This window comes from Petromyzon marinus, chromosome 5, assembly GCF_048934315.1.
Source record: "Petromyzon marinus isolate PM22_M1 ecotype Great Lakes invasive population chromosome 5, UKy_Petmar_22M1.pri1.0, whole genome shotgun sequence".
NCBI classification, from domain to species: domain Eukaryota; kingdom Metazoa; phylum Chordata; class Hyperoartia; order Petromyzontiformes; family Petromyzontidae; genus Petromyzon; species Petromyzon marinus.
Window position 1 is genome coordinate 22,714,537 of NC_133671.1, and position 72,089 is coordinate 22,786,625.

At 54.7% G+C, this 72,089-nt stretch overlaps 1 protein-coding gene across 2 annotated transcripts; it reads right to left on the bottom strand.

Annotated features, from left to right (window-relative positions):
• Positions 1–9,425: 9,425 nt before the first annotated feature.
• Positions 9,426–45,034, bottom strand: LOC116939241 (T-box transcription factor TBX2-like). Of its 2 annotated transcripts, none has more exons than XM_032947409.2 (6): positions 44,074–45,034; positions 40,883–41,150; positions 27,798–27,944; positions 14,438–14,514; positions 13,811–13,953; positions 9,426–12,432 (listed from the first exon to the last, which is right to left on the bottom strand). In XM_032947409.2, exons 1-6 carry the CDS (start codon positions 44,415–44,417, stop codon positions 11,354–11,356), a joined length of 2,058 nt encoding a protein of 685 aa, XP_032803300.1. In that variant the 5' UTR covers positions 44,418–45,034; the 3' UTR covers positions 9,426–11,353. The 2 variants fall into 2 exon arrangements, with proteins under 2 accessions (XP_032803300.1, XP_032803299.1); XM_032947408.2 differs by having other exon boundaries at positions 27,798–27,965; positions 44,074–45,032.
• Positions 45,035–72,089: the final 27,055 nt, after the last annotated feature.

Sequence of the window (72,089 nt, forward strand, 5' to 3'; positions counted from 1 at the left end):
AGGCTGCACTTGGCACGTGACTCGCAGCCACAGCCATAGCGAGTGGTAGCACTGGAATTGGTGTGCCGGGTGCTGTTCGTGCCGGGTGGCGCTGGTAGCTGTGCCGCGCATGGCTGCTGTGACCCATTGCGGTGGAGGCAGCCGCAAGGGTTGGTGGATCACCGCAGCAATGTCGTGAAACTGCCGTACCCGGGCTCTGTCTGGAGAAGGCGGTGGGACAGAGGGTTGCCCCCTCGCGCGCAAGGCGTGGGATTTATCTGAGTGCGCAGAACATCTTATAATTAAAATGTAGCGGCAGCAGGACCCTCGTGAGCTCTCGGGGTAAATGAGTCCAGGGAATAGACCTCTGCCTATGAGTGGCGGCCTTTCTTGGCCTTCAAGATAATCGTGGCACGATCGATGATATTCGTCGTCATCGTCGGCCGTGGTCACGCCACTGCTGGATGAAGGCCTCCCGCAATTCGCCTCCGACCCTCACGGCCCCGCAAGGCTGCAAACCACCCTGCACACGAGGCGACTCATCGCGTCCTGCCCCAGACGCCCGCTCTCTATGCTCCAGCCACAGCTATTCGATGAAGGCGCTCTAGAAACAACTTGAGATCAACCCGCGTGTGTCCGCTCATCCGAGTGCTCCTCTTTCTGTCTCTCGATGTCATCCCCAGCGCGCCCATCTCCTCGCCACGCTTCTCTGCGCACCACGTGCCTCTTCGCTGTATAAACCCCACATCGCAACGAATTAAAACACTTTTAAATTGCGTATTGAGTCGAATCGTTACCTGGAACAAACCCCGATATTCACTGATTTGGCGGCGGGTGTCGGTAGTGGAGGTTAACCATGCCACCTCGAATAGAATCATGAACTGCGTTTTGTGTTTGGTTTGTTGTCCTTCCCCCGCACCTCCGATTGGCACGGTTGGCTACGTACGGTGCCAAAGAAGTTCAACTTCCATACATGAACATTTGAGAAGCACCTCTCCTGTGTGTTCCGCCGCCGACGTGGGGGGTCCCGGTCTCCGTCGGGGTCCGAGCACCCTCCCGGCGCCACGGGGCTCCCGCGGGACTGCTCGTCGTGCCCGTGTGGTGATGCCACCAGCGTCGTAGTCACAACACTGCATTGGAAACAAAGTTTGGCTGCCTGGCTGCCTGGCTGGAGGGAGGGAGGGAGAGAGGGAGGGAGGGAGGGAAGGAGGGAGGGAGGGAGGGACACGTCCAAAAGACGTTTGGCCTGCTTTTGTTCTCGTCACACGTGCGCACCCAGTAAAGTGTTGCCGAGTCTCAAGACTGTTGACCAGGAAGGTCCTGCCGCGTTGCGATATCCGGCCAATTCATTCTTAAATTATCAATCTGGATAAGCCAGGGGAATAGCACTCACACGTCCACACAGACGGGTCACGATCCCGCTTGCTGGACTGGCGTCTACAGACTACGTCGCAGGCCAGCAGCGCCTTTGGGAGATGAACAAATGTTCGCGTGATGGTTCTGTGCGTGGTGTGCGTGGTACGCGTGGTGTGCGTGGTGGTTCTGTCGGTGGTGGTTCTGTGCGTGGTGTGCGTGGTGGTTCTGTGCGTGGTGTGCGTGGTGGTTCTGTGCGTGGTGTGCGTGGTGCGCGTGGTGTGCGTGGTGGTTCTGTGCGTGGTGTGCGTGGTGCGCGTGGTGTGCGTGGTGGTTCTGTGCGTGGTGTGCGTGGTGGTTCTGTGCGTGGTGTGCGTGGTGGTTCTGTGCGTGGTGGTTCTGTGCGTGTTGTGCGTGGTGTGCGTGGTGGTTGTGTGCGTGGTGTAGTTGCGGGGTGGGTTAATGAAGCGAGCGATGTGGCTGATGGGAGCGAGCACTGTGGGTGATAGTGTGTATGGGTAACGTGGTTGTGTGCTGTGCGATTCGCTCCACCTGCCCGCTCCACCCCGCTCCACCACACTCCACCCCGCTCCACCACGCTCTTCTCTGCTCCACCCTCGCCCCGCTGCTCGCCGCTGCTCCCTGCGTCAGCTCGCTCCACCTTCTCCCCGCGTCTCTCTCTGAGCCCCGTGATCCGCGACCCTGATCCGCCCTGATCCGCGCCGCGTCGCGTGGAGGAGCCGCACGCGCCTTGATTGCGCGGGGCTTTGCTGGGAGCTCTAGGTGAAAGGGGGTGGGGGCAATGGGGCGGTGGGGAGTGTGGGGGATGTAAGGGGGTTAGAGGGGGGTTAGGGTGATGACTGATGATGTTCGTGGCCGCGAAGGCGCCTCTCGGCTCCTGTCAGCCAGACCCCCGCGCCGATTAGACTCCACGCGAGACCCTAATACCCTCGCTCGACAAGCGGCCACGCGGCGCGGGCTATCGGCCCAGGCATGATTATCTCCTGGACGACTCCCCCCCCCCCCCCCCTGCATGCGGGACCCAGAGAGAGCCCGGGTGTGGGAGCAGCTCTCGTTCCGCGCCCTCCCCGACCATCCCCGCCTTCCAAGCCCGACGCAAAGCAACGCAGAGCACCCTGGTGCAGAAGGCAAGCACCGAGATGAATTAGCAGACAAGGATTGAGTGCATAAAGAATTAATAATTGAGTACATTTGGTACGGGCGCTGTGGTTCACATCGCGCAGGAAGGCGCCACCGCTGCGTCTCACAGACACAGCCTGCGGTAATTTCAGAGAGGGGGGGGGGTGGCGATAATGCTGCTGTGTGGTCTACCCTAGGGGTACCCCCAGTGGCAGCTGCCCCTGTGTGGCGCAAGGCTATCATTACGTAGGAAGGCGCTGTTGCTGTTTCTCACAGCCAGCGGTAGTTGCACAGCAGCAGTCTGTCGTCCCAATTGAGTAAATTGCGGTGTCATTTGTTTTCAATTGATCAAATGTGGACCATGACACCGGCACACAATGGCCTTCTCGTTTCGGAGGACGTGACGGGGTTCTTCAAAGTCCGCCGTTAAGGAGACAGCTCGAAATAGTATTTCGTGGCAACTACACCCGAAGCTGTGACCAGGGCGGCCTGCCGGACCAGAACCGCGAACCTCTGTAACAGGTGACAGCTGTGCTTCCGCTGGACCACGTGACCGACAATTCGCCTCCGTATCTGTCCATCCACATAACAACATTTACGTCTTTTTTACAGGTCCCATCAGCCACAAGCATCTGGCAATTCACCAGCATTAGTTCGAGCGAGCCTAAGTCTGCTGATGAGACGATGAATGTCGAAACCTGTCCAGAGTTGGTTTGTGTTGAAGGAATGCTGTTGCAATGTTGTTGTGTATGAGTGGTGTGTGTGGGGTGTATGAGTGGTATGAGTGATGGGTGAGTGGGGTGTGGGGTGTGTGAGTGATGGGTGAGTGGGGTGTGTGAGTGATGGGTGAGTGGGGTGAGTGGGGTGTGTGAGTGATGGGTGAGTGATGGGTGAGTGGGGTGAGTGGGGTGTGTGAGTGAGGTGAGTGGGGTGTGTGAGTGGGGTGTGTGAGTGATGGGTGAGTGGGGTGTGTGAGTGGGGTGTGTGAGTGGGGTGAGTGGGGTGTGTGAGTGGGGTGAGTGGGGTGTGTGAGTGATGAGTGAGTGGGGTGTGTGAGTGGGGTGTGTGAGTGGGGTGAGTGGGGTGTGTGAGTGGGGTGAGTGGGGTGTGTGAGTGATGAGTGAGTGGGGTGTGTGAGTGGGGTGTGTGAGTGGGGTGAGTGGGGTGTGTGAGTGGGGTGAGTGGGGTGTGTGAGTGATGGGTGAGTGGGGTGTGTGATTGGGGTGTGTGAGTGGAGTGAGTGGGGTGAGTGGGGTGTGTAAATGATGAGTGGAGTGGGAGTCGGGTGGTGGCCACGGCGGTGCCAGCAGCCCAACCGGGAGATGGCGCCACCACCCCGGGGAGGGAGCCGCGGCAGAGGGACGCGGGGCTCAGATGAAGGTCTGCGTGGCACGCGTGGGGGTGGGTGACCAGTACCATGCCCGGCCGCCTGTATCTCCCCAGTGATGATATTATTTACACATCGCATCAGGTACTCGTGTGAGGCTGAGTCGACCTAGGGGAGGCTCAGGAACGATTCATATAATCGGGACTTGTGGTTGGTGGCCGTGAGCATCGGACTCGGGTCGTTGAGTTCCAAGCGAAGCGCGCGCTCACCGCATCACTACCGCTCTCCACACGAACGCACACTCACACTGGCACGCGTACTCGTCACACCAAGGCCGTAATTGTAATATATATTGGGGGGGGGGGACACATCCCCCCCCCCATATATTGTGGGGGAAATATCCCCCCCAATATTCAAATATGCTCAAAATGTCCCCCCCCCCCAATATATTGCTATAAAATAGATTTCTGTTTATATAATTGTGGTTATGGTTGTACTTTATTCATCCCTAATCTCTGCCATTACATACAATGAAACAAGATAAGGTAAAAAAAGAAAAAAAACAGAGCAATGTAATACAATACACTATTAGACATTATTGTAAAAAATAAATAAAAAGTCCATCCTATGTGCTAGTGAATTTTTTTTATATTATTGCCAAGAAATGGCAGGAAATTAGTTTTCAAATTTATATTTTTTTCTGGGGGGGAGGGACTCCCAACCCCCTGGAAGATTTGGTCCCCCCCAATGTTGACTCCATGGCTACGGCCTTGCGTCACACACACAAGCACGTGCGCACACGTGCGCACACGTGCGGCGACCTCTGGACGCGCCAAGTCCCGCGCGCTGCGGCTGCCCAATGCGCCACCGTGGCAGCTCCCTTCGCTTCTCTCTTACAGATGAGCACAGTTGGATGGTACGGTGCGAAATTAGTTCTAAATAAATACACATCGGTAGCAGTGTTCTGGCTATTGCCCGGTAAAGTTTATACTTGTGCGGCAAACGGTTTTAACCGCTTTGTTTTCATGCACTTACCGGTAATACAGAAATATGGATGTTGACAGCGCTCATTGGGAAGTCGCATTGAGAGAGGGGCACGCGGTGCGCCAGGCGGGTGGACACGGGTTGGAGAGTCGGCGGCGTTTAAAATGTCAGCGAGCGCCTGCGTCACGGCGTTCGTGTGCCTGACATTTGTGAAGTGTTTGTGTTGGCGGTTTACAACAACAACTACCACCATCAGCACCACCGTGTTTATCATCACTACCACAACCACTGTCATCACTTCCAGCACCAACATCATCACCGACATCTTCATCATCACTACCAGCAACACCACCATAATCACCATCATAACCACCATCATCACTACCAACACCATCATCAGCACCACCATCGTTACCAGCACCACCTCCTTAATCACTACCATCACCACCATCATCATTACCACCAGCACCATCATCACCACCATTTCACGACCACCACGTCATAATACCGAGCAAATAGAAGGTAACTAACATGACACGTGGTGGTTGTGCACAGGCAAAATGACGAATATTCAACTCTGAATGCTGCACCAGGCACGTTGCTCTGAACGACGGCCTCTTAATGATGCGTGAACCATAATCAGGCTGCGGAGATGACGATCCGAGGCGAGCCTTGTCTGGCTGTTGTTGTTATTGGCTGTTGTTGTTATTGACTGTTGTTATTGGCTGTTGTTGTTGGCTGTTCTTGTTGGCTGTTGTTGTGGTAAACTGTGCACGGAGGAAATGGCCGCGGAGGTGCGCGCCCTCGGTCCCGCGTCACCCGGTAGAGGCGACACGGGGGGGGGGACCGCTGGTGGTGGTGAATACCCCCCCCCCCCCGCCTGATCATGGGGGTAGCGATCGCGACCCCACGCCCCAAAACATCCATCGATTATCTTCGTACCGGGCGCGTCGATTACAATCAGCGGCCGCATGTACATGTGTGTGGGGAGCGGTGGCGCAGCGGTGAGCGCACTTCGCTACGAACCCGGTCACCCGTCTTTGATTCCCACTCGCGGTCAACACCGCGTGGTGACGATGACCTCAACCGGTCCTGGGCCTCTCACAGGTCGAGCCGGCTTCAATTGAGTACCTGGTGTGGTGCGTACACATGACCACGAGGGAGACAAAGACGGCCACCCCCCCCCCCTCCTCGTGTCAGCCTTCATAGGTGCTCACTAATAGCTCTAGCGTCACTCATCTGCTAAAGGTTGTACGGGGGATCTTTGCTTTTGTTTAACATGCACACGACCCGCATGCCAGACCGCCTTTGTCTCCCCGGTGCTGATTTCTACACAGAGCACCGGGGCGCACTTGCCACTCGACCCGCGCACCCTCGTGCGCCGTGCCGGCCTTAATAGGTGCTCGCTAATTACCGGACTTATCCCATGCGATGTAATTCGGCTATACGGGGAATTCTTTACGTTGTAATTGTACATGTTTTCATGCATGTATGTGTGTGTATATGTATATCTTTGTGTTATAGATGTGTGGGCCTTAGCGATATGTATATGTGTATGTACGTGTTTGTGTATATGTATATGTATCTGGGGAGCGGTGGTGCAGTGGTTATCGCGCACCGCTACGAACCCGGGACCAGAGTTCAATTTCCTCTGACGACCAACAACAGTGGCGATTATTTAAATCGGTCCTGGGCCTTCCGTAGGTCGACTTAGCCTCAAATCCGTGTCTGGCGCGGTGTGTTAACATCCTCGCTGGGAGACGAAGTCGCCCGGGCGTGGTGTTGGTCACCCACCCTCTCGTGAGCCGTGCCGGCATGCGAGTGGACACGACATTCATGGAAACTGCATAAACACTGCGTGGGCAGTTGTCCACATGCATAAATAAATTCGTAGCATTCATAAACACTGCTGAAATGCAACAAAGTAAAATATGTAATCGTGTGACGTTTCTAATAACAGTCCTCCTCTCTCTGCCATGAATAAGGATTATTTCCCGACGCGTCAGTATTTGTATATATGCATGTTTCTGTTATAAGGCCGTGTTACTTATGAACGTAGCGAGCGTCGTGTACCGCGTCCGTGCGCGTGCCGCGCGTGGCGAGCGGTGGCGCTGTCGTTAGCGCGCTGCGTTACGAGCCCGGTAAACCTGAGTTTGATTCCAACTCCGTGCCCTCATTTCTGGGGTCCCGTTTGCGAGGGGGGTGACGCGTTCACTTCGTTCTGGCTGGAAGGATACGGAGCCACGAGCCGAGCTAAGAGATCGCACTCGCCGTGGTCTTTAACGACAAAGACGCAACACGAGCTGGAGAGTGCGCGAATAAGCGTGGAGAGACGCTCGCTTGGGATCGCACCGAGAGACGGAGAGAGAGGAATACGACGGCTCGAAAACGCACGCCGGTGCATCGCGGCAGCACCCCCCATACTGCCGAGAGGAGTGAGCGGGGCCTGGGTAGGACGTGTCACGCCCACAAGAGGCGACCGTGATGGACGATGGTAGAGAATCGTCACGGAGCGGCAGTCAAGGAGTGGAACGCGTCCTGGAGGGCGGCCACAGCGGAGATGATGGAGCGCAAAATCACCTGGTCGTGAGAGGTGGCGGCGTAATTGGGAGGTCTTCATCTGGCAGTGGATTGAACGTGGCTGCTGCTGATGAATGTAAAAATATCGTCGACGATATTAGTGCCATGTTTCAGCTCTCTAGCCCTTTGAGCGCATCATTAAAATTCACATCGGTCCATTAAAAGATCGCCTATACAGTCGTGTATGCTGCAGATATGGTTGTCTGCACACGCGTTTGGGTGCAGTTGGAGGCAGTCGGCCTCCAGCAACAACGGAGGGCAGAGGAGCGAAGCTCACAACAACGAGCAGAGCGCCGGGTGGATAAAACGTTGGGACAGTGGGGTGCACAGGTGGGGTGTCTGCCAGTCACCCCAGGCAGTCATCCCATGGCACCCGGGGCTGTTCCGTCATCTGCCAGGGGACCTTCGACACTTCGTGTGGCTTCAAAGTGCACCGAGCATGGTACAAGTGCCCTGGTCACGTCACCGCCACTTTGTGGTGAACGGCGGTTGTTGTGTGCGCACCTATTCACGTGTGTATTTGTTTATATATACACATTTACTGTGCATGTATCCACGTGTGTGTTGTATATATATACACACATTTACTGTGCATGTATCCACGTGTGTGTTGTATACATATACACACATTTACTGTGCATGTATCCACGTGTGTTGTATATATACACACATTTACTGTGCATGTATCCACGTGTGTGTTGTATATATATACACATTTACTGTGCATGTATCCACGTGTGTGTTGTATATATATACACATTTACTGTGCATTTATCCACGTGTGTGTTGTATATATACACATATTCACTGTGCATGTATCCACGTGTGTGTTGTATGTATATACACATTTACTGTGCATGTATTCACGTGTGTGTTGTATATACACACATTTACTGTGCATAACCCGACGCTTCTGTTCGACTCCCGCTCACGACCAATAATAAGTGGCAAATATTTTAACCGGACCAGGGCCTCCCTTAGATCGACTCAGCCTCAAATGAATACCCGATGCAGTGTGTAATAAACATTAGCACTGGGGAAACAAAGGCAGCCGGGCGTGATGTGGGCCACCCAACCGCTTGTGTGCCGGGCCGGCCTTCATAGGTGCTCGCTAACAGCACTTGCCCCAACAGTATGTTAGAGGCTATACGGGGAATCTTTGTCTTTGCTTCCAATGAACGATAATCCGCGCTCCTCCAAGCGGTCGCTTCGGCTCCGGTGCCAGCGACACGAGAGGGGGGGATTAGGGGGGGGGGGACAGGAAATTAAACAGAGGCTCAAGTGGCTCCCCCCCACAGCACACACACCCCGCACAGCACACACACCCCGCGCAGCACACATACCCTTCTTACACCACACACACTCCGCACAGCACACACACCCCGCACAGCACACACACCCCGCACAGCACACACACCCCGCGCAGCACACACACCCTTCTTACACCCCACACACCCCGCACAGCACACACACCCTTCTTACACCACACACACCCCGCGCAGCACACACACCCCGCACAGCACACACACCCCGCACAGCACACACACCCTTCTTACACCACACACGCCCCGCACAGCACACACACCCCGCACAGCACACACACCCTTCTTACACCACACACACTCCGCACAGCACACAACCCCCTGTCACATCGATTCAGCATCCCCGCAGTTCCCACTCCGCTAACCCCACGAGGCACCGGGGGTCTCACGCCGCCGCGCATTGGAATCGCGTTAATCAAAGGGAGTCCGTTTAGGAGGGGTCCCCTGGGGGTCTGCTCGAGTCAAGGGGACCCCCCCGGGAGGGACCCGGGTAATACGCGGGGTCGAACGGGGAGCGGGCAGGCGGGGAGGGGGACATTAGGCAGCAGTGACGTGATTGTATGTGCGTGTATGTTGAACTTCTTTCGCACCGTACATAACCGACCGTGCTCATCGGCTGCGCGGATCGCGCTCCGCACCCCCGTGCCAGGATCGGGGGCCCGGCAGCGTCCATTAGGGGGACCCCCGCCGCCCCATACACACACAGGGCGGGGGGGAGGGGTGGTTCAGAGCAGCGCGGGTTAAATGACGTCATGTTTATTTCAATGATTAAATGACGTCATGTTTATTTCAATGATTAACATTTAGGGGCGGGGGGTCGCTCGGTCGCGTGGGAGGATGGGGGGGGTCACGGGACGCACCTTCACGGGGCTGCACTCACGGCGTGTGGGGGGGGGGGGGTGAGGAGTACAAAGAGCATCACGAGAGAGAAACACGACCCCCCCCCGGAGAGGAGGTGGCCCCCTCCCCCCAAACCAACCACACAGCCAGCGCCTCGACGGGCGCAGCTTTCCACCTCAATTCGCCCCCACCACCACCAGCCCACGAGATGAGGGGTAGGGGGTCAAGGGTGGCAGCTTGGGGGTGGGGGCGGATTGCAGGGGGGCAAGGCAGGCGGGTGCAGGGAGCTGGGGGAGCGCCGCAGCTGCAGCAGGAGGGGGGGGGGGCAGGGTGTGGGGGAGCGAGGGGGAGTGCAGGGAACAATGGGGGGGGCAATGGTGGTGGGGGGGGGGGGTGCACGGATTAGCCCCCCGACTGTACACGTGAATATTTACAGAATGTGCAATAAATTATGATGAACTCTATGGAACAGGCTACGCAACCGATGATGAGAGCGACGGTGTGGTCGTGATATTTACACAGTATTTGCCGAATAATTACATAAATAGCTGCGATTACCTTCACTTATCATCATTACCATCATCATCATCATTGTATTAATGTTATGGTTTGTATTATCATCATTATAATTATAATTACTCGTGTTAATATCATATTGGAATTACATGGAACATGACATGGACGCTACACTATGTCACAGCTGAAAGAGGTGGGGGGCGGGTGAGGAGGAGGGGGGGGACACCCCCTCCCCCGACCTCACCGGGAGTTTCCCAACATCAGAGGGTGCTGCCCACAGAGCCAGGGGGGCTGTCATCCCCAGCCCCCCTGCACGGGGAGAGGGGCAGTCAGTCCGCGGCTCCTCCGGTCACCACGTGGTTCCTCAAAAGTGTTGGGGTGGGGGGGCAATGAGGGGGGGCCCGAGGGGATGCCCCCCCCCCCAGTGGCTCTCCCTCTCGTTGCGATCACATGGCCGGGCTGCACAGTCTGGCCCAAGTATCAGTGGTTGAGTCGTGGACTCGGCAAGTGTACTCTGTCCACTGTGTACTCACGGTTGTGTGTACTGTTTGAGTATATCAACTGCATGTACACTGCGTGTGTAACTCAGCGTGGTGATGCAAGTGTCTGTGTGTGAGATGGCGCATTTCAGCCGCCACTCTGCTATACACGTGGGAGTTGTGTCTGTGTTGTGGAGGATCGGCACCAAAGCGCATGTGCGCGAGTGTGCGCGTGTGTGAGCATCTCCGTGTGTCCCAGCGTGTGCATGCGCACTCGTGTCAGTGTCTGTCTAGAATGTGTCTTCATCAGCGTTTCAAGTCCAAGTTGATTTTGTGTGTGGCCAGGTGTGCACTCAGGAGACCAGTACAGAGTCTCATTTGCAAGCGGGACTTTGGGCCCCAGTCTGCTGCCACGATTTTGCGGTGTCCAATCCCACTCGAGCAATATTTTCCAATTTGGACCCTGCTAATGACGTCACGGGATCTTTAACGTCCGCAGCGAAGCAGACGACACGTGGTGTTGTCACGGTCAATGCGCACCACCGCGGTATTAATCGGGGCGGCCGCCGCCACTGGGCCACGTCACCGCCCGAGCGTGAGCGCAGGCGAATCTGTCGGCATGAAGAGTGCACGTGCGTGTGTGTCGGCATCGGTGAGTACGTGGGAGCGAGCGAGCGAGCGGTGCGTACGTGCTCGCGTCACCCCCAGCATCACGGCGGCACGGCGAGTGCGCCGGAACGGCTTCGTGTTTGTCGGTCGGCTGCCCCCCACCCTCCCGCTCCCCGTGCGCGTGGGCAGCAGCAGGCTCGGGGGTCGGAGCGGCAGGCAGCGGACTAGGACGGGCTGCCCCTGCCGGGAGACGCGCCCCGCTTGCCCTCCAGGCCGCTCACGAGCCGCTGGATGCTCCGCAGCTCGCTCTTGCCCTCTCGCTCGGGGCTGGCGCCGTGGCTCCTCGGGGGGGCGGGCGACGCGGCCCCCCCGAGTTTCCCCTCGACGCCGGACGCGGCCTCGGCCGCCCCGGACGGCGGCGCCGCGGGCGGCGGGGGGGGAGCCGCGGCCGCCGCCCCCGCGGCCAGGAGGCCCGGGCCGCCGGGGGCCGGGGGCGTGGACAGGGGCAGCGAGTAAGGGCTGAATCGCAGGTGCTGGCGGCCGAACAACGGGTGCCGGTGCGCGGGGCCACCCGCCCCGGCCGCCGCCGCAGCCGCGGCGGCCGCCATGTAGGTGTAGTGGTAGGGGAAGAGGCTGCCGAAGGCCGACATGGGCAGGCCCTGCGACGCGAGCAGGTGGTGAGGCAGTCCCGGGAAGTGCAGCGCGGCCGACGAGGCGGGGACGCCGTGCGGGGCACCCGCCGCGTCCGCGCCGCCCAGCGCGCCTGACATGGAGGCCAGCAGGGGCCCCATGCCGGCGCTCAGGCCCGGGAAGGCGCCCGAGGCCATGGCCATCTGGCCGGGGTGCAGGAAGAGCGGGTGGCTCCCATTGATCGGCGCGAAGAAGGGCTGCCCGTGCAGGCCCGGGAAGCCGAGGTTGTGCAGCGCTCCCGACGCGACGTGCGCGTGCGGCCCGTCAGTCTGCACGGTGAGCGGGGCGAAGCTCTCCTTGCCGCCGCCGCCACGCGCGGAGGTCCCGTCGCGGGCCTTGCCCGCCGGGTCGTGGTGCTTGTCGGCGCCGTTGTGCTCGGGGTGGCGCGACGCCTCCGAGGGGCACGAGGAGGAGCGCGCCGGGTGACGCGGGGCATCGCGCTCCGGGGTGCGAGACGAGGAGGAGGAGGACGAGGCGGAGAAGGCGGCCGAGGCAGCCGCGCGGTCTCCTGGGGAGCGCAGCTCCTTGGCCGAGAGGTCGAGGCCGCGGTCCTCGCCGCCGCCGGCGCCGCTGCCGCGCCCCCCTCGCTGCTCGCGGTCGTCGCGGCTCCGCTCTGCGACGCGAGAAGAGAGGTTGAGAGCACGGCTTTGAGCTCGCGGAGTGTCACGACGTCTCTGGGTTAACCCCGCGCTTGCCAACTCCAGGGAGAGGAGAGCCATGACTTGGGTCACCACCAACGGCACAAACGTCAAATAAAGAGCAGCGATCCAAGGAAACAGTGTGCGTGTTCGTGTTATTGTGCACGTGTGTTTGCGTACGTATGTCACGTGCACACGCGGTCGCGTTTTAGATTTTACTGTGAATATCAAAACCAGTCCGTAGTTTTGATTGCGTTGAACCGACACAGCTGAAATTACGCTCTCCCTCAAAGCCGGAGCGAGCGACGAGATTATTTTTATTCTAAATCCAGTCGCCTGATTGTGGCCACGGCAAAGCGAGAACCATTGCCCCCATCATCATCATCACCATCATCGCCGGTCATCATTGCCCACGTCTGCCTCCATCTCGGATCCCAGCTCCCACGTGCGCGGAGTCGCAAACTCGCTCCGCTACTTTGCAAACGCTTCGCGAGACAGCACCAGGGTGGTTGGCACCGATGTACGTATGTATATGTTGAACTTCTTTCGCACCTTACGTAACCAACCGTGCAAATCGGAGGTGCAATCATCCGATCACCCGTTCGCACTTTAAACCTCAGTACCTGGGTTCAGCCCGGCCTGTGCATGCACCTCCTCATTGAATGGGAGATTAAAGACACAGCGACGACAGGAGTAGTGCATTTGTGGCCATGTCATGGCCACTGTGGACCCACAGTAAACCCCAGCAGGCTGCGTTCCTTCAACGGAGCAGCAGCCAAACGACACGAACTCTCTCTCTCTGCTGAAGCCCCCTCGTCGTAGCCAGCAGCAGCAGCAGCAGAACCTCGACAACGTCATCGAGCTCCTGGATTACATCGCCGCCGCCGCCGCCGCCATCGCGCGAGAATCGGATGCGATAGTTCCCGCCGCCTGGTGCCGCAGTGGCGGACTGCTGAGGACCGCGCGTGTGGTCATCACGGAATCCTCGATCTGGCATCGATTCTCCAGGTTCACGGCACAGACACCGACTCGATTGTGCAGGGACCCAGGTCTCTCGACGATTAACAGGATGATGATGACGGTAGATGGGGGGCTACGGGAGGCCGAAGCGACGGACCCGCGGGTGCGAACGAGACGTACGAGGAAAGCGCTCCCGAATCGAACCGCGACGCCGATTCGCCGTCGCGGTTCATCTGTCGTGTGGATGCCGTGCGCGTGACGGTGGTGGGGTGTGACTGGTGGTGGGGTGTGAGTCGTGGTGGGGCGTGAGTCGTGGTGGTTGTGGAGTTGCGTGGTGGTGTGTGCGTGGTAGTTGGGGGGGGGGGGGGGTGCGTGGTGCTGGGGTGTGCGTACCGGAGTAGAGCGGGCTGGCAGGGAGGGTGTGTCTGGACGAGGCGCTGGCGGAGCCCGGGGGCTCCTCGTCAGAGTCGCCGTCGTCGCGCTCCTCGCCCTCCGCCTCCTCGTACGTGCGCAGCGAGTGGAGCGCCAGCTGCTTCCTGCAGGGGGCATGGGGGGGGGGGGGCGGGGTCAGTCGGGGTTGGGGTCAGGGTCATGAGATGGGGGGCAGCAGATGGTGAGACACGGAGACACCTGCATCGCACGTGGGGGTCAGCTTGATACTTCTCGTGAGTGGTCATCCTGGTGAGTGGCGAGGTGACCCTGGTGAGTGGCGACGTGACCCTGGTGAGTGGCGAGGTGACCCTGGTGAGTGGCGACGTGACCCTGGTCAAACTGATGGAGTTGCGCGTCATCCCCGCCAGGTGGCGCCACTTGCCCGGCATTGACCCCTGAGGCGACGAGAATCAGAACTGGGGCAGGTGAGCAGCAGGGTGAGCAGCGGGGTGAGCAGCGGGGTGAGTTTGTTCCCACCGGGGTGTGTGTAGAGCTGGGTGAGCGAGTGCACGTGTGGAGTTAGGTGGTGCGTGGTGATGCGCGTGGTGCGATGCCCTCCGCACCACCGCCCGGGTGCCAACTCTCTACCTCTTCTCTCGGCGGCCGTTGCCCGTGTCCCGGAACCCCTTGGCGAAGGGGTTGTTGTCGATCTTCAGCTGTGTGATCTGGGGGGTGAGAGGCGAGGGACGTGAGGCCGGGGCACCGTGGGGCGGTGTGTGTATATTTACCTCGTGTCAATGAACACTGTGTACATGTACAATGCGTACGTGCGTACGTGTTTGTGTACACAGCGTGTGCGTCTCTGCTTATGTTAAGCTCGGTATGTGTCAGTGTACAATGCACGTGTGTGTTTGTCAATGAACATCGGAGCTCGCTGGCAGCACTTGCCCCGACAGCACGCGTGTATATATTCCTGGGGCATCTTTGTCTTTGTCAATGTACACACGCTGTAGCGACATGGGTGCGGTGCTATGTTAACCCTCTTTCTCTGTGCCTGTGTTTATGTATGTATTGTGTAAGCTCTATATACGTGTGGATACTGTTATGTAAGCGTGTTTCAATGTGTGATGTGTAACACGTGTATGTACGTGCATGGCGATTTTGCAGGCTGCATGCACGCACTTGCTGTGCGCGCACACGCGTGTGCATCTATAATGTGTGTACATCTACAATGTGTGTACATCCACAATGTGTGTACATCCACAATGTGTGTACACAATGTGTGTGTACATCCACAATGTCTGTGCACGTGTGTGTACATCCACAATGTGTGTGTACATCCACAGTGTGTGTGTACATCCACAATGTGTGTGTACATCCACAATGTGTGTGTACATCCACAATGTGGGTACATCTATGTGTGTGTACATCTACAATGTGTGTACATCCACAATGTGTATACATCCACAATGTGTGTACATCTATGTGTGTGTACATCTACAATGTGTGTACATCCACAATGTGTGTACATCCACAATGTGTGTGCATCTACAATGTGTGTGCATCTACAATGTGTGTGCATCTACAATGTGTGTGCATCTACAATGTGTGGACATCCAATGTGTGTACATCCACAATGTGGGTGCATCTACAATGTGTATACATAAACAATGTGTGTGCATCTACAATGTGTGTACATCCAAAATGTGTGTGCACATCCACAATGTGTGCGCATCCACAATGTGTGTGCATCTACAATGCGTGTACATCCACAATGCGTGTGTATCTACAATGCGTGTACATCCACAATGTGTGTGTCTATTCCCCTGTCACTCTTAGAGTTGGTTCCGAGATTCAACAACCTTAGCGCACAGCCCGTGCGGTCCGGGTGACACGAACACAACACCCCACACTCCAGTGTCAATCGAATACAGCCAACACGGTCCTAGCTACTACACACACCACGCGGCCACAGCTTATGAGACGCGGAACACCCCGACCCACGGACCTGGCGATCTGCATTACTGCAGTCCGAGTGACGACGACGACACACAACAGCCAACAACAGCCAACAACAGCCGACAACAGCCGACAACAGCCTCACCGCCACTGCGGCCCGTCCACCGCCCGTGACTCACGCGAGACGGCACCACCCTTCGCACGCAGAGCGCGCTCCGAGTGGACGCGGGGGGCGAGACGTGGGGGAGAGGACGAGGAGACACGGGGACAGGGGTAGTGGAGAGGGGTAGGGGACAGGGGTAGTGGAGAGAGCTGTGGGAGCGGGGTAGGAGATAGGGGTCGGGGAGAGGGAGGCGTGGGACAAGGATGAGGGGTCTTTTGCCGAGCCCGTGCGTCGATCCCAAGGGGACCCCGAGAGGACCGTACGACCCCCCCCCCCCCGCGACTGTCCGTGGCGGGGGGCGAAGTCGCTCCCGCGTAGCCCTCCGCGTGTTGCACACACGGCGATAGCTTGTACACAACAGACTACTGTCAGTGTACACAGCGAGCGTGTGTCCACACCGTGAAAGTGCACTGTGCGCTCTGGAGCTCGCGGCGAGAGGGAATTAGTAATCGAGACGCGCGTGGATTTCACTCAAATTACAACTACGCAGAATTTCCGATCTCCAAACAAAACTTAGCTTAGCGTGGGAGGTGGATGCGGTGAGGTTCCCCCCCCCCCCACCAAACGCCCCCCACCCCGCTGCTTCAATTCGCAAGTTTGATTTAAAAACCGAGCTCTGAAGATGTCCCGCGCCGCGCTCTTTGTGAATGTGCGGGGGCAGTGGTGGCGCACTCACGGCACTCGCCCCAACGGTCTTTTAAGGCTATACGGGGCACCTTTGTCTTTGGAGAGTGGTATAGCGGGACTGCTGCGCTACGAATCTAGCGACCCGAGTTCACGACCAGCACCGGTGACGATTATCCGAACCGGTCCTGGGTCTTCTCTAGATTGACTCAGCCTCAAATGAGTATCGGGTGCGGTGTGTAAACATCGCCAATGGGGATACAAAGGCGGTCGGCGTGGCGATGGCCACCCACCCCTCGTGTGCCGTTCTGGCCTTCATAGACACAGTACTCGCTAACGGCACTTGCCCCAACAGTTTGTTACGTCTATATGGGAGATCTTTGTCTTTGTAATGGTGTGCGCGTGTGTGAGAGTCGGTGTAATTGTGTGCGCGTGGTGTGTGCGAGTGAATGTGTGTACGAGTGTGTACATTAATGATTGTGTATATATACCTGTACGTATATCTATATCACACTCACAAACCCATACGCGTTCCAACACAGAATATCTCTAGCCTTACACACTGTTGGGCAAGCGCTGATAGCGAGCACGAATTAAAGCCACATGGGAAGGGAGAGATAAGAAACCACGCACGGCCGTCTTTGTCTCCCCAGTACGAATGTTCACAGACCGCACCAGAAACTCTGAATCGTCCCTGGGTGTGTAGCGTCTGTCCCTGGCCCGGTGTTGAACCTGAATGGGAGGGAAGGCTGCGCAGCGCGATAAAGACAGCGCCACCACTCTTGTGACACACAATGTATGCGTGTCTATTGGTTGTGGGCCTCCCCTAGGTCGGCTCAGCCTTCAAATGTCTAGTCTGGCGTTTAAAATATCAGCACTGGGGAGACAAAGGCGGCTGGCCGGGCGTGGTGCTGACCACCCACCCCCTCGTGCGCCGTTCAGGTCTTTATAGGTGCTCGCTAACAGCACTTGCCCCAACAGTCCGTTGATGGCTATACGGGGATCTTTGTCTTTGTCATATGAAAGCGGGATTCGCCCACTCTCTGTCGGCTTTACCGTCACACCCGGCGGGAGGCGAATTACTCGGTTCACCGGTGATGGATCGTGTGGACCCTGCGCTACGATTGAGACCAATCGACCCGGGAGCCCGGCGTTCTTATAGGGCCAGCCACAGGGCTACAGTGCCGAGTCTCGGATGTGTGCACACAGAGACTCGACTGCAGTGTGCGTGTGTGTCTGCGCGTGTGCCTCTGTGGGGCGCAGAAGTGTAGCGGTTAGCACGCTGCGCTGCGAACCCGACGACCCAAGTTCCATTCCCGCTCACGGCCAACATCAGTGACGAATATTTGAATCGGTTCTGGGACGCCCCTCGATCGACTCAGCCTCAAATGAGTACCTGGTGCGATATGTAAAACTCGCCACGACGGAGACAAAGGTGGCTGGCCGAGCGTGGTGCTGGCCACCCACCCCCTCGTGTGCCGTGCCGGCCTTCATAGGGGCTTGCTAACACCACTTGCCCCAACAGTCCATTAAGGATATACGGGGAATCTTTGTGTGCGAGAGGCAAACACCACACCACTTGCCCTTCTAGAATATCGATAGAATATACAGCAGTTAGTCAACATCGCCTGTATGTATGACACATGTACATCAATACACATGGTACACGTATAAATGTACATGATGTACTATGCACGTGGCCCAGTGAGAGTCTCCACACACCATGCGGCTTTATTTGTCATACTTCACCACGACGGGCAGTGCGGATTGGTGAGGATACATATAACTGGTATACAGACATAATCGCGATTTCAACTTTGACTACCACCACTAACTCCACTAACTACCTCCACCAACTCACACCACCAACACCAGAACCTCCACCACCACAACGACCTCCACCACCACCTATATCAATACCTCCAACACCACATCCACTACTACCACCACGACCATCATGATCTACCACTACAAACACAACTACCTCCACCACCATCACTACCTCTACCACCACCAGGACCTCCGCCATCACCACAGCACGACGCTCACAGACGCAGGAACACCTCGGTGGAGACTTTCATCCCCATGCACAGAGGCGGCCACGGGACTTGTGCATGAGATCCGACTACACCCCAATAGAGATTCACAGAGCTTGGGCACGTGTTGCCAGGCACTGGCTTTGGCTACCCGCCCTTCCGCTGATCTGTGGTTCCCATCTCCCCCGTGCGAAAACTTTGCGCGTCGCAAATTCTACTGCTGCGATGTTGCGGGTGGTGGTTTTGGTGGCTACGCACGTGGCCCAGCACTGTGGAGGCAGCGGCGAGGGTTAGTGGATCACACACAGATGGGCTGTGAAATTATCTTCCCCGTGGTGAGGCGTCGAGAAACCGTAACCACTGGGACTGTGCGAGGAGAAGGCAGTGACAGTGGGGACTGGTATCACCTGTGCCTGATGTACCATAGGATCGAGTGTTGCCCCTCGCACGCGTGGGCTTTCTCTCAAGTGTATAATAAACACAGGTCATCATTAATTGGGGCTGAAAACATCTTACATCTAAAATCCCAACGTAGCGGCAGCAGCAGGACCCTCTAGATAAAGAGGCACGCGCCTCTGTTGGGTAAATATGTCAATTATTATTATTTGAAATGCGATTTGCATGAATGACAATGGCTAACTACAAATAACACTTCACGATGATGATGTCGTCGTTGTACACAAGTGTATTGTACAAATGCGCACCGCGTAGGCGCGACTTGCTACACGAGTGGAGGTGTTAAATTACCGCTACATCATGAGATTGTGAGAGATGGCGACCGCGTGGGGAAATCTTCATCCAGCAGTGGATTGATCATAGCTGCTGCTCATGATGGCGAAAGAAGAGAGCTATCTTTATCCAATAGACATGTAGATCAGAGAGGGAGAGCGATGGTGCTATGGTGAGCATGCTGTGCTTTGAGTTCAGTGGGGAGTAAAATCTGAATCAGTCCTACCAACTCCGCCGGCCCTTCACCAACCCGCACTGGCCAGCGTGGTGAAGTATGGTCAAACAACCCCCGCTGACCGCCACGGCGTGGGGAGGCATTCATTCAGCAGTGGATAGACAAAGGGGGTTGTGAATTGCTATCCGTACGCATGATAATCTGCTCTGTACTGTGCATTGCAGTGTAAGCTGTGGACGCTGGGCGTGTGTGTTCTGTGTGAGTGTACACGTGCGTGAAGATGTACACAGGCTGAATAATGCACGCACATGACCAGGAGCCGCATGCGGCTTTTCAAGGACTGCTGCGTGACGCATCATTTATTGGGGACCACCGTCTCGTATTCAAGTGCATCGCGGTTCCTGAAATATTGAGTGCTTTACCGAATTCGACAAATCATGGCTCTTCTCGTTATGTCAGTTGTCGACCCCTGTACATGAGACGCACCTATACACACAAAGCACACGTGATGCATACACGCACCATACACACAAAGCACACGTGATGCATACACAGCACTCACAGTACACACCATACACACAAAGTACACGTGATGCATACACAGCACTCACAGTACACACCATACACACAAAGCACACGTGATGCATACACAGCACTCACAGTACACACCATACACACAAAGCACACGTGATGCATACACAGCACTCACAGTACACACCATACACACCATACACACAAAGCACACGTGATGCATACACAGCACTCACAGTACACATTTTACATCTGCAATGTACACAACACAATGCACACACGTGTGATATATATATGCAGTGATAGATAATAAAGACAAAGATCCCCCCCGTATAGCCTGAGTAGACTGTTTGGGCAAGTGCTGTTTGCGAGCACCTATGAAGGCCGTAACGGTACACGAGGGGGTGAGGTGGTCAGCACCACGCCCGACCGCCTGTCTCCCGAGTGGCGATTTTACACACCACACCAGGTACTCGTTTGAGTCGACCGAGGGGAGGCCTGGGATCGGTTCAAATAATCGTCACTGATGTTGGCCGTGAGCGGGAATCGAACTCGGGTCACCGGGTTCATAGCGCAGCGTAGCGCTAACCGCTACACCACCGCTCCCCACAGTAATAAACCAAAACACACACACACACTTGTATCCTGTATATATGTGTCACTGCACCTACGGTTACCTCTATGAATTAAACACTTCTGCTGTTTCAGCGCGGAGATGCTGTCGCATGCAGACGCTATTACGGAGAATAAACAGTAGGCTTATTAAACCCATAACAGCTAAACCGGTTCCAGAATAGGTAACCGGTTCGGAATAAAAAAGACACCCGGTAAACGTTTCCAGCGGAATTTTAGTCACGAATGAAACGCGTCGGTTGAAGAAACGGCACCCCCATTGTTGAAGGTGTCGCGCAGGGACATTGAATCGAAGTGGTGAGACCTCTGTGTGGACCAAGTCCAGCAGCAGCAGCTACAGCAGCAGCTACTGCTACAGCAACTACAGCTGCAGTAGCAGCAGCTGCTGCAGCAGCAGCAGCTACTGCAGCAGCAGCAGCTACTGCAGCAGCAGCAGCTACTGCAGCAGCAGCAGCTACTGCAGCAGCAGCAGCTACTGCAGCAGCAGCTACTGCAGCAGCAGCAGCAGCTACTGCAGCAGCAGCTACTGCAGCAGCAGCTATTGCAGCAGCAGCTATTGCAGCAGCTATTGCAGCAGCTATTGCAGCAGCTACTGCAGCAGCTACTGCAGCAACAGCAGCTACTGCAGCAGCTACTGCTGCAGCAGTAGCAGTAGCTGCTGCAGTTACTTCTGCAGCAGCAGCTGCTGCAGCAGCTACTGCAGCACCAGTTACTGTAGCAGCAGCTACTGCTGCTGTAGCTGCTGCTACAGCTGCAGTAGCAGCAGCTACGGTTACAGCTGCTGCCTCCCTTTCTCATCCGGAAAATCGGTAACCTGCGCCTGAACCGGTTTTGTTCATTCGGTTACCGATAATGCCAAAAAAATGACGATGTTAAAACCTTCATATTTAAATCCGCGTTATGTTGCCGTGCAACAATAATACACACGCGTACACAGTACGCACAATACTTCATACAATGAACATTACACAGACATTGTACATATCTGGATATTGAGCTTAAATAACAACATTTCACCGGGATGATCCCACGAGATGGGGGTAACATATCGTTCGCTGTGTGATACGCAGACACAATACACACATATACAAAGGACATCAATGTACATCAACAATGTGTACGGTACAATAGGGACCGTTTGATACATACACACCAAAACGTTCACACATAATGCGTACACGTGTTAAACACGCACGAAATTCGTACAAATGATATGTGCATAAGACACCACGCTTTGTGTATTCGTACTTAGCATGCTCTGAGAGTACATGCACAAATAAAAAAGACAAAGATCCCGGCTTAGCCTCAACAGACTGTTGGGGCAAGTGCGGTTAGCGAGCACCTATGAAGGTCTGCACGGCACACGAGGGGGTGGGTGGCCAGCACCACGCCCGGCCACCTTTGTCTCCGTAGTGGCGATGTTTACACATCGCACCAGGTACTCATTTGAGGCCGAGTCGACCTAGGGGAGGCCCAGGACCGGTTCAGATATTCGTCACCGGTGTTGTCCGTGAGCGGGAATCGAACTCGGGTCGCCGGGTTTGTAGCGCAGCACGCTAACCACTGCACAAATACACACATATATACACACATTGTACAAATAATACAGACAACGCGGACATAATACGTACAGGCGACACACACAAAACTCACGATTTGATCGTACATACGCGAATACACATACACAGCACACACGTGCTACGTACTCGAGATGAACACCACGCACACTTTACACGGACGTGCAGTCACACACACAGGTACACACACACACAGGTACACACACACAGATACACACGCACAGGTACACACACAGGTACACACACAGGTACACACACACAGATACACACGCACAGGTACACACACAGGTACACACACACAGGTACACACACACAGATATACACACACAGGTACACACACAGGTACACAGACGTACACACACGCACCCGGGTGTTCCTGATTTTCTGGTTCGGTCGCCCCGCGCCGCGCGCCCCCCACGCGCCCCCCCCCCCACCGCGCGCCCGCCTCGCGCCCCCCCCCCGCGCGCCCCCCCCCCCCGCGCCCCCCCCCGCGCGCCCCCCCCCTGCGCGCCCCCCCCTGCGCGCCCCCCCCCCTGCGCGCCCCCCCCTGCGCGCGCCCCCCCACGACCCCCCACCCCTGCGCGCGCTCTCGCGCGCGCCTCGGTGCTTCCCGCGTGTTTGCCGAACGCATTACCGTGGCGTGCGGCGCGCGTACCCCCACGCGGCACGCATCCTGCATTGCCACCCGCGCGAGTCCGGCGTGTGTATCGGGTGCACGTGTGTCTCGTGTGTACCTGTGTGTGTGTGTGCACGTGTATCTGTGTGTACGTGCGCGTGTATCTGTGTGTACCTGTGTGTGTACGTGTGTGTACGTGTGTGTACATGTGTGTGTGCGCGTGTATCTGTGTGTGTACGTGTGTGTGTGTACGTGTGTGTGTGCGGGTGTATCTGTGTGTACCTGTGTGTGTACCGGTGTGTACGTGTGTGTGCGCGTGTATGTGTGTACCTGTGTGTGTACGTGTGTGTGTATACGTGTGAGGAGCGGTAGTGTAGCAGTTAGCGCACTGCGCTATGAACCTGGCGACGCGGGTTCGATTCCCCGCTCACGGCAAACACCAGTGACGATTATCTGAACCGGTCCTGGGCCTCCCATAGGTCGACTCAGCCTCAAATGAGTACCTGGTGCAATGTGTAAACATCGCCACTAGGGAGACAAAGGCGGCCGGGCGTGGTGTTGGCCGCCCATCCCCTCATGTGCCGTGCTGGCCTTCATAGGTGTTGCTCGCTTACCCCAACAGTCTGATGAAGGCTATACGGGTGATCTTTGTATTTTGTGTGTGTGCGCGTGCGTGTGTGTGTGAATGTGCGCGTGTGTGTTTGTACGTGTGTGTGTGCGCGTGTGTGTACGTGTGTGTGCGCGTGTGTGTTTGTACGTGAATTTGTGTGAGTTCACGTCTGTGCGAGTTTAATTATGCGTGCGTTGGATTGCGTGTGCGAGTTTGAGTTGGCGCCAGCGAGCGTGAGAAGGGTGAAGGTGTGTGTGTGTGTTGTTAGAAGGGTGAAGGTGTGTGTGTGTGTGTTGTTAGAAGGGTGAAGGTGTGTGTGTTGGGAGAAGGGTGAAAGTGAAGGTGTGTGTGTTGGGAGAAGGGTGAAGGTGTGTGTGTGTGTGTGTTGTTAGAAGGGTGAAGGTGTGTGTGTTGTTAGAAGAGTGAAGGTGTGTGTGTGTTGGGAGAAGAGTGAAGGTGTGTGTGTGTGTTGTTAGAAGAGTGAAGGTGTGTGTGTGTGTTGTTAGAAGGGTGAAGGTGTGTGTGTGTTGTTAGAAGAGTGAAGGTGTGTGCGTGTGTGTTGGGAGAAGGGTGAAGGTGTGTGTGTGTGTTGTTAGAAGGGTGAAGGTGTGTGTGTTGTTAGAAGGGTGAAGGTGTGTGTGTTGTTAGAAGAGTGAAGGTGTGTGTGTGTTGGAAGAAGAGTGAAGGTGTGTGTGTGTTGTTAGAAGAGTGAAGGTGTGTGTGTGTGTGTTGTTAGAAGGGTGAAGGTGTGTGTGTGTTGTTAGAAGGGTGAAGGTGTGTGTGTGTTGTTAGAAGGGTGAAGGTGTGTGTGTGTTGGGAGAAGGGTGAAGGTGTGTGTGTTGGGAGAAGGGTGAAGGTGTGTGTGTGTTGTTAGAAGAGTGAAGGTGTGTGTGTGTGTGTTGTTAGAAGGGTGAAGGTGTGTGTGTTGTTAGAAGAGTGAAGGTGTGTGTGTGTTGGGAGAAGAGTGAAGGTGTGTGTGTGTGTGTTGTTAGAAGGGTGAAGGTGTGTGCATGTGTGTTGTTAGAAGAGTGAAGATGTGTGCATGTGTGTTGGGAGAAGGGTGAAGGTGTGTGTGTGTGTGTTGTTAGAAGGGTGAAGGTGTGTGTGTGTTGTTAGAAGGGTGAAGGTGTGTGTGTGTTGGGAGAAGGGTGAAGGTGTGTGTGTGTTGGGAGAAGAGTGAAGGTGTGTGTGTGTTGTTAGAAGAGTGAAGGTGTGTGTGTGTGTGTGTTGTTAGAAGGGTGAAGGTGTGTGCGTGTGTTGGGAGAAGGGTGAAGGTGTGTGTGTGTGTGTGTTGGGAGAAGGGTGAAGGTGTGTGTGTGTGTTGTTAGAAGGGTGAAGGGGTGTGCGTGTGTTGGGAGAAGGGTGAAGGTGTGTGTGTGTGTTGGGAGAAGGGTGAAGGTGTGTGTGTGTGTTGGGAGAAGGGTGAAGGTGTGTGTGTGTTGGGAGAAGGTGTGTGTGTTGGGAGAAGGGTGAAGGTGTGTGTGTGTGTGTGTGTTGTTAGAAGGGTGAAGGTGTGTGTATGTGTGTGTGTTGGGAGAAGGGTGAAGGTGTATGTGTGTGTTGTTAGAAGGGTGAAGGTGTGTATGTGTTGTTAGAAGGGTGAAGGTGTGTGTGTGTGTTGGGAGAAGGGTGAAGGTGTGTGTGTGTGTGTGTTGTTAGAAGGGTGAAGGTGTGTGTGTGTGTGTGTGTTGGGAGAAGGGTGAAGGTGTGTGTGTGTGTTGTGAGAAGGGTGAAGGTGTGTGTGTGTTGTTAGAAGGGTGAAGGTGAAGGTGTGTGTTGTTAGAAGGGTTGAAGGTGTGTGTGTGTGTTGTTAGAAGTGTGAAGGTGTGTGTGTGTCTGTGTGTTGGGAGAAGGGTGAAGGTGTGTGTATGTGTGTGTGTTGGGAGAAGGGTTAAGGTGTATGTGTGTGTTGTTAGAAGGGTGAAGGTGTGTGTGTGTTGTTAGAAGGGTGAAGGTGTGTGTGTGTGTTGGGAGAAGGGTGAAGGTGTGTGTGTGTTGTTAGAAGGGTGAAGGTGTGTGTGTGTGTTGGGAGAAGGGTGAAGGTGTGTGTGTGTGTGTTGTGAGAAGGGTGAAGGTGTGTGTGTGTGTTGTTAGAAGGGTGAAGGTGAAGGTGTGTGTGTGTTGTTAGAAGGGTTGAAGGTGTGTGTGTGTTGTTAGAAGGGTGAAGGTGTGTGTGTGTGTTGGGAGAAGGGTGAAGGTGTGTGTGTGTGTGTGTTGTTAGAAGGGTGAAGGTGTGTGTGTGTGTGTTGGGAGAAGGGTGAAGGTGTGTGTGTGTGTTGTGAGAAGGGTGAAGGTGTGTGTGTGTTGTTAGAAGGGTGAAGGTGTGTGTTGTTAGAAGGGTTGAAGGTGTGTGTGTGTGTTGTTAGAAGTGTGAAGGTGTGTGTGTGTGTCTGTGTGTTGGGAGAAGGGTGAAGGTGTGTGTGTGTTGTTAGAAGGGTGAAGGTGTGTGTATGTGTGTGTGTTGGGAGAAGGGTTAAGGTGTATGTGTGTGTTGTTAGAAGGGTGAAGGTGTGTGTGTGTTGTTAGAAGGGTGAAGGTGTGTGTGTGTGTTGGGAGAAGGGTGAAGGTGTGTGTGTGTTGTTAGAAGGGTGAAGGTGTGTGTGTGTGTTGGGAGAAGGGTGAAGGTGTGTGTGTGTGTGTGTGTTGTGAGAAGGGTGAAGGTGTGTGTGTGTGTTGTTAGAAGGGTGAAGGTGAAGGTGTGTGTGTGTTGTTAGAAGGGTTGAAGGTGTGTGTGTGTGTGTTGTTAGAAGTGTGAAGGTGTGTGTGTGTCTGTGTGTTGGGAGAAGGGTGAAGGTGTGTGTGTGTGTGTTGTTAGAAGGGTGAAGGTGTGTGTATGTGTGGGGAGCGGTAGTGTAGCGGTTATCGCGCTGCACTACCACACAGCCACCAACACCTGTGACGATTATCTGAACCAGTTCTGGGCTTCATCTAGGTCGACTCAGACTCAAATTAATACCTATATGGTTCGATGAACATCCCCACGAGGGAGACAAAGGCGGCCGGGCGTGACGTGGAGCTGGCCACTCGTCCCGTCATGCGCCGTTCCGGCCTTCATAGGTGCTGCTCGCTAACAGCACTTGCCCCAAAAGTCTGTTAAGGTTATATGGGGGTTCTTTTTCTTTAACACTGTAAGTGTGTTTTTGATTGTGAGATTCAAGAGTGCATGTGCGTTCGTGTGAGTTTAGTCTATCTGTGAAGCTGAGTGTATGTGCTTGTGTGCGAGTCTAAGCGTCTGTATGTGTGTGAATTTAAGTGCGAGTGTGTGTCTGGGAAAATCATTGTCTGTGCGCATGTCAATGTGTGCGTGCGCGCATGTAAGTGCGTGTGTGAGTTTACATTTGTTTGTCTTTTGTGTGTTAATTTGAGTGTCTGTGTGTGCGCGCGCGTGTGTGCGTGTCATTGTGCGACTTTAAGTATCCGTGTTTACGTGCGCGCGTGTGTTTGAAGTGTGTGCACGTCTGTGGATTTAAGTGTCCGTGTTCATGTGGTTTGTGTGTGAATTGCATTGTGCGTGTGCGTGTCAGTCAGAATGTGTGTTTAAATGCGTGTGTGGTGTAGCGGTTAGCGCATTGCGCGACGAATCTGACGACCAGAGTTCATATTCCGCTCACGGCCAACACCAGTGACGATTATCTGTACCGGTCCTGGGTCTACCGTAGGTCGACTCAGCCTCAAATTAGTATCTGGTGCGGTGTGTAAACATCGCTACTAGGGAGACAAAGGCGTCCGGGCGATGCGCTGGCCACTCACCCCCTCGTGTGCTGTTCCGGTCTTCAAAGGCGTTCGCTAACAGCACTTGCCCCAACAGTCTGTTAGGCTATATGGTAGATCTTTGTCTTTGATGTGTGTGTAGAGGTGAGCGCGCTGCGCTACGAACCCGGCTACACGATTCCCGCTCAAGACCTATAACAGTGGCGAATATTTAAACCGGTTCCGTGCCCCGCCTAGGTTTACTCAGCCTTAACCGAGTGCGGTTTATACATATCACCACTGGGGGATAAAATAGCGGTTGTCCGTCCGGGCATGGTTTAGACCACCCCACCCCCTCGTGTGGCTGTGGCAACCTTCACAGTTGCTGCGACTCGCTTACAGCACTTACCCCAACCGTCTGTTAAAGGCTATCCGGGGGATCTTTGTCTTTGTTACTGCAAATGTCTTGACGTGTCTAAGCGTGTGGTGCGGCGGCGAGGTTCGACACGTGCCCAGGTGAGAGGGACGAGTGAGAGAGAGGGGGGGCACGGACGAGAGAGGGGCATTGGGAGTGAGAGAGGGGCATGGGAGTGAGAGAGGGGCATGGGTGATAGAGGGGGAGGGGGCACGGTTGTGAGAGAGGGAGTCGCCCCTCGTCCACTCACCTTGTCGTTCTGGTAGGCGGTCACCGCGATGAAGTCCGTCTCGGAGAAGACGTAGGTACGAAAGGTGGAGTAGGGCAGCTTGAGGATGTCGTTGGCGCGCACGATGTGGAAGCGTGGCTGGTACTTGTGCATGGAGTTGAGGATCGTCTGCGGGAGAGAGGGCCGCAACTGAGTGGCCACACACACACACGGGCACACACACGCACACACACACACGGCTCACTTCGCGCTCAGCTCGGCCACCGCGGCGCGACTGCGTACGCGACGCGACGCGACAACAGCAGCAGCAATAGCAGTGCACGCGACAAACACAATAGCAGTGCACGCGACAAACACAATAGCAGTGCACGCGACAAACACAATAGCGGTGCACGCGACAAACACAATAGCAGTGCACGCGACAAACACAATAGCAGTGTACGTGACAACTCAGTAGCAGTGTACGCGATATCACAGCAATGTACGCGATTTCGCAGCAATGTACACGACATCACAGTAGTAGTATACGCGACAAAACAGTAGCAGTCGTAGTAGTGTACGTGACTTCACGCGACAACACCAACCAGACACACGTGTGTATGCTGTGTGTACACACACACAGCATACACACGGCGGTGTCAAAGCGGAGCGTGCAGCGACAGCGCTGCGTGTACACAGAGGCTGCGTTGCGCTTACAGAGGCTGCGCTGCGTGTACACAGGCGGCGCTGCGTGTACACAGGCGGCGCTGCGCTACACAGAGGCGGCGCTGCGCTACACAGAGGCGGCGCTGCGCTACACACAGGCGGCGCTGCGCTACACAGAGGCGGCGCTGCGTGTACACAGGCGGCGATGTGGCGGCACGGCCGAGAGCGAGCGCGCTACTTCGGTCCGCACGCCGCCGCTCACGCGTGGCGCAGAGTGTCGCGACCCACGGGAATGAATCCCATTTTCGGGGGTTCCAGGGACCCCCCCCCCGGCCATGCCTCCTCTATCGCTGTGTCAGCGAGGTGAGGGATGGTGCTGGGGAGGGGGGAGGGAGCGTTGGGCACCCCGGCTCCCCGCACACCCCACCCCGGTAGCTCTGGGCGCGTGTCCCCTAATCCTCCCCTAATGCTTTTTGACTGAAATCCGCGCGCGGCCGCGACTCGCGGGAGCCGCGCCCGCTGACGGGAGCTGGCAGGGGTTGGGGGGCAGGGGGAGGGAGCGGGGGGGGGGTGTCACCTGGGAAGCCAACGAGCCCCCCCCCCACCTTGTTCCCTCCCCCCGCTTCCCCTTCTCCCCTCCCTCCCACGCATCCGTCAACTTCACACCGGGCCCCTTCCCCTTCGATCCCTCCCTGCTGCCCCCCACGCTGCCCCCCCCACCCTTAGTTGAGTAAACGCCAAGGGCAGCCGAGCCCCGTGACGTCACTCGGCGTGACCCCCTTTAGGGTCGAAATTGCAAGGACACGGGGGGGCGTGGGGGGACACGGGGGAGGTTGACAGCGAGGGGGGTGGGGTCATCTGGGGGGGGGGGGGCGACTCGGCTCACCCCGAGAGTCGACAACTCACGACTGCGCAACACAAATACAAAGATCCCCCGTGGAGCCCACACGAGCTGTTGGCGCAAGCGACCACCGATGAAGGATGGTAACGGTGCGCGAGGGGCTGGCGTGGATGGCACCGCGCCCGGCCGCCTTTGTCTCCCAGTGCCGATGTTGACACACCGTAAGCGGTACTCGTATACGGCCAAGATGATATCATCCGCCACTGACATTGGCCGTGACCGAGAATAGAATTCAGGTCTCCCGATTCGGAGCAACTGCTCCCAAACGTGTTGTGTGGGTTCAAGTAACGCACACTTATACATCATAACATGTGCCACAAACCACGAGCACGCGATGCAATATATAGACAAAGATCCCCCGTACAGCCTAAATAAACTTTAGGGGCAAGTAGCGTTAGAGAGCATCTTTGGAGAGTGGAAGGGCATGCGAGGGGGTGGGTGGCCAGCACCATGCCCGGACGCCTTTATCCTCCATAGTGGCGGTGTTCACACATCGCATCGGGTACTCATTTCAGGCTGGGTCGACCTAGGGGAAGTCCAGGAGCGGTCTAGATAATCGTCACCGGTGTTGGCCGTGATCGGGAATCGAGCAGCGAAGCGCGCTAACCCCTACACTACCGCTGGCCACACAATATACACACACACGCATGCATATTGTAATGCATAGGCACACTACAAAACCATGAATTTATAACATAACATCTACAATACACGTATGCGGCTAAATATACACACGCCACGGCTACACTACAGCACAAACACAAGAACTAAATATTGCACAAAATGTGCACACCATTAAACGTATTTACACTAACCGGCTAAAAGCCATACAACACGCACACACACAATCTGCTATGATACATAACCTGTGTTATGTATGCACAGACAGCACGGTACACAACCACCGACACAGCACGCTTATGAACAGCATCGCGGGCTCAGACACTCAAAGTATCACTCACGGCACAGCTCACGCCAAGAGGACCACCTCGTTCACACTCGCACATCATTACCATGGGTGACACAACACCACCACAATGGATGTACAATACACACCACGGCCACACAACTCGCGACAAACGCGTGTGCACGTTACACACAGACACATACCTACACACGCGTGTACACATACCATCGCGCGCCGATCATCATCAGTCATGTTCAATCCACTGCTGGACGCAGGCTCCCCCCTCCCCCCCCACTAACGACTCTGCAAAGTAACGATCCATCCAGCACCTGCACACGACCTGATTTCATTACTCCATCTCCCATATTTCGACATGATCAACACGCCTATGCATACATACAAACTACTCCTAAACCGACATTACACGTGATTGCATACAGAACACCTCGCATACAGAACACACGCATAGAATAACACGTAAATAATAGTTATAATTTACAACCACTGTTGTCAATCCACTGCTGGATTAATGCCTTCCCATGCCTCACCACGCAGCAGAGTGAGGGGGTTTGTGAAGCGGAGAGTATCCCAGGAGCGCTTCACTTGCCACTCGCCACTGATGTTAGCCGTGGTCGGGAATCGAACTCAGGTGTGGCAAGAATGCAGAGCCCTCGCAGTGCCCTAACCACTGCGCCACAGCTCCACCCTCGTATACACACGCCGCATTCTTCACACCCATAGCCAAACACTCAGACTGACACACAGACCGACACACACGCAGACTGACACACACGCACTCACAAACACACAGACTCACAAACACTCAGACCCACGTGTAAACAGCAGACAGACGCGTAAACCAACACAAACACCCGGCTACACTCACAACTCAGAGGCACATTTCGCGCCCAGGTATCCATATATCTATATACAAAGGCAAATGCAAAGATCACCCATATAGACTAATCATACTATTGGGGCAAGTGCTTTAGCGAGCACATATGAAGGCCGGCACGGCACACGAGGGGGTGGGTAGGTGGCCGGCCAGCACCTTGACCGGCCGCCTTTGTTTCCCGAGTGGCGATGCTTACACCTCGCGCTAGATGCTGAGTAGACCTAGGAGAGTCTCATGACTTGTTCAGATAATCGTCACTTGTGTTGGTGGCCGTGAGCGAGACTCGAACTCGGTTTTCATGACCGCTACACGATTTATCCATACACACACAAAACAAGGCAAAGATTACCCGTATAGCCCTTAACATACTGTTGGGGCAAATGCTGTTATTGAGCACCTATGAAGACCGGAACGGCACACGAGGGGGTGGGTGGCCAGCACTACGCCCGGCCACCTTTGTCTCCCCAGTGGCGATGTTTGCACACCGCACCAGGTACTCATTTGAGGCGGAGTTAACCTAGGAGAGGCCCAGAACCGGTTCAAGTAATCGTCACTGGTGTTGGCCGTGAGCGGGAATCGAATCTGGGTCGCCAAGTTCGTAGCACAGCGTGCTAACTGCTACACTACCGCTGGCCACAATATGTATACACACACACTCTTACACACACACGGTATGTGGTTGCGTATGCATACATCCATGGCTAAAATTCAGCACGGGTCTGTCCGGAAAATATTTCCACATCCAGTACACCTCGTGTCGCCATGGCCGCGGCGGCGCGGGACACATTCAGTGAGAAATGAAGTCCCCTGCGTGCGATTGCGAGCAGCGCACATACACACACACATACATATATCGGTGCTCGCTAACGGCACTTGTCCCAACAGTCTGCTTGAGTCTGTGCGGGGGATGTTTGTCTTTATTTGCATAAATGTATTTCCGACGAAGGCCAGACGGTCGAAACGTTGATATTTTTGCTTTCCTCCTTCAGTGATACGAACATATATTTGTGTATTGCCCTTGGTGATGAGCTCCACACACCGTGTCGCTCATTGGAGGAGTTGTTTGACCATACTTCTCCACGCCGGTCAGTGCAGGCTGCTGAAAGCTGGCGGCCGACCAGCAATGGACTCAACGCTGAGCGTTAGACCTGGCCGGGACCACTACCCCCCCTCCCCCCCGACTAAAGAACTATCACGATTAGTATTGTCATGTCACTGGTCGTGTACAAGTTCTGACCGAGAACGTACGCGTGCAGAGCACACGCAGCGAACCGTGTCAGTCGCTGCTCGGCCGAGCTGGGATTATTTCAGTAGCGCAGTCACTGCCACGACGGTAGTGCAGTCATCTTCTCGTTCCGTGTGCACGTGCGTACGCACGTGTGTATGTACGTGTGTATCTACGTAATGTGTGTACGTGTATACGAGAGGCGGGTGGCGCAGTGATTAGCAAAGCAATGGGCCATCGACCAGATGGCCCCAAGTTCCTTCCATTCCCGACCGCGGCTACCATCAGTGGCAAGCGATGTCTCCGAGCCTCACCTCGTAATGGACTGCAGATGACCACGCATTATGAATCATGATATATCTCGTGTGGTGGTGGTGGAGAGAATTAGAACTTCCAGCTACCTTTGCTACGTACACGTCGCACGAGACGTGGGCGGGTTTCGGCCCTTATGCGTCTCATCAGCAGTCAGATTTGCTAAAGACATTGTACTGTCTCATCAGATGTTACTAGGAAGTGCCTTTTCTCGACACCACAGACAGTGCAAAACACACACAACTCGTTCAAGCCTCGCTCAGCCGGAGGTAGCTCCTTCTCGTCTGTTGCCCCCACTGCCTAGAACTCCCTTCCCACCAGACACCCGTGCTATTGTTGAGTCCCTGCCCCTGTTTAAGTCCAGGCTCAAAAGCTCGTCCTCTGCCTATGACAGACTGCATCTATAAGACAAAGACCCGACCTTAACAGATTGGTTGGGGCAAGTGCTGCTAGCGAGTCGAAGCTATGAAGGCCGACAGAGCACACGAGGGGGTGGGTCACCAGCACCACGCCCGGCTCGCCGGGTTCATAGCGCAGCGCGCTAACCGCTACACTACAGCTCCCCACTGCCTTTGACGGACTCCTCTACACGCACAAACACAGCCCACCTTTTCTAGATGCACTACACACAGACACAGCCCACTGTTTCTAGATAACACTATACACACACATTCCCCACTGTTTCTGCGCAGCACCGCTGAGATGCGCTCACATTAGCCGACCAGTGTTGGTGGGTAAGCACGTCGCCCGTAGACCTGCATTGTGGAGGCAGCAGCCAGGGTTGGTGGATCACACACGAACGGGGAGGAGCCGCGTCTCCGGCTGTGCCAGGAAAAGGCGGTGCAACCAAAGTTACGGACTGGTATCGCCTGTCCCTTCTGTACCGTGGGATCGAGTGTTGCCCCTTCACGCGTCGTGAGTTGTCTCCGCGTGCTCCCACTCGTATAAATATTATGAACATGGATTAACTGAAAATATCCAAACGTAATATCTATATAGAGGACCGCAGAGCTTGGGCAATTGTTGGTAGCACCGCCGACTCCTCACCACCCTGGCTGCTGCTGGCGTCTTCCCGCTCGCGTCTCTGATTCGTCGTCGATTGTGAGAGGTGCGATTTATATGAAGGGTGACGCCGCTGTGTATACAACAACTACTACACGTGATGGACGGTCGTGATTTAGCAGCCATTCCACTCCACGTTGTATTGCACCGTTACGCTGGATACAACCTCATCGCGAGCTGTGAACTACTGGAAGTGATTCGTACCAACATTCGTGTGAGTCTATCGGAGCGCGCTGATATTAACCCGGCAGCGTAGAGAACGCGGTGAAAGGTATGCGGCGATACAGAACTGGAAATTCAGTGGGCCATGCATGCAACGTGTATGTACATCTGCAGTCTAAGAGACATGAACGTGTTGAACTCGCACAGCCGTATCCACAGATATATATACACACACGCGTACACAATCGTGTAAATAACCACAAGGATAGGCACACCGCACAAACGAGCAGAGACTATGAACACATATACGTGTATATGTACACGCGTACACACGCCTACACAACCGAGCAATGTACACATAACCACCACCACAATGAACACAATTTATTTATTAATTACACTGCATAAAACAAACAAAAAAAATTGTCGTGACACAATGAATCCGCATGCGAAAATGCACAAGCGTGCAGTGGTTTACATATACATATATGCATGTTGGAATTATTTCGCACCGTACGCAGCCAACCGTGCTAACTGGAGGTGCTACATTTGTATATACTATATGCGTGGTAATTTATACACAAATTACAGAGCCAACACACAACGAGTACACGGACATAATTACTACACAATATATACACACACCCTTATGAACGCACAAAACACGTACATTTAAAACACGAACACGCCTGATGATTAAAAACGAGAAAATCGTACGCAACTCATAGAAATGCACAAAAACACACGAACACAATTAATGTGTGATTAACACAAACGTCAACACACCGAATACAGAAATACGCACACACCTAAACACCAAGCACACACAAAGCTAACACATAATCAACATCCGCATATCAATATTCACCGACACAACAGCGATTGTGCACAGAAGGTGGAAGTTTCGTTGTGTGCTCGGGGATTAGAGCCAGGAACGAGAGGAGGAGACACAGCGTGAGGACCCCGTCAGTAGGAGCGGATACCCACACTTTACCCCACCACAAATGCATTAGTCAACCATAGCCAATACTTACACCTCAGTCAACCCACCGGTCAGCCGGCTAAATCGAATCAATGGTCACACTCGACCCCACCAGTCAATCCCAACCGATATCAACACTCCACCCCACCACACCAGAGTCCAATCAACCACAGCCACTTCCCATAGCTGACACCGGATCGAAGCCGGCCCCTAACGCGACCCTGTGGCCGAGTGACCCCGTAACTCAGGGGTAGAGGTAACACAGGGACGATGGTCACGCTGGTGTAACGGAGAGGGAACGTGGTGTCACGGTGGCACCGTTACGCGCAGGCCGCTATTGTTCTCTGCGCGACCCCCGCCTCAAGGGGGCGGGGGTGTGGGGGGCTAACGGGGCGGGCGGGCTAGATACGAGCGGTGATTGTCGATCGCAGTTGGAGACGGTAGGGGTGGAACGAGGGGGGCCTGGAACCCCCCTGAATGCAGCTCGCTCAAGCCCTGCCCCCCCCCCCCCGCCACTTTCCGCTCAAGTTCACGGCGTTATTCGTTCCCCGAGCCCGGCCGCGACTCGCGGGGTCGGGAGAGCGAAGCGGGGAGAAGAGAGACGGTAGTGGACGAGAGACGGAGAGACGGTGGGAAAGAGGGAGTAGATGAAGGCAGGGAAGAGGTGGGGGAGATGGGGAGAGGGAGATGGGGAGATGAGGCGAGCAAGGGAGAGGAAAGTGGAGTCATCGCCTTCCGTGGCGCCGGCTCTGAGTATGCGTGTGTGTGTGTGTCTGCGTGTGTGTGTGTCTGCGTGTGTGTGTGCCTGCGTGTGTGTGTGCCTGCGTGTGTGTGTGCCTGCGTGTGTGTGTGCCTGCGTGTGTGTGCGTGTTGTTTGTCCACGTGTGTTTGTCTGCGTGTGTCCCTCACTGTGTGTGTTCGTGTCTTTGTATGTGTTCGTGTTTCTCCGTGTGTCCAGCGTGTTCCTGTTGCCCTGCATGCGTCTTCCGTGTTGTGTGCTAAAGTGTCTACGCGGCGTTCCCGTGCGACTTCGTGTGTCTGTCCGCGTGTGTGTTGCTCTGCCCGCGTGTTTCCAAACTACAGCTTCTTCACGGAACAGAGAGTGCGTGCGAGAGAGAGGGGGGCGCGAGGAGAGAGAGCGAGGAGAGAGAGAGGTCCCCGGCCGTGTTTGTCTTTGTCGAGTTGCTCACAATTGTCGCACGAACGCGTGGAATAGGGAGCGGGCCGCAGCGAATTCCCGGCGCAAGGATCCTAAACAAACGGCGCTGATTCAATTAGCGCGGCGTCCGCCCCGTGGCCCCAGGGGCACAAGGCCCCCCTCCCGCCTCGGCCCACGGCCGCGCTCCGAGCCCCTGGGCCCCGAGACCCCCGTTTCGGGGCCCGTAAACACGGGGACCGCCGTGCTCGCGATGCCGCCCCGCAAAGGCAGCAGCAGCACAAGAACACACGCTTGGGGTGCAAAGACAAAGATCCCCCGTAATGACTTTACCAGCCTGTTGGGGCAAGTGCTGTTAGCGAGAAGCACCAAGCCCGGCCGCTGTTGTCTCCCTAGTGGCGATGTCTACTAGGCATTGAGGTTGAGTCGACCTAGGGGAAGGCTCAGGACAACTTTTTGGCCGTGAGTGGAAATCGAACTCGGGTAGCCGGGTTCGTAGCGCAGCGCGCTAACCACTGCGCCACCGCTCCCATAAATGCACGCACGTACATACACGTGTACACAGCTACGAGCGCGCACGCGTGTGTACATGACTACATGACTACGTGTGTACATGACTACATGACTACGCGCGTATGCGAAAACACACTCGTGTGTGTACACATCAACACATGTGCACACGTAACTATAGACACGTGTGCACCAATACATAGACAGAGCTATACACAACCAATGTATGTGCACACAACAAATGTACGTGTATATGGTTGTACATAAATAGAAACACAGGTATAACACACACAACAAAGACAAATATCCCCCTTAACAGACTGTTGGGCTAAGTGCTACATTCGAGCACCTTTGAAGACCGGCACGGCACGCGAGGGGGTGGGTGGCTCGCATCACTCACGGCCACCTTTGGCTCTCTAATGGCGATGTTAACACATCGCGCTACGTACTCAGTTGAGGCTGAGTCGATCTAGGGGAGGCTCAGGACTGCTTCAGATAATCGTCATTGGTGTCGGCCATAAGCGGGAATCGAACCCGGGTCGCTGGGTTCGTCTCGCAGCGCGCTAACCGCGACACGACATACACACAAACGTATACAACAGCACACGCATCACACACAGCATATACTATACACGTGCATTCGATCAAAAGCATGCACACATATATACAGTACAGCAAATACGAACACTCAATAACATACACACGCTCACACAACACACAAAGACACACACGTCTACAGATAATGATACAAGTATATGGGTGTGAATGTACGCACATTCGTCCATACAGGCGCACAAAAACAAACACCACGGCGCGTACACTCACACAACAATAAATAACCACGCAGTCGGAGTCAACTGGCACGAACAAAGACAGAGGTCCCCCCTGTAGCCTTACAGGCAGTTGGGGGCAAGTGCTGCTAGCGAGTCCCTATCAAAAGCTGGTATCGCGCACCGAGGGAGGAGGTCGTGTGGCCAGCCCCTCGCCCGGCCGCCTTTGTCTCCTCAGTGCTGATGTTTACGCACCGCACCAGGTACTCGTTTAAGGCTAAGTTGACACATGTGCATATATACACAGGTCCCCCATATAGCCTTTTACGGACTACTGGGGCAAGTGCTGTTAGCGAGCGCACAGACCTGGCACGGCATATACGGGGCATACACAAGGGGGTGTGTGGACAACACAAGCCCCGGCCACCTTTGTCTCCCCGGTGATGTTTACACCACGCCAGGTACCCATTTAACTCTGAGCCGACCTAGTGGAGACATTCCCAGAACCGGTTCAGATATTCGTCACCGACAGTGACCGCGAGCGGGAATCGCGCTAACGATCACTCCACTACCGCTCCCAACAACACACACACGTGTATAACACACACACACGTGTATAACACACACACACGTGTATAACACACACACACACGTGTATAACACACACACGTGTATAACACACACACACGTGTATAACACACACACACACGTGTATAACACACACACACACACGTGTATAACACACACACACGTGTAAAACACACACACACGTGTATAACACACACACGTGTAAAACACACACACGTGTATAACACACACACACGTGTATAACACACACACGTGTATAACAAACACACACACGTGTATAACAAACACACACACACACGTCTATAACAAACACACACACACGTCTATAACAAACACACACGTCTATAACATACACGAATGCCTCCATGTGATCACTATTTAATTCATACGTGAATGCATTTACACCGTCATTTATTTATTACATTCCAGTGCGTGCACGTGTCTGTACACACTTGCAGCTGTGTGTGTGTACACGTGGCCGTGCACACATGCACACATGTGTACACACACGCGCGCGTGCAAAGGATCGCGTGTGTGTACACGAGTGTGTGTTCGTGTGTACACGAGTGTGTGCTTGTGTGTACACGAGTGTGTGTGTGTGGAGCGGTAGTGTGGCTTCGCTACGAACCCAGCAGAGAGAGACCCGAATTCGATTCCCGTTCACGGCCACCAATGTCAGTGACGATTCATCTGCACCAGTCCTGGGGCCTCCCCTAGGTTGACTCAGCCTACAATGAGCATCTGGCGCGATATTTAAACATCGCCACTGGGGAGACAAATACGAGCGGGTCGTGGTGGTGCTGGTCAATCCATCCACCACGCGTATGCCACCGGCCTTCATGGGTGCTACTCGCTAACAGCGCTTGCCCCGACATTCTGTTGAATGATATAGGGAGATGTTTGTCTTCCTACATTGGTGTACACACACGTGTACACACGAACACACACACTCGTGTACACACACGCGTGTTGTACACCCCCCCCCCCCCCCTTGCCGCCCCAGAAACCCCGCACCCACACACTCGGCCTATCGGAACGGCCATCATCACGTGTCTTACCTGGCGGGGCTACACCTGAGCGCTTAGCGATTCGCAACAATAACAACGTTCACTAGCATCTATACATGCATACAATACACATGGGTCATGTAACATATATGGTAAACACGTGTAGCACATGAATCATTAGACTTGAGCGGATGGTGGAGACGCGGGGAACGAGCGATGGCGGCCTTCATAGGTGCTCGCTAACAGCACTTGCTGTTAAAGTATACAAAGGTTATATGGGGGATTGTTGTCTTTATGTGTGTACAGTCTGCGCTACGGGTGTAGCTGTCAAGTATGTGTGAAATGTGTAGCCGTCAGGCTGTGTGATGGGGGTAGGTAGTTGTCAAGTTTGCGTCACGGGTGTAATGTGTCAGTGTAGCTGTCAGTCTTGTAGGCTGTGTCCGACAGCCTGTAGGTAGTGGCCGTTAGCTTGTGTTCAGTTAGACACGCAGTTTGTTTGTGAAGTTATCGACTACCCATCGTGTCTGTGCATCGTGTCTCGAGGGACTTCTGTGGACCCTGCAGCACGAGCCGGTGTCTTTCGGACGAGTGCGGCGCAGTGCGCCCTCGCCGTGGTGTCTGTGTGACGGTGTCTGTGTGACGGTGTCTGTGTGAAGATGTCTGTGTGGAGATGTCTGTGTGGAGATGTCTGTGTGAAGATGTATGTGTGAAGGTGTCTGTGTGAAGGTGTCTGTGTGAAGGTGTCTGTGTGAAGGTGTCTGTGTGACGGTGTCTGTGTGAAGATGTCTGTGTGAAGATGTCTGTGTGAAGGTGTCTGTGTGACGGTGTCTGTGTGAAGATGTCTGCGTGACGGTGTCTGTGTGAAGATGTCTGTGTGAAGATGTCTGTGTGAAGATGTCTGTGTGACGGTGTCTGTGTGAAGATGTCTGTGTGAAATGTCTGTGTGAAGATGTCTGTGTGAAGATGTCTGTGTGAAGATGTCTGTGTGAAGATATCTGTGTGAAGATATCTGTGTGAAGATGTCTGTGTGACGGTGTCTGTGTGACGGTGTCTGTGTGACGGTGTCTGTGTGAAGATGTCTGTGTGAAGATGTCTTTGTGGCGGTGTCTGTGTGAAGATGTCTGTGTGACGGTGTCTGTGTGAGATGTCTGTGTGAGATGTCTGTGTGACGGTGTCTGTGTGAAGATGTCTGTGTGAAGATGTCTGTGTGAAGATGTCTGTGTGACGGTGTCTGTGTGAAGATGTCTGTGTGACGGTGTCTGTGTGAAGATGTCTGTGTGAAGATGTCTGTGTGACGGTGTCTGTGTGAAGATGTCTGTGTGACGGTGTCTGTGTGAGATGTCTGTGTGAAGATGTCTGTGTGAGATGTCTGTGTGACGGTGTCTGTGTGAAGATGTCTGTGTGAAGATGTCTGTGTGACGGTGTCTGTGTGAAGATGTCTGTGTGACGGTGTCTGTGTGAAGATGTCTGTGTGAAGATGTCTGTGTGAGATGCGCGTGCCCGCTGTGCGGGGTCCACAGACGCCGCGTCTGTGCATGTTCGAAGCTCACGGCGTCTTCTGTGGTAAGCGTCGAAGTGCTGCGTTGTGTGCGGACTAAAGTCTATGTGCTCACGGTGCATTTGTGTGAGACTGATGATCTGTTGCAGCTGTTGCTGCGTTGGCTTTGGTGCATAAGCAAAACAAATGTATATTTAAAACATCTCAACACTTTAACCATCATACTAATAATATAAAGTGTCAATAACTTATATAGATGACGTTTCGGACTTTGTGCCTTATTTATAACGCATAGACGTTCCCTTGTAAGGCGGTATCACAGTATCCTGTGTCTGCGTGCAAAGGCAACATTAACCACGTACTTACATAACATGTCTGTAAGTATACATATATTTAAGGTGCTTGCTTTCTACAGCCACCTGAACACCCTAAGTGGTCCATGTGCGCGCGACGGGGAGCGGGTGGAGGAGGTGGTGGTGTACTCACGAAGCCGTGCTTGTCCGAGATGTTATTGGTGAGCTTGAGCTTGTGGAACGAGACCACTTTGGACATCCACTGTTCGCCCGTAGCCGGGCTGTCGGGGTGGATGTACATGCGCTTGGGCATCTCGGGGTCGGCCTTGCCCGCCACCATCCAGCGAGAGTTGTGGAACTTGTAGCGGCAATCGTCGGCCGCCACGATGTCCATGAGCAGGATGTACTTGGCCTTCTTGTCCAGACCCGACACTCGCACCTTGAAGGGCGGGAACATGCGCCTGCGCGGGGGGAGACGGCGGGGGCGACACGGCGGGTACGGCGATGACAAAGCGGTGTCGTCTGCTGTAACAGCGAGACGCAGACGGCGCCCCTGAATAACCAGGCACAGCCGTGCCCTTTAAATAAACACGAATCATCAGACACACGAGTCGCAATCAGACGCAGCGATGCCCTTTCATAATCAGACACAGCTGATGTCCCTTAATCAAATGAGACATAGCCGGTGTCGCGTGCTATTATTGCTGCTCGCGCGGAGCCGTGCACAGAAAGCCCGCGCGGTTACCGTGGTCTCATTGATCAAAAGTGGCGCCGAAACCACCGCAAGTACACGGGCTGGAGAGTACACGGGCTGGAGAGTACACGGGCTGGAGAGTACACGGGCTGGAGAGTACACGGGCTGGAGAGTACACGGGCTGGAGAGTACACGGGCTGGAGAGTACACGGCTGGAGAGTACACGGGCTGGAGAGTACACGGGCTGGAGAGTACACGGGTTCGATTTATATTGTCGGACGTGTGCGTGATGATTAATATGCAAACATCTGCGCAATTAAAAGTTTGTACAATAAAATGAGTACAAATACAAATATATACAAGCACACACATGAGTACGTATATATGTGTGTGTGTGTGAAGATATCCAGCTACCTTCTCCGTGTTCAATTGCTGGTTGAATTTTAAATGTACACGTGAGGTTTTATGAGTACGTACGCATGAATGCGTGTACATAAGAGTGTATATACAAATATAGTCAATGTATATACACATACTACGTACATACACACACGACTGCGCGTTAGTGGGTACACGCGTGTGCAAACGCGGTGGACTATCAAACACTCAAGCCAGCCACACGCAGAGACGGACAGACGCGTTGTGTGTGTACACACTCGGTGTACACACACAACCGCGTGTGTACACACACACAAACTATCAGTAGCGAAAACACCAACGATCGACACAGGCACACTCGTGCGTTTGTGTGTGTAGGATGAGCAGAATGAATGCGTGTGTATGTATATGTCTAAAATGAGTGCTTGGTGCTATATATAAACATCGCCACTAGGGAGACAAAGGCGGTCGGTCGTGGTGCTGGCCACCCACCCCCTCGGGTGCCGTTGTGGCCTTCGTAGGTGCTCGCTAACAGCACCTGTCCCAACAGTCTGTGAAGGCTACATGGGGGATCTTTGTCTTTGTGTTGTGGGTCTGCGTGCGGATGAGACGAGGCCTGTCTCACCGCGGGGTCTGCGTGGTTGTCGCTCTACCCATTAGTCGTTCCGACATTTTAGCAAGCGCAACGCGATTTTTTGTTGTCCACAAAATATAGATATGCAAATGTTCTAATTAATCTTAACGAGATCCGCATTTGTTTTTCGGGCAAGCATGCGCGAGTGCACGTGTGCATCGCGCACCGAGTTGTACTTATATACATACACACACAGACATCTCCCGTGTAGCCTCGAACAGGCTGCTGGGGCAAGTGCTGTTCGCGAGCACCTACGAAGAACGGAACAGCACACGAGGGGGTGGGTGGCCGCCACCGCGCCCGGCCAACAAAGACCCGCGGAGACCATCGGCCGGCTCCCTGGCGTCTCCGTCGCCTCCTCTCCCCGCGAGTTCTCTCTCAAGTCCCCCACTGGACGATTCGCACGCGAGCGACCCGCGGCGAAGGCGGGCAGAGTGCGAAGTGTTGCGGGAGAGCGAACTCAGAGGCCGGCCAGGCCTGCGTAATGGGTGCTTCGCGAGGCCGCGTCTCGCTCGGGGTTGTGGGACGCACCCCCCCCCCCCCCCCCGTTCTCTCTCCTCGTGTAAGCTACAAACAAAACAACCCTCGCTCAAATCCATCCCCGTGCGCTCCCGATTTTAGACCTCTGTGCTGCCTGGGAACCGCGATCTAAACCGGTCGAGTCTCGGTTTGCAACATCGGCCCAGTGGTCGCTCTGAGCTGTGCGGCGCGGGGAGGAAATGCGCGGAGAGGCGAGGGAAGGAGAGGGGGGACGAAGGGAGGAGAGAGGAGGGAGTCGCTCTTGCGTTTTTCTCACTCGAATGCCGAACGACCCTCCTCGCTCCGGAATGCGCCGGAGACACCGTGGGGAGAGACTGTGACGACACCGCGGGGAAAACACGGAGACGCCGCGGCGGAGACGTCGAGACGACACCGCGGGGAGACCGCGGCTGAGACGCGCAACGCAGCCGGGTCGGCGGTGCTGCCACCGCCGCCGTTTCTGCGCCCGAGGCGCGGCGGCTCCGCGTGAAAAGACCGCGAGAGACGGGAGGCGACTCTCGCTCGGAGCAAAATGAATGCGCGGACCTCGGTCTCGGCCTCGAGGTCCGTGCTGGGCCCCATGTCCCGCACACCTCCTCGGGCCCCGCGGAGTCTGCAGTGCGCGGGTCGCACGCCACCTCGTGATGGATGCGCAGCGACGGTGCCCGCACGTCTGTCTGTACACGCCGGGATGTGTGGACTCTCTGTACACGCCGCGATGTGGACTCTCTGTCTGTGTACGCTGTGGTGGACGCCTGCACCCCGCCGTGGTGTACACGCTTGCGATTGTGCGTGCGATTTCACACACGCTTTGACAACGTATACGCGATGAAATGGTGATGTGTGTACGCGTCGTCGTACGCGATGCATGGCGTGTGCACTGTTTACACACGGCGCCAATGTGTACACTGTGTGTGTACACAGTGTACACATTGCAATAGTGTGCGCCCGTTACAGCGACGTGCGGACACTTGCGTACACGCTCTGTCGGAGTCCGCTATGTCGGAGTCAGCGAAAGTGCGCACACGAGGACGCGTGGGGGCTTCGCAGGGTCTCTCGAACTTCGTCGCGGGACCCCAGGCCCCGTGTCCCTCCCGCTGGGGAAGGACCCCGGAATCCCCTCCCGGACACCCCTCTCGCACCCCGTCTCGGCGCTCACCTGCCGGACTTGGTGATGACCATCTCCGTGCCGAACTTGTGGAACTGGTCCCACAGATCTTTGGCTTCGAGCGTCACTTTGGGGTCATCTTCCACGGCCTCCTCCGCCTCCAGCCCCTTCAGGTGGCGCAGGTGCGCGGCCTGGTGGCTCAGCGCGGACACCGAGAGGCCGGGGTCGCCGGGCATCCCCTTCCCGAGGGAGCCGGAGAGTCCCGGTGGCAGAGCGAGCGCAGGGAAGAACGGGGGCTGCGCGGCGAGCAGGGCGCTCATGGGGAGGTCGCTCGGCCGGCCGGGGAAGAAGGGGTGGTAGGCCATTCCGCTCGCAGCTAGGGCCGGCTCTCGCATCGGGACGCACGAGAAGGAGGCCGCGCGCGCCCTCGTCCGCGGCGGGGTCGCTCGCTCGGGAAAGGGGTGCGGGGGGTCGCAGCTGCTGACGGGAGGAGCGGCGGAGGAGATGCAGGACGAGGAGGAGGACGAGGATGATGATGAGGATCGGCAGCGGTGGCGAGAAGAGATGGAAGCGCGCCCACCCGGGCTTGGCGCGGTAGCTTGGGAGGGAGGGAGGAGGAGGACTCACTCGGCGGAGGGGCTGCGGGCAGCGGACGGCGGCGCGCTGCTGCTGCTGCTGCGTCCGGCCACGAGCGCAGCGCCGATCTCTGCCGCTGCGCGAAGTCGCGGCGCCGCGCGTCGCCCCCCCCGCTCCCCCCTCGTCTTTGTGCGCTCGCTGATTGAGTGGCGCTGATTGGCTCGTTGACGCGTCCCGGGCCAATGGCGAGCGGCGCGGGGCGTGGTGCCTTGACGCGGCGGCGCCGCGCGCGTTGCGTCACCACGCGGCCGAGGTGTCGCCGCGACTTCCCCAGCGCGAGAAACAAAAAAAACTCGACGAGGGAGGAGGAGTGAGGGAGAGGGGAGGGAGGGAGGGCGAGCCGCGGGACACCCGCGGCTCCCGCACGGCCTCCGCGACGAGGACGAGGCGGTTCGCAGCCAATAGCGCCCCCCCACCCCCACCACCTACCATCTACCGCCTCCCACTCCGTGCAGGTGACCTATCCCCCTCCCCCGCCCATCTTCCCTACCCACTGCCCACCTGCGCTGTCCCCGACCCCCCACCCACCCCCCACAGGGCCCCCTTTCTCCCCGTTCCGGCGGCGCCCCCCCTCGGCGGCGCCTTCATCGCTGCTCCCCCCGCGTGCTCGGGGCCGCCGTGTTGGTGTCGCGGCGCTCCCAGGACGCGCGCGCGCGGGGCGCCGCTGCCTCTCATCCCGCCGCGCTCCCAGGACGCGCCCCCCCCCTACTCCCTCCCATACTCCTCCCCACACAACTCCCCCCACCCCTCCCCTACTCCCCCCCACCCCACCGTCATCGCGATGGATTTGACGCCGGGTTCGTGCCACGGCGAGACGCGCGGTTCGTGCTCGTGTTTACATGGCGCGGCGTCGCGCTCCGTGCTCCGTGCGTGTTCATCACAGCCCTGCCCCTCCCGCGCTCTCCCTCCGGCGCACTCCCCCACACCCCCCACGCTCTCTGCCCAGCGCCTCGCGTCGTTATTAGCGCCCTTTAATAAGCAGTGCCGCGCCCCGGCGACGGAGAGGTCATCGCCCCCACCGCCATCCCTTCCCCCCGCGGGGTTCATGGGCCACTGCGCTGTCCGAGCGTGGGGTCACCCCCCCCCCCCTCCCGTGTCTCCTTCGGCGCGGCGCTGAAAGAAGCGCGGCGCGGGGATTAGGGCTGCAGGAGGAGGAGGCGGATGAGGGTGCCGGCCGTGCTAACAGGGTTACGGATGGGCGGCCGGGACCACAGTAGGATGAACGAGGGTGGGGAGGGGACGAGAGAGAGAGCGAGAGAGGGGAGGATGAGGGATGAGGGGCGGGGGCTCGCAGGGGGATGGCGGTGGGGGCGGTGTGGGAGAGGCCGCGGCGGGTAAAGTGATTAGCCGCTCCGACAGACCACTCGCACGCACGGCGCCAGCACGGCTGCTGCCCGGACAATGGCGGGGGCCACTCAGCCCCGCGTCGCGGCCCTGCCCCAGGCCCCCGGGCCGCCCGCACGCTGGGGGATAATGGGGGGGGGGGGGTCCTCTCCTCGAATCCCGCGAGGTCCGGAGTAGCGGGGAGGGGTGTTTCGCTAATTTGGCCAACGGGAATCCAACCTCGGCATTCAAAGTTGACGGACTCGGTCAAAACGCAGCAGCAGCAGCTGCGGCAGAGGGACGAGAATCAATGTCGCTCCGCTCTCGGGGCCTCGTGTCTCGCGCGGTGCCCGCCGCGCTGAAAGTGGCCGTGAGGCGGCGAGCGCAGCAGCGTGGGAGAGGCAGCGAGGGTGCTTTGTGTGTGAGATTTTGTCGCCGCGGAGGAGAGGGTGGAGGACGCTGCCCGCGACGCTCGCCGCGTAATCCACGGCGCCGCGGCGCTCACAATGCCCTTAATCTGGCCGCTTAATTTAACAACAAAAAAGGAGTTCGGAAAAATAATGAACGTGACGTCGTCATTAGCGCTGCGTGACCGGACCGAGGCGAAGCGGGGACGAGTGGACGCGACCCGCGGCGGCGACGCGGCGTCTGGGAGTCGAGCGGCGGCGGGAGGGAGGGGAGAGGGATGGGAGAGGGAGGGGAGAGGGATTAACAGCTCTTTCCCCCTAGCCTTCGGCAGGTGAGCGCGGCGCGGTGAGTCGTGGCGCCGGGCCGCGCCGCGCTCCGCAGGAGAGGAGCGCCACGACCTCCTCCACCGAGGAGGGGACGGGGACGCTGCGGGGGAGGAGGAGGGGGAGGAGGAGGGCGCGGGGGCCACGAGGAGATAAGGAGGCCGGCAGGGACCGGCGGGGTGGGGCGAGTGGCTCGAGTGCCGTTCGCGGCGCCTCCCTCCCTAATTGTGAGTAAACATGATTGTGAGTAAACATGATTGTAAGTAAACATGCGCGGCTGTGTGGGGGGGGTGGGGTTGGGGAGCTAGTGGGGGAGGGGGATGCGAGGACCGGGGACCCGGCGATCTGCTGCACAGACCCCTGCGATAATGAGGAGGAGGTGACCGGTGTCGAGGCTCGTTTTAGTGGCCGTAAATACTCTAACCACCAAGTGCAGGACTCGGCGCACAAAGGGATCGAGATAGGGGAGGGGGAGGCTGAGGGGAGGGGGGTTAGCATTTGAAAGCAGATTAAGGCGGCGCCTCCCGGCTCAGCCATTCAAACCCCCGCGCCGCGGCCTCTACTCCGACTTCTTATCTCAAGTGTGAGGCGCAGAACAAACGCAAAGTTTGCTGTGCACACAGAGACAATCCGCGCGGATTACACGGCGCGGCCGCGCAGATAGCGGCGCGGCGATACGCGGCGCCCCGCCCGCCCGGAGCAATCAGCCGGGGTGCAGGGCGCTGGGTGCGGGGTCCCGGTGCGCGCTGCTGGATGCAGGGCGCGGTGAGCAGGGCGAACGTGCGGATGAGCGGGGGTCGCTGTGGGCGTTTGGCAGAGCGGGGTGGGGGGTGTCTCTCATGGGGGTCTCCCGCTGGGGTAGCGGGAAGAGACCTCGAGACCCCCCGCTGTGGGTGTCTCGGGGGTGCGCGCCACTGCGGGAGGTGACGGAGGCATCGCAGCGATTTCACCGAAAATCGGAAAAATTGTGGCCGTGCGCGTCTCTACGAGCCCCGGGCAAACACGCGTGCGTAGAGTGTGTATTAAAGGGCACCCAGGCTGGCACACGCGCCTGTCGGCAGCGGTTACGTTTGTTTATTTATGTCGATGTGTGCGGGTTCCGTTTGTTGGCGCAGGGAGACGGTAGCGCAGTGGTTTACGCAGTGTGCGACGAGCCCGGCTTCCTGGGTTCGATTCCGGGTCACAGTGAAAATCAGTCTACGGTTCTGGCACACTTCTTGTAGGTCCACTCAGCCTTAAATGATTAGCTGACGCGGGTGTGTGAACAGTAGCACTGGCGGTCGAGCGCGTGTTACCGTGTCCTGCGTTACGCGGTGGAGACCTTGATAGCTGCTCAATAACAACACTTACCCTCGCAGTCTGAATGCTTAGACGGGGGGTCTTTGCCTTTGTATGTGCATGTGTGTGCATGTGTGTGCATATTCACTCCTCGTCCAACCTCTAACACTAGCACGGACGCCGTTGTGGCGCAGCTGCCTAATTGGTGACAAATATGCTTCCGTTGTGTTCAATATACATTTGTGTTGAGTCTAAGTGAATGTTAATAATTGTATATCACCGTGTAGGTCGTTTGACGATACTTCACAATGCCGGTCAGTGCGAATTAATGAAGGCTTAGGACCGTTCACATATCACTTACCACTGATGATAGCCGTGACCAGGATTCGGAACCGTAGTTGCCGGGTTCGTATAGACAAGTGCGCTAACCACTGCGCCACCGCTCCCGAATGCGTGCATGTATTAAAATACCCAACATTCTGGCGTCGCTGTGGGGAGAATAAAGGTTAAAATAATTATGATAAATAATCAACATTACATTGCGATACAGATGAGCGGAGTATATCCCATCCTACACATACATATAACTGTCTCTGCACATCGAAAATAAAAGCTTATTTGCTTTACCCATTCACGTAGCCTACATGGCCTTTTGGGAGTAAATTTTGTTCAGCAGCACCTTTTTAATACAATAATTTTAATAAACTTATGAATTAAATGTATATATTATTATATATCGAAAGATTTCACCTGTAAAACCCATTTAGATGGGATTTGCGCGGGTGTCCAGGTGTCAGCTTGCACACGCATCGTAACCACGTGATCACATATTGCAAACCACGTGATGACACGTGTACACACACACATACAAGCACAGCGCGTACGCCGCTTGCGTGTACAATCACACAGGTGTGTGCGATTGTGCGCGAGTGTGTTGTTCCTGTGGGGAGCGGTGGCGCAGTGCTTAGCGACCGAAGTTAGATTCCCACTCACGGTTACCAAACAATCATTGACGAATATCCCAACCGGTTTCGTGCCTCCACTAGGTCTACTCGGCCTTTAATCAGTGCCTGTTGCGTTGTGTACACATCAGCAATGGAGAGACAAATGCAGCCGGGCGTAAGTTCTGATCACACCACTCCCTGGCGTGTGCTGCTGCGAACGTAATGGGTATTCGCTGACAGCACTTGCCCCAACAATCTATATGGGCAAACGGGGGCTCTTTGTCTTTGTTGCAGGCTATAACCAAATGACTAAGCGACATCTCCTTCACGAATCCGTCTCTGCGCGTAAACAACGGGAGTCGTGCGATCGCACGCATCCCAGCATCAGCACCTTTTCAGCAGCATTGATTCAGCACGATCAACACTCTCATCAGCAGTTAAGGCTATGGTGGGGGGGGGGGGGTGTAATCTCTGTCCGGCTCTCCGTGTTGACCCCGCGTGTAAATAGTCACCGCGCCGGCGTCAGGCGCCTCGGAGGCCGGAGCCGCGCCGCGTCCAATTCTGATACAGACGATTGCGCGTGTGGGCGCGAGCCCCCGCGAGGGTGACCCCCCCCCCCATTCACCCCCACCACTCACCCTCCATACCCACCCCTCACCACACCCCTCACCACCCACCCCACGAAGCCCCCCCATCCCCACCACTCTCCCCGCCAGCTCCCGCCCCTCCCGCGGCGCGTCAATTAGGCGCCTATTAGCGGAACCCGCGGCTGCCGGGCCGGAGGAGCGGCGGTGGATTAGGGGGCAGGGAAGAGGGGGGGTCACAGTGTAGAGCGCGGGGGTTGGTGGGTGGGGCGAGGAAGAGAGCCTGGTTCCAGCCCCCTCCCCGCCCCCCAGTCTAGGACCTCGCCTCTCCCCCAACCTCCTCCATGCCCCCCCCCCCCCCGGGACGTATTACGCACGCACCCCTTCCCCTACGTCGCACTGCTTTGCTTAATACCGCGGGGCTAAGTGGTGTTAAGCTCAGGGCTGCGTTGGGGTTTCAGTGCCGCGATTCAAGGTCCCTGCACGCAATGATGGGGTTGAGGTTGAAGTTGGGGTTGGAGATAGGGACAGGGTTAGGGCGAGAGGCAGGGTTATAGGTGGGGACAGGGTTCATGTTGGGGTTATAGTTCGGGTTTCATGTCAATTCGGGTTTAATGATAAATTAATTCGGTTTCATGATTGATACAATCGTGGTCTTGTTTCCAGCGAGTTGTTAATCTACTGCTGGATGAAAGCCTCCCACACTTATGGTGTTGGATTTGTTTGACCATACTTCACCACGCTGGTCAGTGCGGGGTTTTTTTAAGGGATGGTCCCAGGCCCGCTTCAGATTTCACTTTGCCACTGATGTTCGCCGAGGCCGGCTCATGGCACAGTGCGCTAACCACTATGCCTCCGCACCACACCGAACCCTACTCCGTGTTTATTGTGGCGTTCAGGATGGGTTTACAGGCCACGTGGTTCAGTGATGAGTGGTTGATACTGAGACTGCTTTAGTACTGGACCATCATCGCAACATCATGGAAGGTGGCGGTGGCTTGGGGAGGCCGAGATCCAGCAGTGGATTGACAAAGGGGCACTGCATTATTGTTATAATTCACTCGGGGTAAATGTTGAGGCGTTGTTTGGGCTCGAGTCATTGAGTAATGTTGAGTTCCTGAAGAAGCTCCCCAGCACGTGGAGCGAAACGTCGGACATCATCGCGCCAAATACCGCGTATAGAACGCGAGCTGCACGGCATGGGTCACACAGCATGTGGCAGGATGCTCCTGAAAACGTCTCTTTAGAATCGGCCTGCACCACACACCCACTGATTCGTCTCAACCACCACCACTCCGTGTCCAACCACCATGCTGTGTTCAAGCACCACACTGCAGGTCACAGCAACACACTCACCCACTTGCCCAATAACCCACTTGTTCATCCACTCCCTCGTCCACTCACCCACCCGCTCACCACACTACAGGTCGCCTCACTTCTCTGTCTGCCTCTCTCCCGTCACCGCCGTCTCGTTTCCCCGAGCTCCGGTAACAACAATGCACGACACTCGTTAACTCTCATCCATAATAACGTCGATAGCGCTGTTTGTTGCTGGTCGCTTCACGTGTCGGACCTTTGGGCTTTTACTCATCCACTGTGTACAAATTTGGCACGTAAAGTGGGAGATGGGGGGAGGAGCTGGGGGCGGTTGGGTTGTTTTTAGTCCGCGCGTAATACATTTTAACAGATTATATTATTCCGATATTTGATCAACTTTCTAGAGACTAAACAAATTAAGGTTGCTTTTTTCTGTGCAGAAGCCCCCCCCCCCCCCAAAAAAAAAAAACAAGAAGTAAGGAATTTAATTATAAGGCCCGGTCTTTAATGGTTCGTCTCAAACTCGCCTCGTCTGCGCGCTAAGTGTGTTAGAAGCGCGCTCTCGCTCGACAGGAGACGTGCACACGTGGGGCGCCGCCGCGCTGTGAACGCGGCCGTGCGCGGGGGGGGGGGGGGACGGCGGCTACGCGGGGCTCCACGCAGCTCCCGTCGCGAGTTCACACGCCCCCCCCCCTCCTTCACCCGAACTCGATCCCACGTCCCGCGCTAAGTTTAGTCCGCGACGCTGGGATCGCAGCGACTCCCACGCGGAGAGCAGCGGTTTCCACCAACACGTGCGCACACACTCGCGTGTGCGCACACACACACACACTCGCGTGTGCGCACACACGTGTACACACGAACGTGTACACGCACGCACTTAAACCGCGTGCACACAAAGGCATGGTTCCAGGCCCACTTAGAACATGTGTACACATAATCACACTGCGTACACACGATTAGAACATGTGTGCACATAATCACACAATGTGTGCACATAATCACACGATGTGTACACATAATCACACGATGTGTACACATAATCACACGATGTGTGCATATAATCACACGATGTGTGCACACCGCACGCTCACGCAGACTCGGAGTGTGATCGCGTCTGCACGACGCGATCCGAAATGAAGCACACTCCGAGTGAGTGTGTCAGCGAGTGAGTGTGTCAGCGAGTGTGCCAGCGAGTGAATGTGTCAGCGAGTGTGTCAGCGAGTGAGTGCGTCAGCGAGTGAGTGTGTCAGCGAGTGAGTATGTCAGCGAGTGCGTCAGCGAGTGAGTGCGTCAGCGAGTGAGTGTGTCAACGAGTGTGTCAGCGAGTGAGTGTGTCAGCGAGTGAGTGTGTCAACGAGTGTGTCAGCGAGTGAGTGTGTCAGCGATTGAGTGCGTCAGCGAGTGTATCAGCGAGTGAGTGTGTCAGCGAGTGAGTGCATCAGCAAGTGTGTCAGCGAGTGAGTGTGTCAGCGAGTGAGTGTGTCAACGAGTGTGTCAGCGAGTGAGTGTGTCAGCGAGTGAGTGCGTCAGCGAGTGTGTCAGCGAGTGAGTGTGTCAGCGAGTGAGTGCATCAGCGAGTGAGTATGAGGAGCGGTAGTTCAGCGGGTAGCGCCCTGCGCTACGAACCCGACGACTAGAGTTCGGTTCCTGCTCACGGCCAACACCAAACGTCACTGAACCGGTCCTGATCCTCTCCTAGGTGGACTCAGCCTAATATGAGTGCAGTGTGTAATACATCGCCACCAGAGGATAAAGGCGGCCTGGCGTGGTGCAAGCCACCCACCGCCTCGTGTGCCGTCGCGACCTTCATAGGTGCTCGCTAACAGCACTTGTCCCAAAGTTCTGTTAAAGCTAATAAACGGATTTGTGTCTTTGAGTGGGCGAGTGTGTTGTTGTGAGCTGCAATGTGGTTGTGGTGGTGATTGAACACAGCGTGGTGGTGGTGCTGGTTGTTGAGATAGCAGGCAGGGTACAGACCGAGTCCTTCACGCGGGCGGAGGAGTCATTGAGTGATTTCGATTTAAACATTTCGTGACTGCAGGGATTCATCAGTGGTAATGTTCCCATACCAACACCTACCATCAGTGGTAATGTCCCCATACCAACAACTACCATCAGTGGTAATGTTCCCAAACCAACAACTGCCATCAGTGGTAATGTCCCCATACCAACAACTACCATCAGTGGCAATGTTCCCATACCAACAACTACCATCAGCGGTAATGTTCCCATACCGAAAGAACCAAGAAGATCATTGAGTGATGTTCGGAGGAGCAGCTGATGTTGATGGAGAGCAACAGCTATTATTTAACATAGAGGTGGTTGATGAGCCAAATGATGGCGTCAGGAGTAGCATTAGAGGTGTAGCATTAATGCCGTGATGCCTGCTCCATTGTGTTTGTGAATCGAGCACCGAATCTCCATTATTTGCTCCATGGTTCTGTTCTGAGTGTCCGCACACTCCACACGCAAACAGGAGAGTTTTTAACTTTTCACGTGTGAATCATCACTGGCATCATGATCATTGAGTGGCCGCAGTAGCTGCTGCCACGAAGCCTGGGATATTTTGCATCACCGGGTCTTTCGCGAGTTGTTGGTATGGGAACATTACCACTGATGGTAGTTGTTGGTATGGGAACATTACGACTGATGGTTGTTGTTGGTATGGGAACATTACCGCTGATGGTAGGTGTTGGTATGGGAACATTACCACTGATGGTAGTTGTTGGTATGGGGACATTACCACTGATGGTAGGTGTTGATATGGGAACATAACCACTGATGGTAGTTGTTGGTATGGGGACATTACCACTGATGGTAATTGTTGGTATGGGAACATTACCACTGATGGTAGATGTTGCTATGGGAACATTACCACTGATGGTTGTTGTTTATATGGGGACATTACCACTGATGGTAGTTGTTGGTTTGGGAACATTACCACTGATGGTAGTTGTTGGTATGGGAACAATACCACTGATGGTAGGTGTTGGTATGGGGACATTACCACTGATGGTAGGTGTTGGTATGGGGACATTGCCGCTCATGGTAGTTGTTGGTATGGGAACATTGACGCTGATGGTAGTTGTTGGTATGGGAACATTACCGCTGATGGTAGTTGTTGGTATGGGAACAATGCCACTGATGGTAGGTGTTGGTATGGAAACATTACCAATGATCGTAGTTGTTGGTTTGGAAACATTACCACTGATGGTAGGTGTTGGTATGGGGACATTACCACTGATGGTAGTTGTTGGTATGGGGACATTACCATTGATGGTAGGTGTTGGTATGGGGACATTACCACTGATGGTAGGTGTTGGTATGGGGACATTACCACTAATGGTTGTTGTTGGTATGGGAACATTACCACTGATGGTAGTTGTTGGTATGGGGACATTACCACTGATGGTAGTTGTTGGTATGGGGACATTGCCGCTGATGGTAGTTGTTGGTATGGGGACATTACCGCTGATGGTAGTTGTTGGTATGGGGACATTACCACTGATGGTAGGTGTTGGTATGGGGACATTACCGCTGATTTTAGGTGTTCGTATGGGGACAATACCGCTGATGGTAGTTGTTGGTATGGGAACATTACCACTGATGGTAGTTGTTCGTATGGGAACATTACCACTGATGGTAGGTGTTGGTATTGGGACGTTACCACTGATGGTAGGTGTTGGTATGGGGACATTACCACGGATGGTAGGTGTTCGTATGGGGACATTACCGCTGATGGTAGCTGTTGGTATGGGGACATTACCACTGATGGTAGGTGTTGGTATGGGGACATTACCGCTGATGGTCGGTGTTGGTATGGGGACATTACCACTGATGGTAGGTGTTGGTATGGGGACATTACCACTGATGGTAGGTGTTGGTATGGGAACATTACCACTGATGGTAGGTGTTGGTATGGGGACATTAAACCTGATGGTAGGTGTTGGTATGGGGACATTACCGCTGATGGTAGGTGTTGGTATGGGGACATTACCGCTGATGGTAGGTGTTGGTATGGGGACATTATTACTGATGGTAGGTGTTGGTATGGGGACATTACCGCTGATGGTAGCGCTATGAGAGTGACGAGGAGGCGCCTGACCGCCGCTGCGTGAGTGATCGACTCGAGCGAATGGGTGAGTGCAGGGGGCATCAATCACCCCGACTGCTGCTTCCCTCTGAGTTATATCAGCTACAACTGTGAAGTAGAAGCTGGGAGCTCCACTCCAGATGTGACAGCAACAGCATCGGCGGCAGGATTCAGGCTCGGGCGGAATCTGCTGTGTTCAGTAGCATCATCATCTCATGGTTCACCCTAAATCGCATCCACTGCTGCACGTAACTATGGCACATGCGGATACCTGATGCACAAATGGGAAATTAAAAACTCTCCAGTAGTGTGCGACTGTGGTCATCCTGAACAGACCGTACAACGTATAACGACGCAATGCCCGATCCACAAATACGAAGGAGACATCGCAGTGATGCACTCCGATACTTCTCACGTGGTTATCTGGCTTGACCAGCCGGATGTGAAAATGGAGTTGTTGTTCTGCATCCACATCAGATGTACGAAAAAAGATTGGCAGCAGCAGTGATGGTGATCGAGGGAGACTGGCACAGAAAATAGAACTCAGTTTCTCAGGTAGAACCGTTCAATAACGCCTCACGTGGGATGTCGTGCCAAGCAGATTCGTGGTTCGACTGTGGATAGGAACATCAGCGCCAATTGACCGTGATGGCAGGGACCGTGGCATTGCCAGCTCTACGTGACGTCACCGCCGCGGCCTGGGCTCTGATGGAGCCGACCGTGACCACGTGTTTGTCGCTCCAATGGCAATCGTGACCACGTGGTTGTCGCTCCAATGGCGACCCTGACCACGTGGTTGTCGCTCCAATGGCGACCGAGACCACGTGGTTGTCGCTCCAATGGCGACCGTGACCACGTGGTTGTCGCTCCAATGGAGACTCGGATCGGAGTCGGAGGGGACTGAGAATGACCTCTCCGCGCGTTGCCCGGTGCGGTGTCTATCGGTGCGTTAGTGAGTGCGTTCGTGAGCGAGTGACTTAGCGAGTTAGTGATTTCGTGAGGTAGTTCCTGAATGGATGTGTTCGTAAGTGCGTTAATAAGTTAGTTGCCGAGTGCGTTAGTGAATGAGTTAGCAAGTGAGTGAGTGAGTGTGTTAGTGCGTGTATTAGTGACGGTGTTAATGAGCGAGTTAGTGAGTAGGTGTGAGCAAATGAGTTGGTGTGAGTGTAATTTTATACCCAAAGGCGCGTGTGCGATAGTACAATCAATGACAAACACCTCCCGTAAAGCCTTGACAGACTATTGGTGCTAGTGCTGTTAGCGAGCACCTATGAAAGATGAACACGGTACGCGAGGGGGTGGGTAACCAGCACCACGTCCGGCCGCCTTTATCTCCCTCGTGGCAATGTTTACACATCGCACCAGATACTCAATTGATGCTGAGTCGACCTAGGGGAGACCCAGCATTTACTCAAACATTCGCCACTGGTGTTGGTGACCGTGAGCGGGAATCGAACTCGGCTGGCCGGGTTCGTAACGCAGCACGCATGCACACACATGCTCCACACGCACACACGCGCACGCACACACGCTCCACACGCACACACACGCACACACGCACGCACACACACGCACACACGCGCACACACACAAGAACGTACGCACGCGTGCGCGCGTTCTTGCGGATAGAGACGCGAGACGGGAGACTCGAGACGCGGGAGACGCGGGAGCCGTGTCCGCGTCTCGCTTTACGGGAAACTCAACAAGCGCCGCGTCTCGCCGCTCTCTACGCGGTCGGCTCTGCGCCCAGAGGCGGCGCGGACGCGCAGCCGACACAAGCGGGATCGCCCCCCCCTATCTTACAAAATTTGTCCACGGAAAAAATCAATGGGCGGCGGTGAGGGTTTGGCGCCCCCCGGTTGGGGGGAGGGGCTGGGGGGTGGTGGTGGGGGGGAGTGGGGGGAGCGCTTCTCTCAAAAGGACGTTTCCTCTCTCTCCCCGCGCTCCCCTTTCTCTCTCTCTCTCTTCCCCCCAAAGCCCCCCCCCCCCTTCTCCTCGTCTCTCTCCTCCTCTCTCCCCATGCCGTGCTCTCTCTCACCCCGGGTCGCCCCTCTGTTTTCCGCTACGAGAGAGAGGGCGAGAGCCAGGGCGAGTGTGTATGTGTGTAAAGCGAGTGTGTATGTGTGTGAAGCGAGTGTGTATGTGTGTAAAGCGAGTGTGTATGTGTGTAAAGCGAGTGTGTGTGTGAAGCGAGTATGTATGTGTGTAAAGCGAGTGTGTATGTGTGTAAAGCGAGTGTGTATGTGTGTAAAGCGAGTGTGTGTGTGTGTAAAGCGAGTGTGTATGTGTGTAAAGCGAGTGTGTATGTGTGTAAAGCGAGTGTGTATGTGTGTAAAGCGAGTGTGTATGTGTGTAAAGCGAGTGTGTATGTGTGTAAAGCGAGTGTGTATGTGTGTGAAGCGAGTGTGTATGTGTGTAAAGCGAGTGTGTATGTGTGTAAAGCGAGTGTGTATGTGTGTAAAGCGAGTGTGTATGTGTGTAAAGCGAGTGTGTATGTGTGTAAAGCGAGTGTGTATGTGTGTAAAGCGAGTGTGTATGTGTGTGAAGCGAGTGTGTATGTGTGTAAAGCGAGTGTGTAAAGCGAGTGTGTATGTGTGTGAAGCGAGTGTGTATGTGTGTAAAGCGAGTGTGTATGTGTGTAAAGCGAGTGTGTATGTGTGTGAAGCGAGTGTGTATGTGTGTAAAGCGAGTGTGTGTGTGTATGTGTGTGAAGCGAGTGTGTATGTGTGTGAAGCGAGTGTGTATGTGTGTAAAGCGAGTGTGTATGTGCGTGAAGCGAGTGTGTATGTGTGTAAAGCGAGTGTGTATGTGTGTATAGCGAGTGTGTATGTGTGTGAAGCGAGTGTGTATGTGTGTAAAGCGAGTGTGTATGTGTGAAGTAGACATTGTGTTGCGCGTGGTCAATGGGACGCGTCCGAGGGGAGATGGAGTGACGAAATTTGCAGGTGCTTCGTCGGCGGATTGGCTTGAATATTTGTGCGGATATCTTGGGGAAAGCTTTCATGCAGTAGTGGACTGACCATGGCTGGTGGTGATCCTGGTGGTGAGGATACGTGTGTGTGTGTAAACATCGTTACTGGGGAGACAAAGGGGGTCGGGCGTGGTTATGGCCACCCACCCCCTCGTGTACCGTTCCCGTTAACAGCACTTGCCCCTACATTCTGTTAAGGCTATACGGGGGATCTTTTTTATTGGTGAGGATACGTGGCGTGCGAGCGTGTGCCTCGTTACACTCACGCACAGTTGGTTCACGAATTGTGGTGTTTTAACCACAGCACATGCGTGTGTTAATTAAGCACACACACGCCAACATCATCAGCAACAGCCGTGATCAATCCACTGCTGGATGAAGCCTCCCGCCCCCCCCCCGCCCCAGCTACCTCTCGCGGATCTCTGAGTTGATCTCTGAGTTGATCGCTCCGTCTCTGCGGTGGACGTCCCATCGGACGAGTTTCACCACTTTGGCTGCCACTCCTCTGTTAGTCTCGCCCAGCGGCCACCAACCCTTCTAGCGACGCGTCCTGCCCAAGGCCACTCACCTTAACCGTCAAATTATCTATTCAAGCCGTACTTATAGACATGTGCCAATAAATAAATAGCTACGCGGTATTAAAATACGCATAAAGACGCAAATACACACGCATATGCACAAATAAACACACACATTTACTTATATCAACAACGGCCAACAACCATATACACGTACATACGTACATATGAACACGCATAAATATGCACGCACATGGTCACATATACGCACGTGTGTATATATATACACACACGTGTATATATATATACACAGATATATAAAGACAAAGGTCACATATAGTCTTTAGCAGACTGTTGGAGCAATTTCCGCATGTTTCTCTCGACAATCACACGTCACAACAGGTAGTCTATCACACGTCACAACAGGTAGTCTATCACACGTCACAACAGGTAGTCTATCACACGTCACAATAGGTAGTCTATCACACGTCACAACAGGTAGTCTATCACACGTCACAACAGGAAGTCTATCACACATCACAATAGGTAGTCTATCACACGTCACAACAGGTAGTCTATCACACATCACAACAGGTAGTCTATCACACGTCAAAATAGGTAGTCTATCACACGTCACAATAGGTAGTCTATCACACGTCACGACAGGTAGTCTATCACACGTCAGAATAGGTAGTCTATCACACGTCACAATAGGTAGTCTATCACACGTCACAACAGGTAGTCTATCACACGTCACAACAGGTAGTCTATCACACGTCACAACAGGTAGTCTATCACACGACAGGTAGTCTATCACACGTCAGAATAGGTAGTCTATCACACGTCACGACAGGTAGTCTATCACACGTCACAACAGGTAGTCTATCACACGTCACGACAGGTAGTCTATCACACGTCAGAATAGGTAGTCTATCACACGTCAGAATAGGTAGTCTATCACACGTCACAACAGGTAGTCTATCACACGTCACAACAGGTAGTCTATCACACGTCACAACAGGTAGTCTATCACACGACAGGTAGTCTATCACACGTCAGAATAGGTAGTCTATCACACGTCACAATAGGTAGTCTATCACACGTCACGACAGGTAGTCTATCACACGTCACAATAGGTAGTCTATCACACGTCATGACAGGTAGTCTATCACACGTCACAACAGGTAGTCTATCACACGTCACAACAGGTAGTCTATCAAACGTCCCAACAGGTAGTCTATCACACGTCACAATAGGTAGTCTATCACACGTCACAACAGGTAGTCTATCACACGTCACGACAGGTATTCTATCACACGTCACAATAGGTAGTCTATCACACGTCACGACAGGTAGTCTATCACACGTCACAACAGGTAGTCTATCACACGTCACAATAGGTAGTCTATCACACGTCACGACAGGTAGTCTATCACACGTCACAACAGGTAGTCTATCACACGTCACAATAGGTAGTCTATCACACGTCACGACAGGTAGTCTATCACACGTCACAATAGGTAGTCTATCACACGTCACAACAGGTAGTCTATCACACGTCACAATAGGTAGTCTATCACACGTCACGACAGGTAGTCTATCACACGTCACAACAGGTAGTCTATCACACGTCAAAATAGGTAGTCTATCACACGTCACAATAGGTAGTCTATCACACATCACGACAGGTAGTCTATCACACGTCACAACAGGTAGTCTATCACACGTCACAATAGGTAGTCTATCACACGTCACGACAGGTAGTCTATCACACGTCACAATAGGTAGTCTATCACACGTCACGACAGGTAGTCTATCACACGTCACAACAGGTAGTCTATCACACGTCACAACAGGTAGTCTATCACACGTCACAATAGGTAGTCTATCACACGTCACAACAGGTAGTCTATCACACGTCACAATAGGTAGTCTATCATGCGTCACGTCAGATAGTCTATCACACGTCACAACAGGTAGTCTATCACACGTCACAACAGGTAGTCTATCACACGTCACAACAGGTAGTCTATCACACGTCACAACAGGTAGTCTATCACACGTCACAACAGGTACTCTCTTGAGTCGTATATAGAGCAGTGCGCAAACCACTACACCACCGCTCCCCACCATAGAAACACAAACATATAAATACACGCTTACTCTCCCACACACGTACATGTATGTACACTCACACATACGCACACACATACGCGTTGAAGATGCCTGCGTGTCTCTGTGTGTCCGCGTGTGTTCCCTGTGCTGTGGGAGCAGCGGTGCAGGAGTTAGCGCACTGCACTACGAACCCGGCCACCCGAATTAGATTCTCTGGCCAACACCATTAACGATCATCCGAACCGGTCCTGGGCCTCCCCTAGGTCGCCTCAGCCTCAAATTAGCACCTGGTGCGTTGTGGAAATACCGCCACTTGTGAGACAGAGGCGGCCAGGCGTGGTCGTGGCAACCCCTCGCGTGCCGTTCCAGAATGTATACGTACAGGCTCACAGCGCTTGCCCTAACAGTCTGTGAAGGCTACACGGGGGATCTTTGTCTGCGGGATCTCTCTTTCTCCGGCTAGAATACGAGGTGACTTCTGCTCCTTTCGACTCTCGACTCCACTGCGGGGGACAAATGCGAACGCCGCGTGGCCACGGGAACGAGGCGGGATGCGGCCTCGGACCGCGGCGATGCCCACGGTACTCCGCCATCGTCGCGATCCGATCCCCGCGTCTCCCTCACCGCGGCATTCACCGCCGCCGCTCCGCCTACCGTGGAACACAGCGTGCGCGGTTCTTACTGCAACATCACCAGCCACGGTCTATCCACTGCTGGATGAGCTCTCACTAACCCATTCCTCTGGCCATCCCTCCGCCACCCCGCGATGCCAGTACTCATCTCGTGCAGGTCACCGAGCTGATCCCCATCCCTCCCATCGCTGCTGTGGACCTCCTCTCGGGAGCGTTTTTAATCCTTTGCCTGCCATGCCGTGGTTAGTCTCGAGCCCCGTTCATCATCTCGCCTGCTAGCCATGCAGCCTGCCCATCGCCGCTCAAAAATGAATATTGGCAGACAACGTGGTGTAAGATTTGCATTTATTTTCTGGTCCACGTGCTCCTCCTCCTCTCTCTGCATCTCAGGGTAATTCTCAGATGCGACTTTGCCTGTCCCGTTGCGCACACGATGATGTTGTTGCTTTGTTGCTGCTGCTGTTCCATCGCAAATCGCCGTTGTTGATATTTTTATCAATGCCATCGCGTGGAAGATGCAATGATTGAAAACTATCTCTCTCCCTTCTAAGGCACTGTGGTGAATACATCCCGCGTCTCACGAGCACTCCGAGTCACTAGCCCCTCTGCCCGAGAGACCACAGCAGCAATTAGAACAGGACAGGCGTGCGCGGGTCTCCAGCGATAGACGCCGTGGTGGCAGGGGGCATCCTCCTCCACGCACCGTGGCGGCCTCATATGGGACGTGGTTTGTGGCGTGGTATTTTGCACGGTCGTTGGTGTGGGATTATTCATGGTCATCGAAGTACCATTGGGGCGTGGTATTTTGTGTATTGTGCTGTGTGGTATGTAGCATGGTATTCGCTGCACCGTGGCATGTTATACGTGGCGTGGTACGAGCACCCGTCCAGAGTTCAGGGGGTCTGAGACGCGACGAGAGGAAGAAGGGAGAGGAGTCGAACCGAGCGGGACTCGCGACTCGGGGGGAGTGGGGGCGGTGGGCGGGGGGTCCGCGACCCTCGCCCCCGAGTCGCCCCGCGGATCAATTAATGGATTATTAATTAATTAATTGGCGTCCCCGGGTCAGTGAACGCGGATTGAGTGGGCAGTCCGTGAATTTGGCTCCTGCGGCCACGTGGAGACCTGGCGCCTCCTGATCAATACTCAACAGGGCATACATAATATACACAACATCAACACAATATGCACAACATCAACATAATATACACACCATAAACACAATACACACACCATCAACACAATATATACACCATCAACACAATATACACATCATTAACACAATATACACACCATCAGCACAATGTACACAACATCAACACAATACACGCACCAGCAACACAATATACACAACATCAAGATAATATATACACCATCAACACAATATACACAAGATCAATACAAAATACACAACATCAACACAGCATGCACGACAAGCATAACGCGACATACGCTACACGATATACACAACATAAGAAAGACAAAGATTCCCCGTGTAGCCTTAACAGACTGTTGGGGCAAGTGCTGTTAGTGAGCAGCACCTATAAAGGCCGGCATGGCACACGAGCGGGTGGGTGTCCAACACCACGCCCGGCCGCCTGTGTCTCCCGAGTACCAATGTCCATAACGTTCATAGCACTAACCACTTCGCCAGCAAACACGATACAACAAACGAAACATACACAACAAACAGCATAACATACACATAACTTACAACTGTCATAACGCACACATACCTTACACACAGAACACACATACATTACATACAACTCAGCTTCATCTACACACTTAAACACATTTAACACAACGCAAACAACTTGTGCACATCATGTAAAGTACACACATGACATCCAATGATAAAACAGGGGGGCATGCTTGTGCAATACACGGCATTACATAACACACACAGAGTATTACATAAACACCGCCCATACAACGTGACGTACAAACATAACAGTACACAACAAACATTAAACGCATGTTGCATATCACACACACGACACATATATCACATAGATAAATACACACAGCATACACGAGGCATATTCACACCACACACATGCACACCAATGTAGTGACATGGAATGGGTCACGAGGGCGTCTAGCGCTGGCTGCTGGCAAGAACGGCCTCGGCTGCCCTGGCAACGCTGTCGGGCAGCAGGTGAGGCGGGAGGGAGAAGAAGGGACGTGGGGAGAAGGGACGTGGGAAGAGGTGGCGGAGGGGGTACGGGAGAGAGACGGAAACCTTCTAGGAGGTTCTAGAAGGGGGCGTAGCCAGGGGAGAGCGAGGCTGCGCTGGGGGGATAAAAGCGGAACCCGGAGAGGACTCGGGGCCGTTGTTGGAGTGGACCCCTGGAGCTCGTGAAGTCTTCGTCATTAACACCGTCTCTACCCTCGTCTCTACCCTCGTCTTCAACACCGTCTCTACCCTCGTCTCTACCCTCGTCTTCAACACCGTCTCTACCCTCGTCTCTACCCTCGTCTTCAACACCGTCTCTACCCTCGTCTCTACCCTCGTCTTCAACACCGTCTCTACTCTCGTCTCTACCCTCGTCTCTACCCTCGTCTTCAACACCGTCTCTACCCTCGTCTCTACCCTCGTCTCTACCCTCGTCTTCAACACCGTCTCTACCCTCGTCTCTACCCTCGTCTTCAACACCGTCTCTACCCTCGTCTCTACCCTCGCCTTCAGCGTTGTGGTTCAGGCAGCCTGTTGCTGTCCTGACCCGATTAAAGTATTCCCTATGCCTGTGAAGGCTCTAAATAAAAATAGTGCCTTCTACTTTAGTGCCTCTCTAGTGCATCATGACACGTATATACACATAAAAACACACAACGCGCATGCACACAGGTGACACACACACGTATAAAAATACACGTGACATACTCGACTAACAACTACAAAGTACACGTAGCGATAACGACACACCACTGATTTCGTGAGTATTTACTGAGATATTCACAACGGGATGCGATGTGAATCCGCGCGTGGACGCGTTGTTGTTGTAACCACACGGCAACATTCACTGCCCTCTCACCTTCCTCGACCGGCACTGACCAGCGTGGTGAAGTATGGGCAAATCGCCCCCCGCGGCCCGCTCAGCGTGGGAAGGCCCGCCCCTCATCCAGCAGTGGATTGTGGTGCACGCCGCGTCTATAATGCGAGACCGCGTGCCACAGCGATGGACATGAGTGGACATTATTAATGGTCTCTCTGCTATCATGAAGAAGGGCCATTGCCCCAAACGTCGCCCATGTCACGTGTATATGTGGGTGATGACGCTGCGCAGCGGGAGCGAGTTGGCCGCGTGTTGCAAAGCTTCGTGGTTCGACCCCGGCAGGTCGCTCTGGTTAATATTTTTTCTGCGGGTGGATTCATCGTGAGAATAATCTTAAGACGCGTCGTCTGCGCGTCATTCACGGTGGGGACGTTAAAGAATAATCACCAGCAAATGACTCGATTGGCATTGCACAGCAGCAGCATTGCCCCCTCCTTACTGTACAACTACCGCAGGCTGTTTCTGTGAAACACGGCAGCGCCTCCGATTTACCGAACCTCCGACCAGCATGGTTGGCTCCGTACGGTGCGAAAGTAGTTCAACGAACATACGTGTCACACAGGGACAGCTGCCACTGGAGGCGCCCCGAGGCGAGACCACACAGCAGCAGCAGCATCGCCTCCCCCCACCTGCTGTGGAACCCCCGCAGGCTGCGTTTGTGAGACACAGCAGCGCCTTCCTGCGTGATGACAGCGCCGATACGAATTGTACTAAATCAGGATTATACTGATCGTTCCTTTAGGGCAGTGCTATTGACGAATGTGATCAGATTTAATGTTAGACAAAGACAATTACACACAGGATATACACATCGGTAACACAACACGCATGTTATGGATAACAGGTACCGCACAAAATGCACGTTGAACATAATACACATTGCACGTAAGCATTACACACAACGTACACACACGTAACACATATAAATACGTATGTGTATACATACAGCACACTAATAAGTAGCAGACACAATACATGCACACGAACACAAATACACACATATATACACACACCACGATAATTCAGATTTGTAATGACGAGCAAATATAGCACAACACAAAAACACATTATGGTTTACACACAAATACACAAAGATCCCCCGTAATAGACTGTTGCTGAAGGTCAGTACAGCACTTGGGGTGGGGGGGCAGCACCACGCCAGGTCGCCTTAGTCTCAGCAGTTACGATGTTTACACACCGCACCAGGTAGGCATTTGAGGCTGAGTCGACTTAGGAAATGCCCAGGACCGGTTGAGATGCTCGTCACTGGTATTGGCTGTGAACGGGAAGCGAACTCGTGTCCGGAGCGCAACGCGCTAACCACTGCTAAACGCGTGTGTGTGTTGTTATATATATACACTTATAAACATATGTACACAAAGATAAAGATCCCCCATATAGCCTTAACCGACTATTGGGGCAAGTGCTGTGAAAACTGGCAAGGCACACGAGGGGGTGGGTGGTCAGCATCAAGACCGGCCGCCTTTGTTTCCCCAGTGCCGATGTTTACAGACCGCACCAGTATATATTTGAGGCTGAGTCGACCTAGGGGAGGCCCTGGACCGTTTCAGTTATTCGTCACCAATGTTGGCCGTGAGCGGGAATCGAACTCGGGACGCCGGGTTCGTAGCGCAGCGCGCGCACCGCTACACCACCGCTCCCCACTATATACACACACATATATACATATATACACATATATACACACACATATGTGTAGCGCAAAGTGAGCCGGCACATTTTGAGGTTTACTTGAACGCACATTGTGGGAGTGTGTCACGCGTCTGCGTGTGTGTGTCTGTGTGTGTGTCTGTGTGTGTGTTGGGTGTGAATGCACGGGGAACGGTGGCGCAGTGGCTAGAACACCGCACCACGAACTCGTGTGACCCGAGTTAGATTCCCGCTCGCGGCCAACATCGGTGACGATTATCTGAACCGGTCCTGGGCCTCCACCTAGATCGACTCAGCCCTAAATAAGTTACCTGCTGCGGTGTGTAAACATCAGCACTGGGGGAGACAAAGGCGGCCAGGCGTGGGGTCCTGGTCACCCATGCACCCCCTCGTAGGTGCCGCGCCGTGCCGCCCTTCACAGGCGCTAACAATACTTGGCTATAGGGGGGTGGGGGGTCTATGTGTGTTGTGTGCTATGTGGGTGATGTGCGTGTGAGGGTGTTGTTTGTGATGCATGTGGGTGAGGAATGAGGAATTCGTGGGACACGGGCACGGGAGAATTGGCTGTGGATGTCGCGCGCGCTCCGGTGCGACGAGAGGTTGGGAGGAGATAGAGGAGGGGCGCGGTGGTGGTGGTCGCTATTGTTATGATTCCCGTGGAGGGCCCATTCCACTGAATCTCACGGCAATGGTTTCTCTCCATTGATTCGCGCGGCAGCGCCTCTCCCCATGACATCTTCTCCCCGTGACATTCGTGTAACACCAAAACAAACATCGCCCAACACAAAACAAGAGGCATCCTCCTCCACTCCTCCTCTCCCCGAACAAACCGACTCGATCCACGGGCACCAACTTTGGCCCTGAGCCGCGCGCGGCTGCTGTTGAGCGATGTCGTTGTGTGGCCTACGCAGCGCGTGCGTGTGGAGTGCATGCGTGTGTGGTGTGTGTATGTAGGAGTGTGTGTGTGTGTGGCCTACGCAGCCCGTGCATGTGGAATGCATGCATGTGTGGTGTGTGTAGTGTGTGTGTAGGAGTGTGTGTGTATGGTGTGTGTGGTGTGTGTAGGAGTGTGTGTGTGTTGTGTGACGTGTGTGTGTAGGAGTGTGTGTGTGCGTGGTGTGTGTGTGTATGAGTGTGTGTGGTGTGTAGTGTGTGTGTAGGAGTGTATGTGTGTGGTGTGTGTGTAGTGTGTGTGTGTGTGGTGTTTGTAGTGTGTGAAGTTTGTGTATAGTGTGTAGGGGTGTGTGGAGTGCGTAGGAGTATGAAGTGTGTGTAGTGTGCGCCTGTGTAGAGTGCATAAAGTGTGCAATGTGTTTGTTTTGTGGAGTGTGTAGTATGTGTGTAGGAGTGTGTGTGGCGTGTATGTAGTGTGTGTGTAGGAGTGTGTGTGTGGTGTGTAGTGTGTGTGTAGACGTGTGTGTGTAGTGTGTGTGTAAGAGTGTGTATGTGTGGCGTGTGTGTAGTGTGTGTAGGAGTGTGTGTGTGGCCTCAAGGTGCACATGTCCTGGCACAAGCGTCGTGGTGACGTCACCGCCACTTAGTGGCGAATGGCGGTTGTAGTGTGTGGTGTGTGTGTACAGTGTGTGTAGAAGTGTGTGTGAGTATATTGTGTATGTTGTGTGCGTGTGTAAGTTGTGTGCGTGTGTATTATGTACGTGCGTTGCGTTCAGTCTGCGCGTTTCCTGCACGCGGCCGTATTTTAACACAACCTGCCGCTAACGTGCGCGCGTGTGTAAAATGTCTTGTGTTTGTGTTGTGTGAGTGTTGTTGGTGTGTATTAAGTATATGTTGTGTGAGTGTTACGCACGTGTGTGCCACGTGTGTGCCACGTGTGTGCTGTCTGCACGCCACACACTCTCCACAAGGTGTGCGTTTAAACGGGACGCTGAACCACACAAAAGCAACAACAAATACACCAACAACAACAAATACAGCCACAACAAATACAGCCACAACAACAAATACAGCCACAACAACAACATATACAGCCACAACAAATACAGCGAAAACAACAACAAATACAGCCACAACAATGACAGCCACAACAACACATACAGCCACAACAACAAATACAGCCAAAACAACAAATACAGCCACAACAACAACAAATACAGCCACAACAACAACAAATACAGCCACAACAAATACAGCCACAACAAATACAGCCACAACAAATACAGCCACAACAAATACAGCCAAACAACAACAAATACAGCCACAACAAATACAGCCACAACAACAAATACAGCCACAACAACAACAAATACAGCCACAACAACAAATACAGCCACAACAACAATACAGCCACAACAACAAATACAGCCACAACAACAAATACAGCCACAACAACAAATACAGCCACAACAACAACAGCATCATGAAGCGCGAGGGGATCGGAGTCTCCGAGGCGGCGCCGCTGAGAGCCGGCGGGGGGGGGGATTCCAACTCGGGTTTTAGTCGCTCGCGGATTAAACCGAATTCTCACGTAGCGGGGCAGAGGGTATCAGGCCGATCGCCAGTCACATACGCAGAGACTTATAGACTCGCGGAGAGACGCATTGACTCACACAGAGCAGCAGCAACAACAACAGTAGCAGCAGCAGCAGCGACATCATCAGCAAGGCGGAGCCCGCGTGGCCCGCGGCGCGCGGAGCTTCCCCCCAGGGGAGCAGCGGTCCGGTTCCGCAGTGCTCCCCCTGGATCTGTCTCGGGGGCCACGGGGAGACAACGGGGAGACCCGGGGAGCCACGGAGAGACACGTGGAGCCATGGGAACTCAGGAGACGCACAGGGGGAGCTACGGAGACACGGGGGAGTGGAGCCGCGGGGACTGACGGGGAGTGACAGCTCTCGGAGTGCGGAGTGTGGGTCTCCGCTGTGAGAGTTCAAGGCAGACGCGAGGCGCTCGGCGCGCAGTTTGCGTGGCCCGGGGCCCGGGTCGCTGCTGCTGCTGCCGCTGCTGTTGAGGTTCGCGCGCGCCTCGTCCCGCACGGGTGCTGGGGGTGCCGGGGTGGGGGGCGTGGATGATGGATGAGCGAGTGGAGAGAGCGCTGAGCTGCCGTTACACGCGCCGCGCCACGGCCTTGCGATTTCAAAATGACGAGTCTCGCAGACTGCCCCCCCCCCTTCCCTGCCCCGAGTCCTCCCCCCTCTCCCTCCCCACAGCCTCCATCTCGGAGTCCATTCTCTACAAGAGACGGAAGCGCAGACGCAGCGGCGAGCAGCGGCGGGTTCCTCGTCACCGAGTGAGCGGGGCTCCCAGCTCCCAGCCACTCTCCCCAGCTCCCAGCCACTCTCCCCAGCTCCCAGCCACTCTCCCCAGCTCCCAGCCACTCTCCCCAGCTCTCCCACGTCTCCCCTCCCAGCTCTGCTCCGCTCTCTTTTCAGTAGCTGCTGCTAAGCTCTTCCGCTGTCGCCAAGACTCTCACAGCTCAAGCGCGGCTCTGCCGACAGCTGCCCGCGTCTCCCCCACGTGAGGGATGTCATCGTCGTCGAGGGTTGAAGTGAGATACATACAAAGTGCACGGGGAGTCGGTGTACACGGGAAGTGCGTGTGCACGGAAAATTCTACTGAATCCTGGTATTTAAAAATAAACTCATGACTTTTACATTTGAAGGTGTGTACACTGGAAATGTGAGCACACATGGAGTGTGTGTACACGGGAAGTGTGTACACGTGGAGTGTGTGTACACGGGAAGTGTGTACACGTGGAGTGTGTGTACACGGGATGTGTGTACACGTGGAGTGTGTTTACACGGGAAGTGTGTACATGTGGAGTGTGTTTACATAGGATGTGTGTACACTTGGAGTGTGTGTACACGGGATGTGTGTACACGTGGAGTGTGTTTACACGGGAAGTGTGTACACGTGGAGTGTGTTTACACGGGAAGTGTGTACACGTGGAGTGTGTTTACATGGGATGTGTGTACACGTGGAGTGTGTTTACACGGGATGTGTGTACACTTGGAGTGTGTGTACACGGGATGTGTGTACACGTGGAGTGTGTTTACATGGGATGTGTGTACACGTGGAGTGTGTGTACACGGGATGTGTGTACACGTGGAGTGTGTTTATACGGGATGTGTGTACACTTGGAGTGTGTGTACACAGGATGTGTGTACACTTGGAGTGTGTGTACACGGGATGTGTGTACACGTGGAGTGTGTTTACATGGGATGTGTGTACACGTGGAGTGTGTTTACATGGGATGTGTGTACACGTGGAGTGTGTGTACACGGGATGTGTGTACACGTGGAGTGTGTTTACACGGGATGTGTGTACACGTGGAGTGTGTTTACACGGGATGTGTGTACACTTGGAGTGTGTGTACACGGGATGTGTGTACACGTGGAGTGTGTTTACATGGGATATGTGTACACGTGGAGTGTGTTTACACGGGATGTGTGTACACTTGGAGTGTGTGTACACGGGATGTGTGTACACGTGGAGTGTGTTTACATGGGATATGTGTACACGTGGAGTGTGTTTACACGGGATGTGTGTACACTTGGAGTGTGTGTACACGGGATCTGTGTACACGGGTGCAGGTAACGTTGGCCCAGCGCAGGCACCGCACCAAGCACCAGAGAGACGTCGGTCCTACCTTGGGCAAGGCCACCTCCTCACCGCCCCCCACACTGCACCCTCTGCAGGAGTCAGCGACGCAGAGGCCCCTCTGTGGCCGATCTCCTCCAGGCCAGGAGGTGGCCATTGTGAGCCGAAAGGGCGGCGAGGCAGCCTTCTCCTGCAACAAGCCGCACAGGCTGCGCGTCCCGTCTCCCCCAATTCAGTCCCTACTCTTGACAACTTAGCGAAAGCACACCGCTTAAGCGACAGCGGGTGCTTTCGCTAAGTTGTCCCCACCTGAAGAAGGACGCTTGTGTTGCGCCCGAAACGTCGTGATTCAATTTATTTCATTTTTTTACCTACGTGACTTTACCGAAAAAAACAAAGAGTATGAATCCTTACAGTCACGAAAACTTCAAATCTATCATTAATGCAGTCCGTGTCTCCTTTACGTAACCAGGAGATTTTAAATAAACCCAGTGAGACACATGAATCATCATCGCCTCTTTTGCAAGGGCGACCTGGGTCACATCAAGACAATTATAGTTCACAGACATCCTAAACCTATCACTGCGGACATCCTGGACGCCCTCGCAAACGCGACGTGTCCATCTCCATCCCATGAGTTCGATGCCAATGTCGAGGTCTTGTTGCTGGCCACGACCAGAAAGGGCTTCAACAGCGATGGAGTTCGTGACATTGTGCTGTTCCGCCTCCTCTTTCGAAGGAGAAACAACTGCAGTGGTTTACTGTGCGGTCCAAGTGGGGTCACATGGCCACAAATCGCACTCCTCCCGTGTCTGTGTCTTTATTGTCCATTCATGAAGGAGATGCGGTTCGCATCGGCCCGGTGTTCGTGTTCTCGTGCGGTTGGTGATGGTGCCACCGGTGTCTTTGACAAGGAGGAGGAATGTCAAAGCGAGGAGGAGGTTCAATGATGTTTGGATCTCGAATGAGGTGTTTATTATCCTGGTGAAATCGTTTAATAAATAAAAATAAACATCCCTTATCCTGCACCCCAATCCCCATATACACCCCCAACTTACACCCCCTCCCCACCCCCCTCCAACACAAAAACCCCCCCGCCCGATTCTCTCTAATAAAAACCCGCGTTCTGAGCTGTGGTCGATGACACCACCACGCGAACACGCCGTGAACGTACCGCGAACACGCCGTGCACATACCGTGAACACCCCGTGAACACCCCGTGAACACGCCGTCAACACGCCGTAAACACCCCGTGAATATTCTAGATTTGAAGCTTTCGTGACTGCAAGGATCCATACTTTTTAGTTCTATTCAGTAAAGTCACGTACGTGACTTTACTGAATAGAACCAAAGAGAATGGACCCCGTGAATACACCGTGAACGTACCGTGAACACGCCGTGACCACGCTGTGAACACGTGACTGCACATGGCACACGTGACCATACAATTCAGACTTTGGGATTCGTATTTTTTCAATGAACGACTAAATGTGTACAGTGTGCCCACCTCCTCCCCCGCCCGCTTCGTCCGCAGCCCGGGTAATTGGCGGAATGAAGGGGGGGGGGGGGGGGGGGCCGTCAGCCATTGTGAGCGACAAACGCGCGCGGAGAGGCGTGCGCGCTTCGGGCCGGGGGTCCGGC

Coding starts and splice junctions, on each gene's coding strand:
- LOC116939241 (XM_032947408.2), bottom strand. CDS start 44,417: ATGCGAGAGCCGGCCCTAGCTGCGAGCGGAATGGCCTACCACCCCTTC. Junction 27,966..40,882: donor TCTCGGACAAGCACGGCTTC/GTGAGTACACCA, acceptor GTGGCCACTCAG/TTGCGGCCCTCTCTCCCGCA. Junction 13,954..14,437: donor AACGGCCGCCGAGAGAAGAG/GTAGAGAGTTGG, acceptor TGCCCCCTGCAG/GAAGCAGCTGGCGCTCCACT.